Genomic DNA, 59513 nt, shown 5'->3' on the forward strand with positions numbered 1-59513 from the left:
TTTGTTTATTGCAATGTTACCCTTATACTCCTTTAATATAACAAATTTGTTTCATTTGTATCTCACCACTTTATTACTTTTAAATTTACGTTTATACTACTGAAAAAAAAACTTTACTTTTATATTTTAGTAATAAAATAATCTATATAGTACACCATTGGCGTAAAATTTAGTATTAATAAATTGGAGTTTAATTTGAGAATAATGTATTTTTTATACTATTTTAATATAAAATTAGATCAAAATAATGTAATGAGTCCTATAAAAAAAATAATATAATGGGTCGGAGATGGTCTAGATATTACTAGGCAAGTGGATATGGGTTGAGTCATTTTATTTCGTCTAAGTAATCCAAGTTAAAAACAAAAACCCCGATTAATCAAACCCATATTCACCCCCGGGTCACCTCGATCAGAAACGGCGCCGTTGGACATACTTTTGGTTATTTGTCTTTTAACAGCTAAGCTTCGAAATCGTGAAAACTAAACAGATCGATCTGTTTCACAAAAATAAATATTAAAATCTCCGATCTTAAATTCACCGATCTCTCTCCGATCGCCGTCAAGGTTTGTTCACAAATTCAAATTTATTTAAACATTAATTCATCATTATTTACATGTTAATTCATCTCAATTGCTAAATTAAATGTTAATTTTTTGTTGTAATTTGTGTGTTTAGATTGTGATCTGAGCTGATATGTGTGTTTGATTTGAATTTAGGTTATTAATGTTGTGATTAGGGGAGAAATTGATTAAATCAGGATAGAAATTGTGATATGTCCTGGTTTAGTGGGAAGGTTTCTCTAGGGAACTTCCCTGACTTCTCCGATGCGGTTAGTAAGCTGAGCGAAAGCGTTAAGAATATCGAGAAGAATTTCGATAATGCTCTTGGTTTCGAGGAGAGAGCTGGTGAAGGTAATTTTATAATTACACTTTAGTTTTCGTGTTTTTGTTGTGCTTAAAGTTATAGTTGTTGTTTTATTTGTTGTAGTACTATGTGAAGCTAAATGTGATCTCGTGATATATGTGTAAGCTGTGAGATTGTATAATCTATGTTTCATTGTTCGTGTTCTCTATGTGCTTGAAGTTAAAGTCTTTTAGTCTGTTGCGTTGTTGTAATATGTGAAGCTAATTGTGATGGCTAATTAATTCTCGTAATATTTGTGTGAGCTGTGAGATTGTAAAAACTATGTTTCGAGTTAGGAGAAGGCTGGTGAAAGTAATTTTATAACTAGATTGTAGTTGCTCTTGTTTTCGTGTTCTCTATGTGGTAATAGTTATAGCCGTTTCGCCAATGTGAAGTGAATGTAATGGTTAATTAATTCTCGTAATATTTGTGTGAGCTGTGAGACTATAAAACCTATGTTTCGAGTTAGGAGAAGGCTGGTGAAGGTGATTTTATAATTAGACTGTAGTTGCTTTTGCTTTCGTGTTTTCTATGTGCTTAAAGTTATAGTCGTTGTTTGTTTTTGTAGTATGTGAAGCTAAATCTGGTGTCGTAATATTCGTGTAAACAGGGGTGATCACTAATTGTGTAATGTTTTGTCGTTATAAATTTTAAGTGTATTCTGTGTCAATATGTTTTTTGGATATGTAACAAAAAAATTCAAGACGTTGCACCGGAGATGGCGCTTGTGTCGGGAGTGGATGATTCCTAAAGTTCTGTTGCTGTATACATATCTAGTTGATTCATATTGTTTGGTTTATGAGAATATTTTTCGGTGTTCGTGTGCTGAACATGATTAATTTAGAGTTTAATTTTGAAGTAAGTTATTAAATGGATGTTATTGAATCCTGTATTGGCTATAGCTGCCAATTTTTGAGTAAAACGGAGGCTTATAATGAAGACATAGTGTTGTTTTGGGTGGGGGGGGGGGGAGTAAAGTTATTTTTGAGAATTTTAGGAAGGAATTGTGTACATTCTGTTTATTCAAATGTTGTCGAACTGGATTCGTGTTCATTATTCTTCAATGTTTAGAAGTCCTACAAGCTCGAAGCTTGAAAATGTTTATCATGGACTAATGGTTTTGTGAACTTTAACGAGTCTCAGCATCTGGGTCTTTGTCATCATCGGTTGATGTGAATGCTTCTAGTGATACTGATGGGGAAGTTGAGGGGAGTAAAAATGAGGAAAGTAAAAAATTACCCGAGCAGTATGCTGAATCCTCAGAACCTCAATCCACTACTGATGAAAAAGAAGAGATTGAGACTGATAGCTCAGCTTTTCCTGCAAGCGAACAAACATCTACCACCAAAGAAGTAGATGAAGAAGTAATAAAACCTTATATACACCCAGATCAGGGAGAGGGTACCCATACTACCACTAGTGAGGGAACAGAAATTAATGCTTCTGATTCTGGCAATGCTGAAGCTGATGTTGATTCACAATCAGCATCTGTCGGCATGTCAGAGGCCAATGCTGAGCTTGAGGAATCGGAATCCTTAAATCGTCTTCAGAAGGAGGGCTCAGAAACAGTGTCTTCTGAAAATTCAGAGTCAAAAGAGGCGAAGCCTAGTATTGTTGTTGACAGAGCAGAGAGTGCTGTCAGCGAGCCGCGTGAAATGAATAATATTATTTATGAGTCAGAGGGTGCAGATGAACACAAGACACAAGAAGATGTAGAGAATGTCTATCCTGTTAAAGATGAGGAGACACCAGTTGGTACCCCAACTGGAAGTAGGCTAGAGCCTCAAGAATCTGATCCTCCGGCTTCAGATGAGTCCAAGACTGCTGAGGACATTTCTAACAGTCCCCTGCCACATGCCCAACCCTCAGTTGACGCCTCAGATAAGGTTCCTGAAATGGTATCACATGAACATGATGCTAGTGCTAGAACATTTGAAAGCAACCAACATGGAAGTGATAATGAAAGTAACAAAGGTTTAAGTTCTGGAAGTGACTCTGCGGATGCTCAAGTTTTTAGGGCTGAACTTGAGAAGGTCAAAAAAGATATGCAAATGATGGAAACTGCACTACAGGGTGCAGCTAGACAAGCACAGGTATTTCTGACATGTTCTGAAGTTGAATGAACTTCATTTATTCCAACATAAAGACATGGTTCAATGATGGCTTTAAGAGCAATATCTGAAAAATAGCACAAAGTAACATGTACCTAAATTATTGTAAATGCTCTGGTTACGTTGTATGTTTATATAAAGTTTGTAGATTGTCTTTCTCATTTAAAATTTGGAAAAAATTAAAACCAAGTAAAAGCTATTTGTATTGATCAGGTCTTTTGGCTATAGTTGTTGAATGCAATTGGAGAAAGCGGAAATTAAGTTTTTATAAAGACCCCGAAGATACTCAAATTGCTATCTATAAACCCTAGCTGTATCTATAAAAAGAAACGCCAGGGAGTTAACCTGTTTCTGTGTAATTAGAACTTAGTATTACTAGAACTCAAACTATTAATCACTTTTTAGAATACTGGACTTCTGCAATTTTGGTGATATAAATACCTTTCTTATGTTTTATTTTAATTAATAGGCAAAAGCTGATGAAATTGCGAAGATGATGAATGAAAACGAACAGCTGAAGGCTGCACTGGAGGATGCAAGGGTAAGTTTGGTCTATCCTTGTTAAGATATTCTAGACTCATGGTTTGGTAACAAACAAATGCAAAGCAAAACAGGATGAAATTGAATGTAATTGTACAAACAAATAAGATCAGTAAAACAGACCAATATAACCTCTTCCATCCCTTATAAGCTTTACTGTAAGCAAACCTCTTTTCTCTCAGCGGTTGCATGCATGCGTTCACATGTCTGTTGTTTCCCTCTTCTCTTCTATGATTATACTTACTACTAACCACTATTATTAACAAACAGAGAAAATCAAATGAAGCAGAAGTTGAATCTCTACGAGAAGAATACCATCAAAGGGTGTCAACTCTTGAAAGAAAGGTATGTGGATGAGCGGATCTCATTTACTTATTATCTGTGCCGAAAATGTTAGATCTATTGTTGGTAGTAGTTACAGAGTAATTTGATGTGCATGCATTCCGTTACCATGATACTGTTTGTGGAGCGTGGACTGGTATATTTTAAATGATCCAATATAGCATTATGGCATTGTATACTTGATGAAGTCTACTTTTCTGATACTAGTATCTCATGCCATGCCTCATAGTTACTAGCCTCCCTTCAACTAAATTCATAACAAATATGTGCTAGAGTGATACTGTTTGTACGTATTATTCACATCCACTAGATACAATGTTAGGTCTATGCTCTGACTAAGGAAAGGGATACTCTACGTAGAGAGCAGAACAAAAAAAGTGATGCTGCGGCTCTGCTGAAGGAAAAAGATGAAATCATTAATCAGGTCATGGCTGAAGGTATGTAAATTGTAAATGAAGGTCCCATGTGAAATCTGTCTGTGTGATAAATCTTATATTGAGGCTTGCCATGCCAGTGTGACATTGCTACTAAAGAAATCATAAAATATTAAAGCAGCTTTCTAACCATCTGAGAGATTCTACTATAATATGATTATGTAATAATTACAATTTAGAATATTAAATTATATCGATAAATTTGAGATGTAAGGAGGGATGTGATTACATGTTGGGTTGATTAGGTTAATGGAACACATGAATTAATCCTTTATTGTAGCTTACTCAAGGGGCTACAATAATTATTCTGAAAGATGGGCGGGACTGAGGATAGTTATAGCAACAATAATGGTTAACAATATGGTGCGGTTTCTGAATATATGTAACTAATCACCGCAACTGATTGTATTTGTCGGACTTATGACTGATTCCAGGTGAAGAGCTTTCAAAAAAGCAAGCTACACAAGAATCCTTGATTAGGAAATTAAGGGCACAGGTAAAGAAAATTTTGGTACTCAGTGTTGTTGCAGAGAAATTTGTATATTGTTACTTTAACTCCATACTAACTTTTTCATTATTATATTTTGGCGAAAGCTAGATAAGAGAGCTTGAGGAGGAAAAGAAAGGATTAAATACCAAGCTACAGGTAATTGCGAGTTGCCCTTTTACTTGTAACCGCACTTTTTTGGAGTTTCAATTTTACCATGCAGAAGATAGATGCTTATTATCTTTCAATCAATTAGAATTGCTATATACTTCCAGGTTCTGTAATTCGCACGACTATCTAATTGACAGAAAACTTTCCCTAAGTATAAATAAAATTTTCATGTAGCTCGGATAGTATAAACCGTTAGATTTTTTTTCTTTCTTTCTGAAAATAATGCGAACACATGACTTGCAGTTTCTTTAGTTTTGTTTTCTCGTCAGTACAAAAGAAAAGAGAGGTAAATTAGACAGATGCGCTTATTGGATCAAATATATTGCAGAACTGTATATATATATAGTTTTAAACTTTCTACCCATGTCCCAAATTTATTATGTATCCGATAAAAACTTTCCTTGCTAGTTAATAGGTAGAGATATTTAAATGTTATGCATTTAGGATGATTGGTTATCATTGGAACCTAATCCTCTGTGGTAATGATACGGACGCATACCTTGCATGTGTTTGGGAGTACAAAAAAAGAAAGAAATGTAATTGAAGGACACACTTTTGGGATCAAAAAAATTTCCTACCTTTGTAAATATAACTTCCAACTTTCTACCAAGTCCCAGGTTTTGTACGTACCCTTCTAAATCATATATTGAATTTAAAATGCAAAATGGATCTTAGTAAAATATATTTCTTTTGCATTAACTATTATATTTAAATCAACTGTCAACCTCATGGACTGAGAACGCATCCGAGAAAAACTCAATATACGAAGAATACATCTGGAGAAAATGAGACTGATCCAGAAAAAACCTCCTTTTAGCAAATAAAATTGTGATGAAGAAAAAGACTCCTGACAAATATTCAGAGTTTGCAATTTAATCACTTTTTCTCTTCAAAATGGCGATCATTACCCACAGAAAACAAGGAAAAACAACTATATTGTAGCCCAGGAAACTGCTCAGGCTAATGCATTTTTGGTGCTGGGAACTATTGGACAACTGGAGCTATGGAAATCTATATGCCCTTAAACCACAGGCACTCACTTATCGAATTTAGTAGAGGACAATTGTAATCAAAGTTTTATGATTTATTTGAAGTAGTCTTTGTGTATTGTTTTACTTGATCCCATTTACCTTAGTCTATGTGGTTGGTCAATGCTTACATATATATGGTCTTCCCAGGTTGAAGAGAATAAAGTTGAAAGTATTAAGAGGGACAAGACAGCAACTGAAAAGTTGCTACAAGAAACAATTGAGAAACACCAAGTTGAAATTGGAAGTCAAAAAGAATATTATACAAATGCATTGACTGCAGCTAAGGAAGCTGAAGCATTAGCGGAGGCACGAGCCAATAATGAAGCCAGAACTGAAGTAGAGGGCCGTCTAAGGGAGGCTGAGGAACGTGAAACTATGCTTGTTCAGGCACTTGAAGAGTTGAGACAAACTCTGAGCAGGAAGGAACAGCAGGTTTGTTTGGGAGCATTTGAATTTCAGGTAAAAGTCATGCGAATTTGAAGAAGTATAACATATTTTTATTTATTGTTGCAGGAAGTATTTAGGGAAGATATGTTACGCAAGGAAATTGAGGATCTTCAAAAACGATACCAGGTTTTTTAAATTTTTGTGGGATTGAGCTCTGATATACTATTCTGCATGATCATCACTAATGCTCATGAGGGATTATCATTTGTCTCCAGGCTAGTGAGCGTCGTTGTGAAGAGTTAGTAACTCAAGTTCCTGATTCTACCAGACCATTATTAAGGCAGATCGAAGCTATGCAGGTTCTAACTCGATTTTTTTTACATTTACGTCCTTCTTGAATGATTTTCTTTGCATAAACTTGTTCAGTTTAAACTGGTAACAGGAAACTACTAGTAGAAGGGCAGAAGCTTGGGCGGCTGTGGAGAGATCCCTCAACTCTCGCCTTCAGGTCTGTCGAGATTTTGTACTCTTAAATATATTTTCTAGATGTGTTGAGACCTTCTAAATGTTAATTCCACAGGAAGCGGAAAGTAGAGCTGCTGAGGCGGAGGAAAGGGAGCGGTCTGTAAATGAGCGCTTATCCCACACCTTATCTCGGATAAATGTCCTCGAGGCTCAGGTTGTTTTTTAGTTCTTAATATTTGCTACTTCTGGTGCAGCTGTATTACAACTGTAATCTTATCTGCTAGTGAACTGTGGCAGATATCTTGCCTGAGGACTGAGCAGACACAACTTTCGAAGTCCCTTGAAAAGGAAAGGCAGAAAGCAGCTGAACATAGGCAAGAATACCTTGCCTTGAAGGAGGAAGCAGACACGCATGAAGGTCATGTTAACCAACTCGAGGAAGAAATTAAGGAGCTGAAGAGGAAACACAAGCAAGAGCTACATGAATCATTGACACACCGTGAACTTTTACAACAGGTAAAATCAGTGATCTCGTAGTTATTTTAAAAATTGCCAAATGTTCTTACTGTTGCATCTAACCACTGGTACAATTATAAGTCTTAAGGATTAGGAAATGTTGAATTTGTGTAGTAGTGACTACCTTTTTTATCTTGTTGATCGAAATGCATTACTTTATACCTATATCATGACAAAGTTATGCATCTACTTTATGAAAAAGCAGTGGAAGAAAAGAAGAGGAATCTTATCCTTTCACTCGGAATGAATTATTAAGAGACAGTTAGTCTTGTAATAGGACCTCTTCCTTGGTCTATAAAAGGAGAGTTAAGTTTTTAGTTCAGGGCATCGGTTTTTTAGAGAACACACAGTCTTAAATTCCGTGAGTCCATTGTAATGTCTTGTGAGTAGAAACCCCTACGGGGTTTTAAGCTATGTATTATGTAAATGCACCAAATAAGTATTGTCAGAAAAGGCAAATATTATTTATTTCTCAAACCTTTACATAATACATGGCTTAAAACCCCGTAGCGGTTTCTACGCACAAGACATTACAATGGACTCACGGAATTTAAGAAGTCTATGTTCTCTAAAAAACCGATGCCCTGAACTAAAAACTTAACTCTCCTTTTATAGACTAAGGAAGAGGTCCTATTACAAGAGTAGCTGTCTCTTAATAATTCATTCCGAGTGAAAGGATAAGATTCCTCTTCTTTTCTTCCACTGCTTTTTCATAAAATAGATGCCTTCTACTTTTCGTAAAGTAGATGCCTTCTGCTTTCTTCTTTCCTAGCTGAGGAGTTTAGGTTTTTACTCCACCTCCCCAGTGGCGGTGCTTGAGAAACATTCCTAATTGAAGCTATCTATGAAGTATGATCAGTATGCAGATTGAAATTTCTTTATTTTTTGTTGCATAACTAAAGCTACAATTTATATATAGTATTGTACCTCGCCACTGCATTTTACATTTGGAACTTTGGGTATATGTCAAACAGAGAAATCTTTCTTCAAATTGGTTTCATGATGACTAATTGGCCGTCTAACATCATATTTTGTTTATATCTTTTCAATGTTTGTTACACTGATAAAGTTTCTACCTTTTTTCCTATGATGAACAGGAGATAGAACGGGAGAAAGCTGCTCGTTCGGAGCTGGAGAGGACTGCTCAGCTAACCTCTGCTGCATCTGATTATAGTCCACTTAAAAAGCAAAAGTCTGCTTTTGAAAATGGTAGGCGGTCCTTGAAACTGTACTCTGATCTTGTCTAAATTATATATGTTTCTTAAGAAATAGTCACCTTGCAGGTAATTTAAGTCGCAGACTCTCGAGTGCTAGCAGTGCGAGCAGCGTGGAGGAGAGTTACTTTTTGCAGGCATCTTTAGACTCATCTGACAGTTTGTCGGAGAGGAGAACTCTTGGAGAGCCTACAATGAGTTCGTACTATGTCAAAAGCATGACCACAAACGCTTTTGAAGCTGCCCTCCGTCAAAAAGAGGGGGAACTTGCATCTTATATGTCTCGATTGGTAGGACACTTGGATTATATTTTTTCTGAAAATTTGAATGCTATCTTTTGGCTTTGCACACTGTAGGGATCTTATAAATATTCCCCGCCCAATATTTCTTTTCTTAATTTATTTCTATTCATCCAAGGCTCAAAGGAATATTACTATATGTAAATGGTCACAAAAGAGTAATGGTTGTACAGAAAGCCACAAGTTAGGAAAATGGATCCTCTGTTTTAAATATCAAGATGATCTCAATTGTTTCATTTTTTATTCTTTTTGACTAATGTACAAATCATTTTTCTTGTATCTATAACTCTTAAAATATTTTGTGATATTACCTTAGGCATCCATGGAATCTATTCGAGACTCTCTTGCCGAGGAGTTGGTTAAGATGACAGAGCAGGTGAACTTTGAAGTGATAGTTTGATTTTTGTTTTATTTATTCCATATGTCATCCGAGTAATATTTTTGCTTGCAGTGCGAAAAGCTACGGGGAGAAGCTTCCCAACTGCCAGGAGTACGTGCAGAGCTTGAAGCATTAAGGCGGAGGCACTCTGCAGCCCTAGAATTAATGGGTGAGCGCGATGAAGAGGTGAGATATCTTAGAAATTCAGTTTCTCTTTGCTCTGCTTTTCTTTTAATATAAAAATTGGAATTTGGAAGATGGGTTTACACTCAAGTAAACTATATTAACTAATTGAACTTTATCTCACTATACTCTAATTTTGGAATGATGAACCCAGAGCAATTGTTGGCATTAAGTATAAGAGTTAAGTTCATCTCAAATGCATAAATCTCAAATATGTAAGTTCAGTACAAATTTAATGAAATATGTTGAACCTTAGTTATACAAGTACCATGCATAAAACTTTAGTTGTCCGAAAATTCCAGCTGCCACATATTTCTAAGTTTCCATTTTAATCAACGTTTTTTTTCCAAGTTATCCGGCTCCTAGTCGGTAGATTTGACAAATGTTGGTCTAAAAATAATTGACCTACTACAAAAGATCCGCAGTTCGGCGTCAATAGAATAGATTTTCAACAAGCAGTATGGTTTTAGAGGCTTGTTTAAACTTAATATCAGGATTTAGGTTCAAACAAATTTAGCAGACATATTTCAGTTGAATATATACACATAGTCAGTAGATTTGACACGTCCCATGCATTCATGATATTGCTTTTTCAAACTAGGGACCATAATTGCAAGACTTAGAACTAAGAAATCGTTTATTGCAGTAGCTTTTCCTAGCTTAAATCTCTTTGATCGTTCGTATTGACCCTGGCATTGTTTTGTGTAGCTCGAGGAACTTCGTGCGGATATTGTGGACTTAAAGGAGATGTACAGAGAACAAGTAAACTTGCTTGTAAATAAGGTAATTAGTATCATCCTTACGGGGTTTTTATCTACACTATTTTTTTAATATTTTAATCATTTTTTCGGGTAAAGTATATACATGCTGGTTTGTCGATTTAATCATTGTATTTGTTTACATGGTGATCTGCAGATCCAGATAATAGGTACTTCCGGATAAAGTAAAGCAAATTTGGGTAGCCTGTCCCAGTTAAAGGTCTTATTGGCGATATAGTGTTATAATAGTTATTGTCTTTATTTCCTTGATTATGTGCTTTTCTATTATGTACATGTACACTTGAGTTTTTTCCTTATCTGTATCATCACATACAGTTCAATGTTGTACAAGTTCAACTAGTCAAACATGTGTGGCAATTTTGCTTTCTAAGCTACTTGTAACTCTTATATATTTGATTATGTAATGGTAACTATTCATTTTTTTGTGTTGGACCTAAAACTTAATAAAATTGTATATAGAGGTTATGTTGTAAATAGAAAGAATTGTAACTTAGTGGCATAAATTTTATGCGAGATAAATATATCATTTTGATAAAAATTGTCTCAATATGTTATTATGCTCTGAACTATATAAGTGTAATTGTCTACTTGAAAATTCGTATTCTTTGATACATAATGTACTGAAAATTTGGACGTAATTTAAGAATGCTTGAAATCAAGAGATGCCCCAATTGTATAATTAAATATGCCCCAGTTGTGTAATTAAATTCTTTGTCTTACGAATCAATTATTAATTTTCTAAATATACCAAATATATTTATACGTTAAAAAGTGTGATGTATGCATCTATATTATTAGGAAAATATTATTAGGAAAATGCTAGAGACCCAAATTTTTATACCGAAAAATTCCCTAAATCTAATGTGTCATATGAATATTTGGCAACTTTCCTAATAATAATATGAGACCCCGTGCATTTATATGCACCCACAAATTAAAATCAGCCATGTATTAGTCACGTCATTTGGTTAATTTTTTAGGAAAAATATTTGGGGTACCTAGCACTACTTATATTATTTTCCTTTTCATAAATATGTTTCTGTAAAACTTACAATGATCTAAATCAACTACAAAATCTATACTATACTATAATAAACAGAATATTGTATAATTTGGGAGGGAGCTGATATGTGCCCATCTTGTACACCCTTTGTTGATATTAAGATATTTAACTTAAGTTTACTTTTATGTTCAATAAGGATAATTTGGTCATAATTGAGTATGCACCTATAAATTTTTATAGGGTGTTCAAATATCAGCTCCTAATTTGGTATGTTTTTTTTGGTTGGTTTGATTATACTCATTTATGATTGTCAGATTTTTTTTAATCAAGTTATCAGAGCCATAAGATTCAAATACAAAAAGAATATACATTACTCAAGTTCACGGGTTTGAACCCCGCTAATAACAAATATTTATATTATTATTTATTCACTACTAAATCTCTGTAGGCTCAAACCGCACTAACAACAATTATTTATATTATTATTTATATACTACCCAATATTCAGGTTCAGGTTCGAATCCTGCCAATAGCAAAAATTTGTATTATTATTTATAAATATATTAATAAGGTAATAATTAAAAGAAATTATTATAATTTTAAATAATATAAAAATATTAATGAAGACCAGTGCATCGCAGGAGGGCACGAGTTATAAAGCTAGTTCTCGTTAATAATTAATACATGTATTTTAGAAGGAACTTTTTTAGTACATCATACGGGTGCAGTAATTTAATTTAATATTATAAAAAAGAAATAAAGCTATTTTGTTGTCAACTTGTCAGTTCTCACAGCAAAAAAAAAAAGAAAAACATTACCGGGCCTGTACGAGGTAACTTTATTCTACTATTTGAATTCTCATGTAATAAGCAGAATCTTTGAATCGTGTATTTTATTACGTTGATACATTAGCTTATATAACTGTTCATTACTTAAGGGTCTACAAACTGTTTGATCAAATGCCTAAATGAAATTTCACCTTACTCCGTCCTTTGTGTTGAATTCTTTACATATTTTTTTTTATGTTTAAATATAGTTTGTAATTTATTTTAGAATTTTCTTTTTCTGTGTAAAAATTAAAACATATATTTTAATTTTAAAAAAAATATTTAAAATTATTTAGGAAGTCATATTTTAGGAACCCGTCCCCAACTGAGTACTGTATTTCTTTAAAGATTTTCTTGCATGGGTTTTGTAGTTGACTGCATATTTGAAGCTTTGTTATAGGTAATTGTTAGAGATGGGGAGCCAAGAAGATGATGTAAAAAACTCGGTAGTGGATGCTCGTGCAAGAAACAACAGTCATAATGTACGGTGCACAGAGTGTGGTAGTCAGTCCATTGAAGACTCTCAAGCTGATATTGCTGTTCTACTAGGAAGGTATTCCTTTTTTCCTCGTTTCGTAAATGGGTCAATTTTCGTTTTCTCTAAAATTTTCGACAATTTGATAATAGTAAGTATGTAAGGTTAAAACGATATAAGTTTGATTCCGTTTGCTCTAAAATGTACTAAAATTTGTTAAAAGAATATAAGTTGAATTTCGTTCACCCTAAAATGTACTAAATTTCGATAATAGTAAATGTATAAGGTAAAAGAATATAAGTTTGATGTCGTTCGCTCTAAAATGTACTAGAATCTGATAATGGTAAATGTGTAAGGTTTAAAGAATGTAAATTTTCCAACGAGTCAATTTCGGGTCAAATTCAGATGAATTGATTCGTGTTGTATAATTTATAGTTCTGACTATGAAATCGAGTTGGATTTTGGGTGGGGTCAAGCATTGCCACTTCTACTTGTATATTTACTTGTATGGATAATTTGACGCAGATGAAAGAAATGTGCCTTGAATGTAATGTTTGATAATTTATTTGAAATCAAGTTATTAAAATATGTGCTAGCTTTTGCAATCTTGACCCTTGATCATTGAGTAATCTCCTTGTGCTTATCAAATACCTTTATCAAGCACAAAGAGGTTAAGTTAAAGTGTTAAATGTTAAGTAATTAATCTTAAGGTGGTAGAGGCGAGTCCCTCCCTAAACCGAGTTCTGATACCATGTTAAGTAACCAGTCACACTAAAATTTTAAGGTGGTAGAGGAAGTTCCGAACATGATCTTATGCTCTTTAACATTAAACACAATGTGGTCAAGCCAAACGTGCTGCATTATGAAGCTTGATGGCATATCACTCTGTAACTTTCACTGAACTTCCCTGCATTTAAGCTGCTTAATGATATGATACGGATACTTGTAAATTTCATTTTTAAGACTTGTTTTTGGACCAAAGATACTCGTCTGCTCGCTTTCTTGTTCCAGTTCAAGAAAAGAACATTGATCTGACTGTGATATATTCGTCTGAATGTTGCTTTAGTTAATTCGTGAAGAAATTAAGTCTGGGAAAAGTGATAAAGAGATCTACAAAAAGCTGGAGGACGAGTACGGGGAAACAGTGCTTTATGCTCCAAAGTTTGATATGCAGACTGCTGCCTTATGGCTATCACCGGTAATTTTAAGAAGACACCAAGTTCTCCTTCGTTTTAGATTGTATACTGTATAATAAATCGGTGTTTTGGAACAGCTTCTAGTTGCTGGTGCAGCTGCAGGAATTTGGGCTTACAGCAAGCACAGGCAACGGACCAATGTGCACATAATGGCCTTAAACCTCGTTAGAGGAGTTCCATTGACCCCTAAAGAGAAGCAAACCATGTTGGAGATTCTCGCACCTTCTGACCTCCAAGGAGCTACTGCTTCCTCCCCTTGGTGGAGAAGGTGGCTTCGCCAATGATGCGAGCTCCTGTCAAGTGCATTGTGCTACAATGTCAGATAGCAGAACCTAAAATAAATAAGATCCAGGGTTTGGATATCAAAGCATTCTCTGTTAGACACTACTAGGGTAACTTGCTGTAGTGGATATCAGAGCGATTTTATATATTGAAGCTTGACGAGGTCGCCCCGCCGGTTTGGCTGTTGTTTAGGAAGCTTTACCTTGATCAAATTAGCCACATCAATAACTCAACAATTTCAGTAATATATATGAAGAATTTGTTGGCTACTAATATGAGGAAATACAAAAAAAATGAAAGAACAAAAAAGTGTAGGTTAGAGATTTGGTGGGCTATAATAAGTATAACAATGAATAAATCAACACACAGCTTTCATAGCTCAGTTGGTTAGAGCACCCGTTTAGTAAGCGGGAGGTCTTGAGTTCAACTCTCAATGAAAGCATTATTTTTTTCTATATTTTTTTAAGTTTGATGTTTTATTATATTCATGAAGAAGATTATATACAAAGAAGCAGATAAGCTTCACTCAGGTAAGCTTTACTCACACATAATTAAACTACAAGCTTTTGTATGATATATGTTGGTAAAATGATACATGTTTAATCTAAATACTATATAGATATAATTAAAACCGGTGTTCTAAAAATCGGTTTAGGCCGTGCCTAAGTGTTAGGCGGCCGCAAAACGCCCTGAATCGGAGATTAATCGGTCAAAAAATTAAAAAATGGTCAAATTAAGGTAAAATTGTAAAAAAAGTTAATTTTTAATAGAAAGTGAAGCTAATACATGAAATGAGAATATTTACCTAATAGATTTGATATTAAAATGAAGATATTTATATTTTACCTATATAAAAAATATTTTTTTTAATATTAAAATGGTATAAAATATAAAATAATATTTAAATACAGCCGATTAATGATCCGATTAATCATTCTGATTAATCTCTGCCCGGCCGATTAGGCGCTCGACGGTACCCAACCGCCCTGTTCCGCCTAGCAATTTTTCCAACATCGATTAAAACTCAAAATGCTTCAAGAACATATATTGTACTAGCATTCTTTAATATCTTTAATATGCAATCAAGCTTTGGATGCTACTGATACAGGAAATTCTTTAGCATTTTTGCTTTCAAGTCCCACAAAATAACAAAGACTCATAAGTTCAGACAATGCTGATCTTGGATTCAGATAGTCCCTCCACCTTAGCTACCTCTTTCTTTCCTCCAGCTTCATTGACTTGCAGCAACACTTCTTCTGAAGAACCAGAGCCTCGCTTGTTGTCGAGTCGAATGACTCGAATCCCATTCCTTTGTTCTACACAAGGACCATAAGCCCAACTGCATACAAGAAAGTAGAGGAGATTCACTGCACTTATGATCGCGAGAAGCCAGTAGACACCCTCGTAATGCCCCTTGTTGATGTTAGTCGCGGTCCAGCTCACGTTCCCCCCTTTACTTGTAACATGGTTTACGGTGTTTATTATAGCACTAGCCAGCAAATTTGCAAATGCCATTCCTAGCCCAAACATGGCTGATGCAATGCTAGACATGCTCTTTGGAAATTCAGAGTAGTAAAATTCTGTTTGAGCTATTGAGTTGAAGCCCTCGGCTAATCCACCCAAGACGTGTTGTGGTACAAGCCAATACGCAGACATCTTTACCAAACCACTTGAATTACTTAAACCTTGTTGAAATGCTTTTCTTCGTCTAATATGCTCCACTATAGCTGAAACAACAACGGACATGAATGAACAGAATAATCCGATCCCCATTCTTAATTTTGGACCAAGATAAACCGGCTTTCCTCTAACCTTTGATGCTAATGGAATCAAGACGCGATCATACAGCATAATCCATATGCATATAGTACCAATTGAGAACATAACAAAAGACGCGGCTGGAATTTTTAGTTCTCCAATGAGGCGCCTATCCATGGAATTAGCTTGGAGCACGCCAAAAGAACCCTGACTCATGTTTACTGACATCATGATTGCTGTAGACCACAGAGGCAGGACTCTGATTAATGTTTTCAGTTCTTCGACTTGATCAACTGTGCAAATGTTTGACGGGTTTGAAGCTACTCCATCTCGGCCTATCTCTTCAGGATTCCAAACAACGCAAGCTTTATTCATGAATCTGTTAGAAAGTTATTTTCACATTAGGTCGTAATATGTAGGAGTTAAACATATGGAAACTACTTATGAAAATGTCGATGTTCAAGAAGAAATCTTCACCTTAGTTTATCAGAGGGCACGTGGCGTTCTGAGTCTTTGAGACTATACCAGATAACGCAATCTTGAGAAGGGAGTGTCAGCTTTCGGTTTTTGTAAGAAAGTGAGATCACTTGCACAAAGCTGCTAAACAAATTTGTCTTCACTTTCGGCTTAACATATAAAGAAGATGCAAGTAGGAATAACAAGGTGGAAAGTAACATGAGAACAGCTGGAATTCCAAATCCCAGTTTCCACCCGAAATGTTCTTGAATATAGACAATGCCACTGAAAGCAAGGATGAGTGCAACTGCTGCAGCAGCGTAATACCATCCAAAGAAGCGTTCTAACGCCCTTTCGTTCATGGGATTGTCCTTGTTATCGATTTGATCAGCACCAAATGCCAATGAACAAGGCCTACTGCCACCAGCTCCGATTGACAGGATAAGAAAGGCCAAAAGCAATAACAAGTACTGCGACGTTGAAGTGGATTTGCAGGGATGGTCATGCTGATTACAAGGGCCGGGCTTGGCTTGTGGGATCATAGCGGTTAACCATAGAACAAACATGCCCTGTAATGTCACAACATAAAATGAAACATTTTAATGTTAAAGAGTATAAGATCATGTTCGGGCCTTCTTGTACCACCTTAAGGTTTTAGATGGACGGGTTACTTAACATGGTATCAGAGATCGGTTTAGGAAGGTACTCGGGTTCAAGTCCCCACCCTCAGGGGAGTGTTAAAGAGTATAAGATCATGTTTGGACCTTCTTCTACCACCTTAAGGTTTTAGATGGACTGATTACTTAACATGGTATCAGAGCTCGGTTTAGGGAGGGACTCGGGTTCAAGTCTCCACCCGTTCGGGCTTTCCTCTACCACCTTAAGGTTTTAGATGGACTGATTACTTAACATTTAATACTTTCATCGACGAATCAAGAAACTGAGTTGCGAAAAGTTATATAAACAATAGATTCCTACCAGAAAACTGAAGGCAGAGCCAAGGGCAATGGTGAGAAATCGACCGAGATACGAATCAGAGAGAAAAGCTCCAACAAGAGGCAAGAAATTAGTAGCAGCAGACCAAAAAAATAGTAAGTTTTGTCCTTGTGTTAACCCCATGTTATATTCATGTATCAAATACATTATCATGTTTGCGCCAAGCCCATAGCTTGCAACTTTCTCAAATGCCTCATTTGCTGTTTCATCAATCCACAAAATTAATTTCAGCACAGCATAAAAAAAACCAACAAAATCAAATTTTAACATAACTACTCATACATAACACTATAATTCAACAAAGTCAACTAAAATGCAATTAGTTACACGTTCTACTCGTACATTTGTAACTCAAGATTGTGTCTGGTATTGCTGTTCCAGACAGCAACAACATCTTAAAAGCAATTTGATAAAACTTAAAATTTTTGGAAAAAGCAGCACCTTTTCTGACAGCACAACAGTTATCTATGACAGTACAACAATTTTTACGAGCAATCCCAAATAGAGTCTAAATTGCATTACGACAATCCTACCAAGAAACAACAAATGCACAGGCACATACCTATGATGAAAGGAATTGTGATCCAACCACCCTTCTTCCTCTTTGGTGAATCTTGTTTGTTCACATTTCTCTGATTAGATGATTCCTCCATTTTAGATTGCTACAAGCTATGCCTTTCAGTTTTTTTTGGACAAGCAAATGATTTAGCAAGACTAACAATTTATACACTGGTTCACAATGAGTACAAACAAGAAACTATAAATACAAGTGACGGTGGGAAAATTTTAGATACATGTTACTTTGGAAAATGTTGAACCTCAAATATTATTACAAAACAAATTTCTAAATATTTTATAAACTGTAATTTTTCTCACAATAATACGATATGCATTTATATGTGTCAACAAATTAAATTTCTACACGTCAGTTTGTAGCTATTTTGATACTAATTTTAGATTACCTAGCAATACTCTGTTAATTATTAGAAATTTGAAAATTACATAATTCATAGTTAATTTTGGCAGGTAACCTACAAGTTAAAAAATGTATTTATTTCTGAAGTATTACATATGGTTGGTAGATAACAGATGGAGGTCTTAGAATTAAATCACTCTTGCATCTAAAATTCTTTTTAGAGCCACTCTTGTCTTATTTGTTTATTTTTTTTTAATTCAAATTTAACCTAGACATAATATCTCATAAATCATTATTAATTTTAGAAATTAGTAAATATTTTTTAACATCTACAGGCAAAAGATACGAATATATTCAGATTAAACATCTGAATATTTTTGCTTAGGCATGTAGTTTAATATGATAATATATACATATAAATAAGTGTTTTTCTTTTATTTTTATATCAATAAAATTCAGTGCTATATTTAGTTAGAAACAAATTTTGTTAAAACGTTTCTGTTTCTTGAACTTTAGATACTCTCCCAAGTCACAAATTCGGAAGTGACAAAAATAGCAAAAAGGAAGTCATTCACGTTTTAAGTCATCTTATCTTTTATAACATACTAGCTTAAATATGTGCGATGACACCGTTAAATATATGATCCTATTGGAGCCTTCCTTTAATAACTTAAGATTTTAGATGAGCTGGCCGGTGTTCCACTCTTACTCAACAGACACGGATTTTGTTAATATTTAAATAAATTTTAAATTTTATTTATTTAATAATATATTAATTTTAAAATATTTATATAAATATATAATAATTGTAGATTTATAATCTATACTCTCTCCGTCCCGCTGAATAGTTTACGTACACTATTTGCACGTATTTCGAGGTTTCAATAAAATATAGTTTCATAATATTTTTTCTTAAATTTTTTTTTTGAATAAAAGTTTAAACATGAAACTTTTTTCAGAATTTTTTTAAAAAAAATATTATGAAAGTATACTTTAAACGATCATTGAAAAGCGTGCACAAAAATAACGTAAATAATCTGGTGGGACGGAGGGAGTATTATATTATAATAACTGGAATATGGTATAATTTGGTATACCTTTTTATTGTTGGTTTGACTATCCCCATTTATGACCGTCAGATCGTTTTAATCAAGTGATCAGAACCGTTAGATTCAAATACTAAAAGAACATACATTACTCAAACTCTCAAGTTCGAAACTCGCCAACAACAAATATTTATATTATTATTTTATACACTACTCCCTCCGTCTCGTTAAACGTTGCCTAATTTGACTTTCAGTACTGTTCACGATAAGCGATTGACTACTAATTTACGTCTAATCTATAATATCAAATATAGTCATGAGTGATCTCGTTGGATTCGTATTTATCAGTACTTTAATACAGTGAAATTTTTATATTTAATACTAATACGAATTTAAAGATATTAACAATCAAAAGTGTGCATTGGCAAACGTGTCCAACACAAATAGGAAACGTTTTTAGGGACGGAGGGAATACTAAACATCTCAGATTTGAACCACACCAGCAACAAATATTTATATTATTATTTATAAATTGCCCAATATATTAATGAAAACCCGTGCATCACACGGGTTGTAAAGCTAGTTAAAATAATAAAGAATTTGGAAGAAGACGTGATCGTAGTTTGTTGTTTAGTATAATAAATGTGGGTCGTACAGCGGCGGATAAGGAAACTATATTAAGTAGTTTAGCATGTATATGACACCAATTTTTTTTAATAATCAAAATACGGGATTAACCTTTGAACCAAAATATACATCATTCCCATTATTATATTATATATACTATACATTCATCGAAAATAAATATAAATTTGTTTTTCATGTTAAAAGACAAAGAAAAAGAAGACATTCACATTATAGTCACACCATCACTTATCTTTTGTAAGGTATTTATCGAAAATATATACAAATTTGTTTTTCATTATCAAATGTGTGTGTAAGTGAGATAGTTTAATAACTATTTGATCTCAATTTATTAAATATTTGGATTCCAATTAAGAATAATGGAACTCAACTTAATTTATTGAGCTGACATTGGTAAGTTTTGATTTTATCAAGTTTCTAGTTTAGCTCATATCATATAATGGAACTCGAGAACAATAATGTTATTTTGCCCCCTTCACATTAGCTCGTTTCATGTCAATTAGGGTTTTCTAAATTGTAAGATATTCTTTATATAAATGTCAAAATCACTATTATAAGATATAAATAAGTTAGTTAATTAAAAGCTTATTTATGAGTCCAAGAGTGAATCATGGTGCCCATTTTTGAACATTAATTTGTCTCCTAGTGATGAAATAGATTGAATCAGAGTCACCTGTTATGCTGAGTTCTGATACCTTGAGTTCAGATACGATACACTGTTAAGAACCTATACAATAAGAACCTTAATATTAGAGAAAGTTAAGGTGCGAGAGGAAGGCGCTTTCAAGATTTTATATTATAATTCTAACAAATCAAACATACAAAATTTTGCACCAAAAATTGCAAGCACAATATGAATATCTTCTCTCTCTTTTTTTTCATTCTTTTTTCATAAAAATGAAGCACAATCTACAATTTGATACATGATTTATGTATATTTGATACATAAGAAATGAAAAACCCAAAAACCTATAAGTCACAATCTATACAACAGTATAGAACACTATCCAGTTATACATTCAATACAATAAACAAACAAGCATTCTGCAGCAGAAGCAACAACTTCAAGCTACTAAAAGTCTAGACTTAAACAATTCTTCACCTTTTTCTGCAGTTTCATCTTTCACTCTTGAACTTTGCTTCATTAGCTCTTTTCCTATACCATTACTAGTCTCAGTTCCAACACCATTCAATCTTTCAACAACAGGTCCATAAGCCCAGCTGCAGACAGCAAAATACACAAGATTTACAGTAGTCATAATTGCAAGTAGCCAATAGTAACTCTCATAATGGCCTTTGTTTATGTTTGTTGAGGTCCAGCTTTCTTTTCCTCCTCTGCTGGTTATATCATCAACTGTGCTCAGAATCAGACTTGCTAGCAGATTTGCAACCCCCATTCCTACTCCGAACATACACGAGGCAATGCTAGACATGCTCTTGGGGAACTCAGAGTAGTAAAACTCGGTTTGGCCTATTGCATTGAACGCCTCGGCTAATCCATTGAACACATGTTGTATTACAAGCCAATATGCAGACATGTTGACTAGTCCCATTGGATTGTTTAGCAACCCTTGTTCAATGGCCTTTTTTCGTCGGACATGCTCTATGATTGCTGAAGCAATCATCCCTAGTAATGAGAAGAATAGCCCGATCCCCATTCTTAATTTTACACCAAGATAAACCGGCTTTCCTCTGATCTTTGATGCTAATGGAAGAACAGCACGATCGTATATCACAATCCATACGAATAATGAGATGACAGTAAATAGGCCAAATGAGCCTGCTGGAACTTCAAAGCCTCCAATAAGGTGCCTCTTCATGGACTTGGCTTGGAGAAGCTGAAATGAACTTTGGCTTATATTTATCGACATCATAATCCCTGAAGACCATAGAGGCAAGACTCTGATTAATATTTTTAACTCTTCGACTTGATCAACCGTGCAAAGAGTCCATGGGTTTGTAGCTACTCCATCCGAGGTTATGTCCTCGGGCTTCCTAATGATGCAAGCTTTATTCAAGAACCTAAAAGTTAACGGGGATCAGTGGATAGTTAAAATCATTTGTTAACGGCTACCAATATGTAGTTTGACGCATAATATTCAAGAACCTAATAGAACATGATTATAGTACCTTATTTTGTCAGTAGGCACATAATGGATCGAGTCCTTCTGATGATGATACCATCCATCAGAATCATGAGGTGGGAGAGCTAGTTTTCTATTCTTATAAGAAACTCTAATCACTTGTAAGAAGCTCGTGAACAAGCTCATTTTAACTGTCTGTTTGATATACAAAGAAGATGCAAGGAGGAACAGAGTGGCTGATAAGAACATTAGAATTGCAGGAACTCCAAATCCCACTTTCCATCCCGCGTGATCTTGAATATAGACAATGCCTGTTAAAGCAATCACAACCGATAGAGAGGCAGAAGCATAATACCAATTAAAGAAGCGTTCAAGGACTCTTTCATTCTTGGGATTGTCTCTTCTGTCCAATTGATCAGCTCCAAATGCTAGTGAACATGGCCTAATCCCTCCTGCTCCAATGGAGATTAAACCAAACGACGCGTACAAGAGAAAGTGCTGGAATGAGGAAGCAGATTTGCACAATTGAGGTGTTCTGGGATCACATGTGCCTGGCCTTGCTTCTGGAATCATTGCTGTTAGCCATAGAAGTATCATCCCCTGTAATATTACAAATAAGTTATACACTAACAAATAGAACTTGATAGAATAGTGTATTAGTATATCACTCGTTGGCTATCATCTCATCTATTTTACAGATACATATTGTTTAGTTTCCTAATTTCCAAAGTTAAAACACAGATAGATACTTAAAATAAAACTCTTGATAAAGACTGTTGCAACCAAACAAAATTGTCATAGAGGATTCGTTGATAGCCTAGTGTCAAGACTCCTCCGGTCTTCCCCCTCCCCATAAAAACTGTTTGCAACGAAACAAAATCGTCATATAGGATTCGTTGATAGCCTAGTGTCAAGACTCCTCCGGTCTTCCCCCTCCCCATAAAAACTGTTTGCAACCAAACAAAATCGTCATATAGGATTCGTTGATAGCCTAGTGTCAAGACTCCTCCGGTCCTCCCCCTCCTCTCATGACCCTAAGTCATAGAGTCCTCACTCACATACTAAAAAATCTAGTGTATGTAATAAGGCTACATATATCTTTTGATCAGGATCTTGAAAACCCATAAAAACAGAGGTGGCAATATTGAAATGCAAATAAACAAAATAACAGAATTGAGAACTTACCATGAGACTGGAAATAGAGCCAAGGGCAATAGTGAGGAATCGACCAAGATAAGAATCAGATATAAAAGCACCAAACAAAGGTGTGAAATTAGTAGCTGCATTCCAAAGATAGAGTATGTTCTGGCCTTTTGTTAAACTCATCCCATAATCCATTATAAAATACAGTATCATATTTGGCAGTAGTCCATAGCTTGCAACTCTTTCAAATGCCTCATTTGCTGCATTAAATTTATCAATTCACATCACTTATTTCACCAACCAAAATATCAAATATCCCCCTGATGCATACTACACACTCACACATGAGAGAGATAGAGAGGGAGGGAGGGAGAGAGGGAGAGAGAGAGAGAGAGAGAGAGGAGGGAGGGAGGGAGGGAGGGAGATCAACAAGTTCTTGAATAAGCAAAACAAACTCACTTTCAAGTTATAAACTTACCAATTATAAATGGCATAGTAATAAGGCCACCCTTATGTTTCTTTGGTGGTTCTTGCAGCTGTTGATGCTGCAGTTCTTCTTTCTGATCTGAAGACATCTCCATCTCTCTTCAGTTCCCAATGCACACTCACTTGTACAGACAGACAGATCAGTTTATATAGTGTGTGAGAGAGAGAATGTCAGATATGAGTTATATTCTTGGAATAGGCATGATCAAGCTTATTATATATAACACAGGTATCTACACATCTATAAATCGTATGTACATATGTAGAAGGATAAAAGTACATCAAAAAAGGTGGTTCAGCAACATTCCCGGATACATTCTCAGGCTTTACAGATTACAGCGCACTCATAATCATGTAGATAATTATTTAAAAAAAATCCAAAAATCATAGTCATAACTTGTAACTAATAAAATCATCGGTGTTTCTAATGTGTGCCCACGAGCACACAATAATCACTAACTTATAGTGCATTTTTATTAGTGGAGTTGTTGTAAATGCAGGGGTCCATCAATATTTATGATTAGAGGACCAATCAAAATATACCAAACTCATAGGAGTTAGTGCTTATTGTGTGTCCTTGAGCACACATTAGAAAACCCGTAAAACCATAAATGAGTCAAGTTATTCGTAACATCTCTTTCTTACCTTTCAGGCGGTCGCATAGTGGAACGTATAACCCGCCTCTATTCCATTATCATAAACGAGTCAAGTTATTCGTAGAATGTTCGAGTTTGATTCATATACGAGTCAAATTATTCGTGAACTGTTTGAATCCGGTCAACCTGGCTCCAATATTTCCAGGAGTATGTGACTTGTGAGTAATCATTTTTAACAAACTTGTGACAAACAAAAGTTACTTACAGTTTTAACTTTTGTGCAGTCAAATAATTGTGTTTCTGCAACTAACTTTTAAAATTCAGATGATAATTATGTACACTTTTCATATCATTCCACTGTCACAGCTGATCACTAATCATGATTATTCCATAAGATTAGAAAGTACATTGAGTCTAACATAACAAATGAACTTCCATAAGATTTTATTCTCCAACTACTATATTTATTGAAATTCCTATATTTATTCTATTTTAATAATTAGTCATTAATAATTACACCTACATAGAATGAGAATATAGAATAATAGAGGGAGGGATAATAGTGCTACTAAACTTTCTAGTCTGTATTTCTGTACTTTTTTGGAGCTTGCCCACGTGCTATGTTTTAACTTTCCGCTATCTAATATCCTGTTTTAGAAAATGTATCAACTCATGAATTTTGAAGATATTGAGCTTTTTTTTTGTGGATTATGTAATGAATTTAAGTTTTTTTTTTACATTTAAAGTAAAAATTGGATTATTCTCAAATAAGGCTTAGAAAACTTGATCATTATGAAATATCCTGTAAAATGTTCATTAACCTGGCATGCACCCATGGAGTAAGCAATATATATATCAAGCATCCATGTTTGACTGTAATTCGAGTCGAGCGAGCCGAGTATAATCTAAGTTGGAATTAATCGAGTTGAGTCAAACCGGCACGTTTAACTAATTGAGTCTAAAACTCTATCTGAATTCGACTCGTTTAATTTCACGCGTCGAGTCGAGCTGACTTGTTTAGCTAAATGAACCGATTTAATGAGCCGTGTGAGCCTTAACTTACATGTACCATGCAATTTTATACATTTTTTTTATCGTAGCTAACCCGCAGTCGCTACCCTTTGTGTGCACATTGGATAAACCCTACGGACTCACGTAATAGCCTGCAAATCACGTGAACCAAGTTAAACCGCATTTAAGCGATAGACTCTGACTCATGAGGCATAATCATAAATTCTCCTCCCATGGATTCGAACCTGTGATCAAGAGGATAGTTATCCCCTCTTTAACCAACTGAGTCAACCATTGCGGACAATTTTATACCTATTTATTTTATACAAACTAAAAAAATAGCATAGTCAAGTTTCATGAGCCAAAAAAGGATGTTGCTCCAGATTTATAAATAAAATAGAAAGGCTAGAATTTTTTCAACAAAAATGAAATGTGACCACCCTATATAAGAAGATTTTTAATAGTAATAGTAGCTTGTTTATTTAATAATTGAAGTGCCCGTTCGAGGAGAGAAGCGAAAGTAAAAAGGAGGCGATCACATAGCTGTCAGCATGCCAACTTTTTCTTCAAAAATTGCAGATTGTCATGAGCTATGTCGGTCTAATCTTAATCTCATTATTTTTCTTATTATTTATCAATCTGAATATTATTAACCATTCCCGTGATTAAATATTTTGTATTTTCCAGTTACTAATATACAGGTTAATGTCATAAACATGCAATCATGCAATCCCAAGTTACTAGTGCAGTCATAAATATGCAGTCATAAATAATCTTAAACCAAGTTAGTTAATATCATAGTTTGAATAATTGATAATGATTAATTTTGTTTGGGTTTTCAATTATTATGTCCTACATTATAGATTTTCTTAGTATATATTTTTCTCTTACATATTTACTCTTTACAATAAGAAAAGAAAAGTCATTTTGGCAAGTAAATTTGTATGATTTATTCTATCAATTTTTATAACAAATAGGTTTAATATATCATAGACGTATTATTATTTTATACTTGGTATCAGAATGAGGAATTAATTCTCAGTGAATGGCGACAACATCAACGATGAACAACGTGAAGGGAGGATTTTTTGGGTTGAATTATCTGATATTAACTAGAGGCAACTACATGGCCTGGTCTATGAAGATGCGAGTCTTTATGCAAGCTCAAGGGGTGTGGTACGTTGTTGATCAGACAGATCCAGAAGCACCTGTTGATGAGAAAACAGATAAGGTAGCCTTGATCATGATTTACCAGGGCATACGTGAAGATGTGTTGTTGTCGTTCGCAGAGAAAATAACAACAAAAGAGGCTTGGGAGACGATCAAGTCTTTGTGCCAAGTAGCAGATCTTGTAAAGAAAGCCAGGATTCAGACTTTAAAGCGCAGTTTGAGTCATTGAACATGAAAGAGAATGAGCAACTCGACAACTTTTATATGAAATTGAAGGGACTTGTCACCAATATACGGGCTCTGAGAGAAATAATTGATGAATAATGTGTGGTGAAAAAAATGTTACGTGCAGTACCTCAAAGGTTTTTACAGATTACGTCTACCATGGAACAATTTGGTGACATGGACAACATGTCTATCGAATAGGGTATCGGTTCACTCGTTGACCACATGAACATGTCGTCTACACAAAGAAGGAATGAGACGACTACTTAAATAATTATTGTATATGTTAACGACTTGTTGGTCACTGGTTCCAATGTGCACATGATTGAAGATTTCAATAAACAAATGTGCCAAATCTTTGAAATGACTGATCTGGGCAAGTTGAGTTATTACCTGGGAATAGAGGTAGAGTAAGGTGTTGGGTACATCGAGTTCAAACAAGCTGAATATGCAAAGAAAATACTTGAAAAAACTGGGGATGAGTGACTGTAATCCTACTAAGTATCCAATGGACTCGAAGGAGCAAATCAACAAGGATGAAGGTGGGGATACAGTGGATGCAATAAAGTTCAGAAGTATAGTTGGGGCTTACGCTATTTGGTTCAAACTTGGCCAGATACTGCCTATGTCGTGGGTATAGTTAGCCGATATATGGAACATCCAAGAAAATTTCATTTGAGTGCAGTAAAAATAATCACGAGGTACGTGAAGGATACTATTCACTCCGGGCTCATATATTCGAAGGGAGGAGGGAACAACATTTTAACTGATTTTATGGATAGTGATCTAGTTGGACATTTGAACGACATGCGAAGTATTGAAGGTATGTCTTTTTATATAAATGATAGTGTGATCACATAGGTTTCTCAAAAATAACGTTTTGTTGCTCTATCAACTTGTTAGGCAGAGTTTATGGCGGCCACCGCTGCAGCATGTCAAGCTACTTAATATGTAATGTGCTGAATCGAATTACTGGGAAATGCATTGGACAATTACTCTAGAGAACAAAACACGCAGAATTGCTTGTCAAAATGACTTTTCTTTTATTATTGCAAATGAGTACAATATATAAGAGAAAATACATAATAAGAAAACTTATAATCTGGTACATGATTATTGAAAAACCTAAACAAAATCTTAAACTTGTCTAACAAGATCTTTGACGCCCAACAGCTTGCGCATTTTCTCAAACTTTATTGTCGGCAACGCCCTTGTGAAGATATCTGCACGTTGTTTCTCACCACTGATATACTTCATAATTATCTCCTCACGTTTCACACATTCGCGGATGAAATGATACCGTATATTTATGTGTTTGATTTTATCGTGGAAGATAGGATTTTTAACCAGGTCTATAGCTGAACTATTGTCGATATATATAAGTTTTCATATCAAACAGATTTAATACATCATAGATGTTAGGTCCCAATGTGTTTGTAGAAGGGGGGGTTGAATACAAACAGTACCAAATAATCGAATAAATGCGGAATAAAAAATGTGAAACAAAATTCAAGTTAAATAAAAATATTATTAAACTTGAAAGGTGTTACAACAACTGTATCGATTACAAGGTATTAATCTCAAATCAATTATCACAAATCTAGAATAAATTCGACATGAACTTTTTCTATTTTTGCAATAATTAGAATCAAATGCTAAACGCGATTTGAGATTAAGTTCTAGGGATTTTGATCCGCTAGATTGTTACACAAGAACAAGATAAAGATTTCTAGTTGATTGGATTTAACTTTGCAATCTAGAAATTGATCTTTGAATTTCAGCAGAGAACAATGAAATATTTCTTAGGCGGCTGCTGTGTTCTTGTATTTTTTCAGTGTGTGAATGTCTTCTGCTTCTTTTTCTTTTTGTATGCAATCCAACAAAATTACTTGAACTGCAATGACAATCGGTAGGACAATCTCTTTGGCTCAGCAAGACTTTCAGTAGGACTTTCAATTGTACTAGCAAGACAATCTGATTGAACTACAATGACTATCGGTATGACAATCAGTTGAACTAGCAAGACAATCTCCTTCCTAGTGTAACTTTCGGTATGACAATTGAAATGAATTGGCATGACAATCGGTATGACAATCCAGATTGTCATGCTAGTTCATTTTCAATTGTCTTGCTGATTTAAGACTGTTTTTAAACCAATTAAACTTCTGAAAATTCCTAAAATTAATTCAGAATTAATTAATCAATTAATTCAATTAATAAATAAATTATTCTTCGCAGATATAATTTATTTTCTTAATTAAATTAGATGACTTAATTAATTAATAGAGAATTAATTCTAGTCTTGAGCAGCAACCATTCTTCTGCAAATCTTCTGAAAATCACTGAAAATTATGAATCAATTCCACCACTTCAATGTTGACACTCGATGTACTGTCTGGTTCATGAGTGACTAACTTCCGTGACGTTTCTTCATGTCTTGACTTTGACACTTTGATTTTCTTCAGATTAAATCCTTGTAATTAATGATACCCTGACGAGATCTCTGTCACTTGATTAAATCCACGATCTTGATTTATATCACTTAGGCATGATCAAATTCTTGAACTTCTTCCAGTGAATTAACTCCTCAAGTCTGTAGATGAACCTTGTTTCTGAATCCTTTGACAGATATTACTTTGCGAGATCTCTCTGACGGTCGATCCACTATTTACTTATTACATTCTTATTTGAGTTGAGTTGAATCCTCGTATATACACATAGGCTATGACATATGACTTACAATCTCCCCCTATTTGTTTGTTAGACAATAACACACAAATACCTAGAGGATAACTCAACTAACAAATAAGAAAAAGATATAAACATACATGCAAAGTAAATAGCAGAAAAGTTCTGGATGAGATTTAACATTTTCCAGATTCCAAGTAGATGTTCCTCTAGACTGAACATATCTTCAAGTAGTTCCATCTTCATTTGTACAACCACATTTCCTGTTGAGAAGCCCATATCTCTTGCTTCTCCCCCTATGAGAATCAACTGATTAAAGAAGATCACCTTCGTTTTACCACCTCTCCCGTACAATAGGATCCGCAGATAAAAACCAATGGTACTCCCCTAACTGCTTCTTCCCTTACTAGGAAATCACCTTGTATTTACCACATCTCCCGTACAATAGGATCCGTAGTTAGAAACAACAATGGTGTGGTGTAGTGTACATTTTTAGGATCTTTTTCTTCCTCCCTGCTATTTCTCCCCCTTAGTTGAGGAATCCTCCAAACTATTACTTAAGCTTTTATCTCCCCCTTAAAGAAGGAATGTATGCCGTCGTCTGAAGGAGTTCTCATATTTCACTTGGTTGGAAAAGAAATAACAAGTAGTTTTTCTTTCTTCCTCACTGTGAGTGTGTGATTCTGTTTAGTGTACCTCACATGTGTTTCACTCTTCTCTCCACTCGTGTTTACACTCATTCTCACAAGTGTATCACTCTTCTCTCATAGCTCCATAATCCAGCTGTACCTGCAAGGAAAATCACCTTAGCCATCCTTAAAGGAGGTCACAGGTGGTGCAATGGGAGTTCACAAATCCCCATCCTTGTTAAACTCGTCAGATAAATCTGAGTCATAATCTACAAGTTGCTAGTTTCCCTTTTAGGGTTCCAGATTTGAATTCTGGGAAGGTAAACAATGATCCAACGATTTTAGCATAAAGATCAAAGTTCCCTTCTAATGCCTGTGAAGACATTTCCTTGTGACTTATCAGGTAATATCTGAATCATTGTCAACAAGTTGCCGATCTGCACCTATGTCAGATCCACTATCCGCAGATGCATCCAGGGGATTTAAGCCTGGGGAGGTAGACACTGACCACTGACATATGGCTTTTGGACCAGTATCCTCTCCTAACACCTGTAAAGGCAATTGGTCCACTAACGAACCTTGAACAATCGAATCTGACCTTAAAATGGTCGAAACTCTTGTTTCCGTCAACTCATCCTTTGTGTGTGTAACCTCTCCTTGTGCATCACGAATTGTTTATGTTTGAAGTGGTGACACTACATCGGATACCTTGGCCGACAGGCAAAATTCAATAGACTCACCCTGTTGAGAGAATGAATCTAGTAACTGTTTTTGTGCCTTTTCAGCCATTACATCTTTTTGAGAAGATGTATGGGGGCTAGCAGTTGTCTCGGTTTAAATACTACTCATCTATGTAGGAGACAGAGCTACTGGGTTGACTACAGAACCTTCCTTATGTGGTGCACTAGGCACTATCTCCCTCACGCTCATTCATACTACTTTTAGTGGTAAAAGAGTGTTGGTTGGTTCTGTTTTTGTGTTTGTCTTTACAGTCTGGGATAAACGTTGTGGGTTTTCAACCTCATGACTGTCAATGAAAGAAAGTCATTGGAGACTGAACCTGTATCATAGAACATATGGTAATAGAGAGAAAATGATTTATAATAGTGATTTCAAAAGATTTTACATGAAATAAGAAATCACTAATGTAGAAAGAAGTTTAATTTTTGTTTTTCAAAATGAATGAGTTTTTGATAAAACATTGATCACTTAGGGTAAAGTCTAAGTAATTCTCATTCATGTCAAAAGCTTACAAATATCTGCAACATAATGTTAACAACATATCATTGACCGATACTTGTCAAGTACTTTAGATACTAATTGTTATGTTGCATAATCAATATACCACTGCACATATAAAACAATATGATTGTGCTTAGTGATAAGATAGTTATTAATATGACGACTCTACTTATTCATATAAAATTATAACTTCTGTTAGAGTGTCATACCATGTCCTTGACGATTGCTTGAGCAGTATACTAGTTCATACCAACCTGAAGTGAGATTGTGAAGAAGAAATTGCATAGTCCAATAGATCTGCAGCTGCAAAGTCCATGAACTGTGGTGCATTGACTTCCTCTTTTGACTTACCAACCAGGAGTACACTTGTACACATCTTACTAGAGTACAATTCCAAGTGTAATATGCAGCAGGTGTCTGATATGTCGTAATATTCTCAAGTCTCGTCACTGGTGCTATATGTTAGATACTGCTTCCTGATAATAACCTAGCACAATATACAAAATTACAATGATAACATTCCCAGCTTGCAAACAACCATATCCCTCAGATAAACCTTTGCTGTTATCTCCAAAGGTAACCAGGGGGCCAGCTTTCTCAACCACATTTTATAGCAGGGCTCTATCTCCGGTCATATGTCTTGATGATCCACTGTCAAGAATCCACACTACCGGTTACACCTGTTTAATGCCCTGCACTACAAATGGATTAGACCTTCTTCGGAACCCAAACTTGGTTGGGCCCGGCACACTTGTAGAATTGTCCTTTGTCAGGCAAAACAACATTTTTAATTTTAATGGTCTCAACATCCTCAATGACTGAACATTTGACCTTGTAAACAGCCTTAACAAATTTCTGTTTAAGCTTAGGCACAAATGTCTCCTTTCTAGCCTTAGAAGGACTAGCAGTCTTACACCTATCATGTTTCTTGTTATTCACATGCTGACGAGGAGTAGTCTTATCATTAGACACATGCTTACCATTAAAATAAGCATACATCATATTAAAAGCACAAGACATACAATTAGAAACAACACATGCTTTATGAGAGTGATTAAAAGCAGGCAATTTATGCATGGTAAACATGGCATTTTTGTTATCCAACTCATGTGTGTCTGAGTTAGTCTCAGTTGCTTTCACAACTTTGACTGGAACTTTCGACACACTTGACTTGGAAACAACCTTCTCATTAGCAAGATCTTCAGCACGTATTTCTTCTTGAATAACAGAAGAGGTCGCATCAAATGGTTCAGCAATTGATGCTTTATAGAGGGGTTCATCAACACCCTTAAGCACATGTGGTACTTCCCTCCCTTTAGCACAGACATGAGGAGGGGAGTTTATGCCTAATTCTCCAATAGCAGCATTGTAATCATAACCTATTCCAGATGTTTGATTAACAGCTTGCTTACTGTAGAACTCTTTAGCCTTCGAACAAGAATTGAAGTAGGCTCTAACCTTAGTCTCAAGACCAGTGATCTTGTCTTTGAGAATAGTTTCGAGTTTTCTATAACAGTCAACTCTATTCTCTAGAAAAGATACCTGTTTTTTTAATTTGTCTTGATTAATGTGCACAAGTCTTAATTCATTGACCTCTTTCTCAAGGTCTGTGATCTGTAAACTTAACAGTTCATTATCACGACGTGCACAATCTAAGTTACCTCTTAGATGATAAACCATTTCAGCATCAGAAAGTTTTACCTCTATTCTTGACGATGAAGCTTTTCCATCAATAGCCATAAGAGCAAGATTTCCTTCTTCTTCATCTTCACTGTCAGTATCATCCCAGCTTCTTCCCTTTGCCAGATAAGCCCTTTCAGAGTTCTTTCTTACTTGCTTTGGCTTCCTACATTCTGTGGCAAAGTGTCCCAACTCATTGCAGTTATAGCATCTAATGGTGCTTCGATCAACCATCCCTGTTTTGTACCCACCACTGCTGGTGTTAGAGGATGAAGATCCACCTTTCTGGAATTTGTTGTAGTTGGACTTGTACTTAAGCTTGGGATTCCTCCTGAATCTGACATTAGAGAATCTCTTGACAATTTGGGCCATTGATTCATCTTCCAATTGCTCCAGCTCTTCCAAGGAATAAAAATCATCACTTGATTGATTTGTAGTAGGAGGATCATATTCTGCTACTAACTCATTTTCCTCACCCTTGGAAAACTGTACCATTCTTTCTAACTGTTGAGATTGTTGTTGTTGTTGACCTTCAGCTACAAGTGCAGTAGATGTGCTGACCATTCTATCCTTCCCGTAAACTTCCTTCTGTTGAATCTGCTCCAACTCATAGGTTTTTAACACTCCATAGAGCCTGTCCAAAGAAATCTCACTCAGATCTCTAGCTTCTCTAATGGCAGTGATTCTATGTTCAAGATGAGCTGGCAGTGTTAAAAGGAACTTTTTGTTGACCTCCCTGATTGAATAATACTTTCCATTGATGTTCAGGTTGTTGATCAACGCATTGTACCTCTCAAACACTTCAGTAATTCCTTCTCCTGGATTTGATTTGAAATGTTCATATTCAGAGGTTAGGATTTCCAACTTGTTCTCCCTAACTTCCTCTGTGCCTTCATTAATTACCTCAATAGTTTCCCACATGTGTTTAGAATTTTTACAGTTCATCACATGTCTGTTCATCAAGGGATCAAGGGAATCAATTAATATTAATTGAAGGCTGGCATCCAAGGAGGCTTCTTCCTTCTCAGCAGGAGTAAAATCTTCGAGCTCTTTTGGATAGGTTCTAGCTTTAGTAGTCACCACACCATCTATTATTACCTCCGGTTCAATAACCATCGGAGTTTTTATACCCTTCTTTAACAAGTTTGAATATTTGGGATTTGCAACTTGTAAAAATAATAGCATCTTCTTCTTCCACATGATATAATTCTCTTTATCAAATTGTGGAATATTAACGGTTCCAACTTTATGTGAAGTCATTATGAATTTTTGAATAAATAAAAATTCAAGGAGTTGAAAAATCACAAAAGTCTAGGATCTTGATTTGTTCGTTAATCAGAAGGCTCTGATACCAATTGTTAGGTCCCAATGTGTTTGTAGAAGGGGGGTTGAATACAAACAGTACCAAATAATCGAATAAATACGGAATAAAAAATGTGAAACAAAATTCAAGTTAAATAAAAATATTATTAAACTTGAAAGGTGTTACAACAACTGTATCGATTACAAGGTATTAATCTCAAATCAATTATCACAAATCTAGAATAAATTCGACATGAACTTTTTCTATTTTTGTAATAATTAGAATCAAATGCTAAACGCGATTTGAGATTAAGTTCTAGGGATTTTGATCCGCTAGATTGTTACACAAGAACAAGATAAAGATTTCTAGTTGATTGGATTTAACTTTGCAATCTAGAAATTGATCTTTGAATTTCAGCAGAGAACAATGAAATATTTCTTAGGCGGCTGCTGTGTTCTTGTATTTTTTCAGTGTGTGAATGTCTTCTGCTTCTTTTTCTTTTTGTATGCAATCCAACAAAATTACTTGAACTGCAATGACAATCGGTAGGACAATCTCTTTGGCTCAGCAAGACTTTCAGTAGGACTTTCAATTGTACTAGCAAGACAATCTGATTGAACTACAATGACTATCGGTATGACAATCAGTTGAACTAGCAAGACAATCTCCTTCCTAGTGTAACTTTCGGTATGACAATTGAAATGACTTGGCATGACAATCGGTATGACAATCCAGATTGTCATGCTAGTTCATTTTCAATTGTCTTGCTGATTTAAGACTGTTTTTAAACCAATTAAACTTCTGAAAATTCCTAAAATTAATTCAGAATTAATTAATCAATTAATTCAATTAATAAATAAATTATTCTTCGCAGATATAATTTATTTTCTTAATTAAATTAGATGACTTAATTAATTAATAGAGAATTAATTCTAGTCTTGAGCAGCAACCATTCTTCTGCAAATCTTCTGAAAATCACTGAAAATTATGAATCAATTCCACCACTTCAATGTTGACACTCGATGTACTGTCTGGTTCATGAGTGACTAACTTCCGTGACGTTTCTTCATGTCTTGACTTTGACACTTTGATTTTCTTCAGATTAAATCCTTGTAATTAATGATACCCTGACGAGATCTCTGTCACTTGATTAAATCCACGATCTTGATTTATATCACTTAGGCATGATCAAATTCTTGAACTTCTTCCAGTGAATTAACTCCTCAAGTCTGTAGATGAACCTTGTTTCTGAATCCTTTGACAGATATTACTTTGCGAGATCTCTCTGACGGTCGATCCACTATTTACTTATTACATTCTTATTTGAGTTGAGTTGAATCCTCGTATATACACATAGGCTATGACATATGACTTACAATAAACGTATTATTATCCTACAAAATCAAACTCTAATGACGAAAATTGAAATAATATATGTAAGATAAAACACTTTCGTTTGTGATAATAGTAAAAAATATCTCTACAATTATACTTAACATTGAGTAAATTATAAAATAATAGCTGAATTTTACCCGTTTTAATATCTTTATAAGAGAAATTTCAAAATTATAATATACTATCGCTTTTACCCTACAAAATAGTGTTTAAGGGTTATTTTTTTAAAAATAAACGAGTTTATTTTACTCTTAATCGCTTTTTTGAAATGTAAAAAAAATATATGATCACTATATTGTAAATTTTAAAACTCTGATCATAAAAATGTTAAATGTGATTAAATTGAGCCAAAACTCTGTTATTTACACATATCATATTTTGTTAAATACATGATTTCAGTTATGAAACATACTACTCCCTCCGTCCCATAAAACAATTCATATTTTAACTTCAAATACTATTCATGATAAACGATTGACTATTAATTTACGTCTAATCTATAAGATCAAATATAGTCATGAGTGATATTGTTGGATTCGTATTTATGAGTAATTTAATACAATTAAATTTTTATATTTAATACTAATACAAAATTAACGATATTAACAATCAAAAGTGTTTATTGACAAACGTGTCCAACACAAACAGGAAACGTTTTTAGGGACGGAGAGAGTAGCATATAACTTGAACCAGGGGTGTGCACGGTTCGGTTCGGCTCGGCTCGGTTTTTACCGAAAACCGTTACCGAACCCTGTATGTCGGTTCGGTTTCTAGCTATTAACCGTAACCGAACCGTTAGGAACGGTTATTTTCGGTTCGGTTAACCGTTTATCGGTTTCGGGTTTTTTCGGTTTTTATTTTAAAAAAAATATATTTATTTAATATAATACTAAGAATATTTATAGGCGTTATTTAATTTAAATCTAAGAAAATTAATTATTTAGTATAATGTAACAAACAAGTAGCATCGTTAAATGAGGGATTCGTATTGATAAATTAATAGAGTTATAATATGAATGACTATCGAGCAAATGCAAGTGCAAGTAAATGACTATCATGATCCATCAACAGGCCCAACAACAAAAGGTTTTTAAAATTCTTATATAAATTTGGCAAGTATCATATACTAATATTTATATAAAATAGATAAGTAAATAAATATATATTAAATATTTTAAAATAATATTAGCGGTTCGATTTTTCGGTTCGGTTTTAAGGATAAAACCGTAACCATTACCAAACCGTCCGGTCGGTTTGGTTCGGTTACGGTTTTTATCGGTTTCGGTTTTTTCGGTGCAATTTTTCAGTTTTTCGGTTCTGTTTCGGTTTTTCGGTGTTTGTTTGCTCACCCCTAACTTGAACAGTATATGTCCATGTTTAAAGTCAATTTATGTACTCTTTGTCACAAATATTCTTGATAACATACAGAAGTATTTAAAGCATAAAAACATATTAGTTGGGTTGTTAAAAAACAACAAACAATAGCAGTAGTATACTTTAAACAGTGATTTAACAGGGGGGATATAATTAAGATGCAGAGAAAGTGGCGCCCTCCTCTTCATGTGAAACCCTCCTCTTCATGTGAAATGACTAAAATAACCAGGGTTGTTTTAGGCATGAGTGTAGCACATGCAAACTTGTACCGAAAGTCTAATGGGAAAGCACAAAGATATGATGATGATGTTATCTTTGGGATCGCCACTCCTGTGGGGGATGTAATGTTTGATGTTTAAGACTTTTGCATAAAAAATTTAAGATTATTAGTTATGAAAATTAGTCACTTTTATTTTGGTTAGATGAAAATTAGCCTAGAGTACAACTTTTTTTTTACATAAAAAATGCCCAAAATACACCACTTTTCAACTTCAAGTGTCCAAAATATCCACCGGCGGGAAAACTGTCCAAAATACCCACCGAATACGTATGTTACAGATACGTATTCTATTTTTTTAAAAAAATACAAAGAATATGCATGTGAGACATGCGTATTCTCTGAGTGAATACGCATGTGTATTCTTTGTATTTTTTTTAAAAAATAAAATACGCATGATGGTAATGCGTATTCAGTGGGTATTTTGGGCGGTTTTACCGTCGGTGAGTATTTTGGGCAAATCTTCCCAAATGGTAGATATTTTGTTTTTTCACCTGGTTTAGTTTTTTTTTTTTCTAATAAAGAGTGGAGTTTAAATTATAGCACAAAAAAGTGTTGACAGTTCAAATTTGTTAATCAATCAAGTCACACGAAAAAAATGAGAATAGCTGAACTCGAGCCCTTTACGGACAATACATGGAAAATAAAATTTTACTACATAGAAAAGAAAAGGTTTAGTCCCATGTCGCCCAACTAATTATCGATTTTCACCCGAACAATTTCAAATTTTAATCTAATATTTCAAAAAATAATTACTGATTAAATATTTGAATTATAATTTTAAACATGAAACGTATAACAAAAATAAGAATACAATTAATTTCTTTTTAAAAAAATCAACGACCTGGGTTTGAATTAATCTCGACTGAACGTGTTAAATCTTGTGAATTATCACCCTCATGTATATCAGTATAATTGAGTTCGAGTACTGTATACTAGTATAGCTCACTCAGCTTTGAGCTACACTAATATATGGTACCCGAATTCAATTTTCCGGACTATCTCGAGTTTGTTCAAGAACAGCTGCGACGGACCCATTGTTGTAAATATTGCAATGAATTTAATTAGGAGCAAATTGATTTACAAAATGAGAGTAGGATAAGTGTTACTTTAGTGAGGAGGTGGGAGAGTAACGTGATCAGTGTATAAAAGAGACATTTGTGAAATGAGACTCTTTTTTATTTCTCACACACAAATAATCTTAAATGTCAGTCTTTAACGACAATACATTAAAAATAGTTAGTTTATGAGTAAGAATCAGAGATCGACTAGTCAAAGGTTCTGGGATTTGGGAGCCACGCAAGTTGGTGTGGCACATGAGTCATAAAGAATGCATTATTTTATTTCTTTTTAAAGTAATTTTATTTAAAATATTTTTTGGATGAACATTCAAAATATTCACCATTTGAAAGTTGTGTATTCACTTTTTTTTAAAAAATAATAATAAAAAATGTGAATTTCAAGAATGCGTATTCACTTTTGTTTATTATTTTAAAAGGAATACACATATACATGATGATGTGCATTATTTATTTATTTTAAAAAAATATATTAAATATACATGAATATCAGTGGGCATTTTAGGCAGACATCATTTTGTATAGGTGAAACCGGAAAAATAGTGTATTTTTGGCATTGTTTCTTGTATATATTATATTACTCCTTCTGTTTTTTAATATATGACGTTTGACTTTTTGAGACACATATTTAGGAGGGTTGACTACATAGTTAGAATTATGATTTTTGAAAAATTCTTTTTTTGAATAAAATATGAGATCAAAACTTTTACTCACAAAAAAAAATTGAAAAAAATTATTTTAACTATATGATCAAATCTCCTAAATATGTGTGCCAGAAAGTCAAACGTCATATAATAAAAAATGAGTATTAATTTAAATAATTGGCTAAAATGTTAGTGTAAAGGCAATTAATGAAAATCAGGACCATTAGAAGCCTACAATTATTACACAACCCTCTGCTGCCATTGCAATTATTATATTCCTTGACAATTATGTAACCTATGCAACAACTATTTGTTGCATCAACTACTTGTAGCAATTTCATAAGTTTTAATTAAAAAAATATTTTATTTTAATGCCTAAAATTTGTTATTTGTATTAATTTCTTTTAGACGGAAGGATAAATTAGTAAACAATTTCATAATATTTAATTTTAGTTTTTTTAATATTTTTTTAAGTTTTAATCCCAAAATTTCAGCTACAACTAGGGTTGGATCACTAAATGTCCAAATCGATTGGTAAAACTAACTAATTCATGTCGAAATCAATTGGTATCATAAACCAAACAGTAGTTTGATGGTACAAAGAGTGGTTGAAGACCTAGAAAAGCAACCTTAAGTGTGAATCATTTGCTCTCACACACTGTGCAGACCTTTCTATTTTCTTAAATGTCACAGGCCCTGTATTACTTTAAAAGCCCGCCTTGTTTTTTTTGAATATCACGGGTTCCGTCGAGTAACCTGGTTACTTAACAAATGATTTGCTATTCTGATTTGTTAAGATACGAGATATGATCTTGATAAACCCAATTTCTCACATCTTAAGATTTTAGGAGAGCAAGGTAACTTAACATGATTGTCGAATATATCATCATATTGTTCAAGTTACTCTCCCTCTGCTTTGTTATTGTTCATTGTCATAATTCGATATCATAAATTCCCGTCCGCTTTGTTATTGTTCAATATTATAAGTTTTGAGAGTAACTGATTACCCTCTGTACCATTCATTTTTATACACTTTTTTTTTGAGATATCTCATTCAATTTTATACATTCCAACACTTACAAAAAATAGTAAAAATTTTATAATATAAAAATTAACTACATCCAATTACATTCACTATATTTTTCCACTACACTAACTTCATACATTAAATATTAATTGGTCCCATCACGTTACACACATTTCTTACTTTTTTTTTCCTAACATTCCACTTTTTCTTAATCCCTGTGCCGAATGGAGGCTTTGTTATAAAAATCTGCCGATTTTTCAAAAATCACCGATAAATTGCTCAAAAATCGGTCAAAAATATTTATCCGATTTCCGATAAATCACCGATTAATCATCCAATTTTTTAAAAATTGTTCGATAAATCGTAAATCGATACCTCAACCGAATAGTTTCGATTTCCGAAATCTGTAACACTGTATGAAGGGAGTACTTAACATATGTTTTATTATCCTACTGTTCTTGTTGAATATAATAAAATCATGTTAGAGTGACTCATTACTTAACAAGTGGCTCGATTATTCCGCTTGGTAGATCCGGGAAAAAAGATTATATGTCCTGGTCAAGGAAAAACATTAATTGCTGCCAAAAACTAAGAACAGTGTTTTAGCAACCTGGTTGAGTTATATGCACTAATAATAATTTAAAAGAAAAAGGGTAATGGACAGGAAAGCATAGCTGTAGTTGGAATGCAAGTAAAGAAATTAAAGTGGTAGTGAGTAGTGATCTTTCACAATCTGGCTTGGGCTCACTTCTATAAGATTCTAAACACACACTACATATGAGAGGAGTGTTGGGTAGCAATAGTTTTGGACTCGTTTGTTCAATTATCACTCCTTACTTGACTCTTATTTTATTTATTTGACTGATTGAACGAGAGAGAGAGAGGGAGAGAGAGAGAGAGGGGGAGAGAGAGAGATTTGCAATGCAAGATTGAGAGAGAGAGAGAGAGCGAGAGAGAGAGAGAGAGGGAGAGGGAGAGAGAGGGAGGGAGAGGGAGAGAGAGGGGGAGAGAGAGAGAGATTTGCAATGCAATATTGAGAGAGAGAGAGAGAGAGAGAGAGTTGCAATGCAATATTCCAAAACCAAAATAAATTTGGAACACTGAATTTTGAACATATGTAATAATAGTGCCTTCGATTGGTCACATCTTTCACGCTTGTTTAGATCTTTCTTCTTGTTTATACGTGACGCGTCCAATGTATACAGCCTCTGTCCTGAGCTGGGTGGGGGCTTAAATTATAGCGTATCGAATTTTCATATTATTTAAGAATATAAATTATTTTTTCTTGAATTTTTGAGTGGGATATTGAATTATTTAAATGACAGGATGTGATGGTAATGTACTAAAGTTTTGTTTGGTCAAAAGAGATGGAACAGATAACAGTGGGACTAACATCTGTATAGTTTGTTATGTATAGTTTGTTATGGGAAATTCGTAATTATTCAAGTGAGGTATTGATTAATTATTTATCCGATAATTATTCAATTGAGGTATTGATTAATTATTTATCGGATAGTTTTAAAAAAATAAGACGATTATCAGAAATTGGTGTAATCGGGCAGATATTTTTGTTTTTATCGATTTTTGAACAATTTATCGACAATTTTTTAAAAAATCGGCCGATTTGTATAATAATATTATAACACTGCAAAGTTTGAGTTTGAATTAAAAATATCGGATTGAAACTTGAACTCGACTGACCCTTCAATTTCAAGCTCAAAACTGAATTTACGAAAAAATTGAATTCAAATATTTTAAGAACTGAGTTCGACTATTTCACGAATAATTTGACGCACTGGTAATTGAAACATCCGTAAAGCTATGAGTTTCTATTTTCTAAATGAAAATTTTATAAAAACCTTAAAGACATTTTGAAGATAGTTTTTTAAAATATTTAAATTATGCATTAATTTTTTTTTTCACATTTTCAATTAATCGGATACTTTTGCACAAACTAGAGTAGTCCTATCCTAAGTCCTAAAGTGCGCACCGGCTAAATCGCGTCATAAATTCTCCTCCCGTGGGATTCGAACCTGTGACCAAGAGGTTAGTTTTCCTCCCTTTAACCAACTCAGTCAACACTTGCGGGCCCTAACTTTCTAGTTGAAGAGAATGATATACTTGAAAATCTACATTAGCACTTTGGCAAGCAACAAAATTGCTAACAGGAACATTTTTAAAAATAATAATAGTTTGGTAATGAATATTACAGTTCGTGCGGATAATATTCATGTGGTGGGAGTATATGACGTTATTATTAAAGCAGAAAAGATAAGATCCACTATATTACAACTTTTGAGAGGTCAGTTTCATTCTTTTTAGTATCAGTATTTTACTCTTTGTTTTTGTTGTTGAAAGAAATTTATTTTGTCACAGAAGAGGACGGCTAACGGCTTCACTCTTTCGATGTTTACGTACTTTCGGTCTAGCGGCGAAAACTGAGATTCTCGGATTATATATTTGATATTTTAGTCACGCATTTCAATTAAAATTTGGATGATCAAATTCTGACCAAACTCGATTCGTTTAATTTTACGAGTCGAGTCGACCCGGCTTGTATAGCTAAACGAGCCGGTTTAAACGAGCCGGCTCGTTTACTTTTACGTTTAATCAAGACTAAATTCTCAACCCGAACTCGACTCGTTTAATTTCACGAGTCGAGTCAAGCCAACTCGGTTAATTAAACGAGTCGGAATCTCTGTCCGAACTCGGCACGTTTAAATGAGTCGGAACCTCTGTCCGAACTCGAAACAAGCCGAGTCAAGCCCACTTAAAATAGTTCGAGTCAAATAAACGAGCCGAGTCAAATCCACTTAAAATAGTTCGATTCGGGCAAGCTCAATTACAGCCCTATGTGTGAGGGTGTAGTAGCCAAAAAAAGAAGAAGGAAAGATACCATACTAAAGATTGAATATTGCTAATTTTTTTATAATGAAGTAAATGAAATGCATATGTGGAAACGTGGATTGAATTGCTTAAAGCAACATTGGCCCAAAGTTTTGTTGCTGAGAAACAATGGATGCAGATGAATCAGACTTTTGTCATGTCAATCCGTTAAAAAGATAAACTACACATTACATGCTCAACATTTTCAAAAATTATAAAAGATGCACCATGTGCAAAAGAAATATATGACCCCAACTGCACGAGTTTGTGGAAACTGGGACCTTGGTATCATCAATCCAGGTTCAGGCCACAATTCTGAATTTTTCGCAACATTCGATTCTCATTCTCATCGACAATCCAAACGTGTCTTCTTAAAGTATGATGTAAGAGTTCAATGCGTAGAACGCAGCATTAGTTACATGATTTGAATCTACATTGATTAAGTTTAGCAAACTACACGATGTTGTTTTCTGATTAATTATACAACAAATTCACTGAGTTATATCACACGCTTACTTGCAATAGCAGGGCATGAAGAGATTGTGATCCAAGCATACTAAGTGCTCGTATAGTCATGCAATTCTTTCTCGAACTAATGTCCAAAAGCAAGTGTATCAATCATCAGATTTGGACCACTCTTGTAGTGTTGGCGTTGCAACTCCAACATTCTTCATGTCGAATATATTAGCTGGTCAGGAAATGTACTACTAATTAATTATTTCGATCTTTACAATCAATTAACGGTTATCAACAAAGGAGACTGGAGAGCAATGTCAATGACAAAATCATGAGATCAACCAAGATTTGACAGGCGAGGAAAATAGAAAGTCCAATTGAGAGTGACAATCAGGTTCCCATATCTTTAATGGCCTACAGTTGGATTTAGAGCAAAGCAGTGATATCCCATCACCTATTGTATTGCCATTGAAGATGAAACAATGACTTCTAAAGTTCGAGTATAAATACTGCTTTCTTCAAAGCATAAGGTGCAAGACAATGACAACGGAAATAGGTGCCCATACGAGCAATTGTCATTTTCTTAAGATTAGGACGTGGTCCTCGGTGATGGGGGGATTAAATCCAGAGAATATCAGAAAGAAAAGCAAAATTAGAAAGGTCAAAGGTAGAGTGTGAAAGTTAAAGGGAAATGCAACCCCTTGTTACTTGGGAAGGTTTGTGTCTAGGTTAGGTAGCTCACTAATTACAGTTACTAAAAGCAAAAAACATATGAATATTAACTTTTTGATGCGGTTTTAAGAGTATTATAGTGCATACCGGCATGTATTTCAGGCGTGGCAGCTGCCGTTGCATCAACGATGACGCTTACAGATGGATAATCAAGTGCCACTGCATCGAAGACGGTCTGTCTGATGCAGTTTGGAGTTTGTACACCTAAAAAGCGTAGTTAAGATTATACGGTACTACATACAATTTACTCCAAACTAATAAAAGTTTAAAAAAAGTTGCAGTACCAGTGACAACTAAAGTTCTGATTCCAGCACCCTGAAGAAGCGAATGAAGGTGGGTACCGAAAAATGCACTGAAACGTGTCTTTACCAACTTGTAATCAGTGCCCTTAATTTCAAGCCCATCAACCAGTTCAGAGCCCACACTATCCTTAGAAGTTGGTTTCGCCTTACCTTCAGAGTACAAGTGTCTGCGAAACAGTTCAACATCTCTTCCCATTGGATCATGCTCACGCACAACCTGTTTTAAAAAGAGTTATATTCAGACCATTTAGCTATGCCTTGTCTATCAACACCCAAAAAAAACTATGCCTTGTCTATACTGCAATTTTTCAAATTACTCTAAACTTTCTGTCTTTCCATCTCCAATAATGACTTGAGAAGTCCTGATTTTGCAATTCTTGACTTGCATTGATTTCCCTAAAATGACAACCTTAGCACCAATCCAAATCCAGCCTCCCAACACTAGACAATGCCCAAATTAACAACAAACATAGATCTATTCGAAACTACGATACCATATCCCATACATGGGAAACGAGTACTTGCAATGTACAAAAGAAATATAATTCAGTACTTCCATAATTTGATAATAGTTACACAATTTGAGTCTTGTTTAGCTCACATTTTACACCGTGAGGACAGTAGCGGATGTATACTTGTGGATGATGTGTCTCGTGACACACCATTTTTTTAAATATTTTTACATTTACAGATTAGAATTGTTTTGTGGCTGTCTGTCTAAAACATAACAAAACACGCTTATTTCGTCTGTGCTTCTCCCTCTAGACTTCTCCATGGATTTCTTTTTCCAATATTCGACTCTAAATCCTCCAAGTCTCTCAATAAATTCAGCCCCAAAGCTGTTTATGGCCATTATTACTTTACTAGATATCTCAAAATTTGAAATTTGATTAAAGAAAACAGAGGCTACAAGGTGTTTGTGGAAATGTCATAAAGAATTTTTGTTGATTATGCTTTGATATTTAGTGACAAAGATACAAGACATTTTGAATAGGTATCAAAACTTGAAGTACTTATTCTATTGTTATATGAATCAGTTTTTTTAGTGTACATATATAAAATATACAAAACACGAAATTACGCGAAACGAACGAATTGTCAGCTCTAACTGCACACATGAATCTTAACTATAAGAACCTTAATCTACTTCCACAGACACAGTCAAACTACAACATAAAACAAACATACAAGTTAAGTGACTTTAAAACCTTAAAGTGTTACCATCTTAGAGCAAGACCCGACCGGATATTATATTATATTCTAACATTCACCTCGCTCGAAAGCCTAACAATAAATTAAAATTAAATTAAAAGAAAAAAAATTAAGAAAAGTACCCAAATTACGAAAATGCCCCGGCGTCTAGCAACCTCAACAGCCTGGATAACATTAGGAACAATAGCTAGACCTCCATCAACTCTCATCGAACCATCTTTTACTATAAAATCTTTCTGTTTTATTTTTCAAATAGTCAAATAAAATAAATAAACACACATGCATATATAAATATATACACACATATATAGAGGAAGAAATTTAGACAGAACCTGCATGTCGATGACGAGAAGTGCAGTGTTTTTCCATTTGTTGTTGTCCATGTTTTTGTGTTCTGTTTTGCTGAATTTTGGGATGTTTTGTTAGAACATCACAGTTTATTATTGTGGCAGGATCAAGAAGATGAGGTGATATTTACTGTTGACTAAAGGTGGATTTCAATTTCATGGTTGTTATTAGATGGGCCTGCAAAGTTAAGAGGATTGTGCATGTGGCTTGTATTGACCAAGTAAAGCCCATATACTTCTCTTTGAAATTTAAGAGCCCAAATTTGTTCACACCTAATTCTAACTACAACGTTGGCAATTTGGGGTTTCGGGTCATGTACGTGTTTGTAAACCGGTCAATTTCGGATCATGTTAAAATTACCTAAAAATTAAATGAAACCAAATGATTAATCGGAAAAGAATGTAATTCTTAATAACGGGTCATTTTGGGTCACTTTCGCCGTGTGCATGTCATGTTCGGTTCACTTTCGTGTTTTCTCTCAGTAAATCAGATTACGAATCGAGTCGGTTTTGGGTTTCAGATCGTGTCCGAAATTGCCGCCCAACAATCACTCACATGCATGTTATTTAATTTTATGTTTAAGATATTTACTAATTATATTCATCGGTGTAAATATCAGAAATCGGAACCGATCAATTTATAATTTAGGGTTTAAGGCTTATTTTGGTGTTTGAATTATGAGATTCCAACTTGATAAATGAAAATAAGATGTTAATAAACTTTTTATTAACATCTCATTCGAGATATCACAATTGAATTTAAATCTCGAGTTGAAATTAAAATGTGAAGTTTGTTAAGAAAAATAAATAAATTTTCTCAGTATAAGAATGCCTATTTTCTAGCATCACATATTCAAATCTTTACCTTTTTTTCGCTAATTGGACAAACATAGACACTTATATTATCTTCTTTTGAACCCTCAATTGCAAATTTCCGATAAGAAAATGAGATACAGATACCGATAGTCGAATAGAACTTCGGTCGATAAAAAATGTGGATAATAGATCGCAAGTCTAACTGTTTATGTTAATAAAAAATATAGATAATAAATCGCAAGTCTAACTATCTAGGTCGCGACAATGCAATTGCGAATAATTGCAACTGAAGCACTTGGTACAAGTGCTCCAAATCTCATCATTACACAGTCCGTAATGCAATGCACCAGGGTCACAATCAAATCCCAACATTTTCTAGCAAGTGAGTGAGTTGCACCTCAGTTGCATCTTATGAACTAGAATTTTGTAACATGTTTGGTGGGTGTAATGTACTCATATAAATCAAATGTTTTGGGCCTCCGATATCATGATTTTTATACTGTATACCTTTTAACTGAAACAAAACTTCTAAACTAATAAAATTATTAATATATGATGAAATTTTTTATAATAAAAATATTTAAGTTATTAATATTAGTTTATTAGTTGTAATATATGTAAATTTTATCCGAACCGAATCGAGCTTACCGAGTTCGAGCTGAGTCTGAGTCAAACCAGAGATAAACGAGCTGAGTCCGAGCTGAACAGACAAAAAATTCGGCTCGGCTCATTTATTTATCTGAGCTCATTTTCACGTTCAAGACCAGCTCGTTTAAGAAGACGAGCTGAGCCGAGTGCACTTAAACGAGCCGAATCCGAGTTTTGTTCACGAATGACTCTGTTCATTTGCAGCTCTACTTTTAAGGTTCCAGTAAAGGTCGATATTTACCTCCCGCACGGCCTAATTATACTGTGCTCCCGAATTATAATATCGAGAGAAGAAAACGAGAATAAAATAGAAAGATTTGAAATATTTTTTTCATGTCGTGATCTTGATTTTTTTCGGAAAAATTTTGGCATAGTTTTTTTTTTCGTCAAAATATTATGCGCTAAAATAGCCAAGCAAATGTCAACTGGTTTTATGATAAAGCTATAAATGAACACAATCTATGGATAATATAGTTAGGGAGCGGCGGCTTTAAACTTTAACATACTTTTCCAAATTTTGATTATGAACAATGATCGTTTAATGGACCCTATACATCCTAGTTTGGCCATTTCACAATATTCCCACCATCTTAGCTTAATACGATTCTCGTAAGCCTGGTTATTAACACCCGTGAGGTATTTCCGAAACACTGTAACTTAACATGATATTATACTATCCTCGTAATTCCAGTTATTAACATCTCGAGATGTTTCAAAAATACGGTAACTTAACATGATATTATAGTAAGTTCCCAAGTTCGAGTCATGTATAAAGTATAAACATCGTGGATCAAAAACATTCTATTTGTTAAGAAAATATTAAATCGACAGCAACTTTTTAATTTTCAGAGCAAAAGGCATGTGTAAAGACTAAAATGCCCTCCACGGATGTAAATCAATAATCCTCGTAAAAATTAATGTGAGGGTAATTCAGTTTTTTCAGAGCTCTTTTACTCTTAAAATTAAATTTTTTCTCGGAATTTAATATTTTCCATTTTTTATTGTGATATAGGAAGGACCACAAATAATATAGGTTTAAGATGCCATTAAATTAGTGTGTAGACATGGGATGCACTTTTTTTTAAATGGAAAATAAGGCCAAATGCGTGCTTCCTTTTCGATCAATTGCCCTAGCTAGCAACTTGTAGTGCTTTACTAGTGTATCAATGGTGGCTACCATGTCTTCGTTTGAGTACCAATTTGATATTTAACCCGACATGTAAGTCGTAAATTAAACAACTTGAAACCCGTAACATTTTAGGACATAAATTTTGTCTCGATTTTTAACAAACGTGAATTGAATCTTTAACGAGAATGGAGCCGAACTCGATCTTTCTGTAAATAAAAAGTTGGTCGGGTTTGAATTTGAATTTCATGCCAGGCAAACAAAATTAAATCTGTCAGAAATTTTGTGGCCCGGTATCATGGTTGTAAAAATCGGTAATCGTTACTAATCGGTTTAGGTACCGATTATGGATTAATTGTCAAATCGGGGATTAATCCGAACAAAAATCGGATATATTTATATATTTAATATATTTACCTATTTATTATGAAATATATAATTCAAAAATAATTTATAAATATTAATCGGATTTCAAAAATCATATCGGCCAAATATTTTTTAAGGATTAATCGATAATTTTTTTAAAAATCGGGGATTTTTAGAACACCGCTCGGTATTAATGTTGGTAAATATCCATCCGATCAATTGAAATCCAGCAAGAACATAGCAGTTACTGCTGCTTCCTCTTGGGGAACAAGGCCTAATCTAATCTATGATTTAATGCATTTAAGTCAACTATTAATCTGTTTAAGCGCTGTAGTTAAAGTAATGGCCATTGTCTCGCTTGTAGAGTTCAAATGTATTGCTCATTGCCAAAGTGACTCGACTTCTTCACTAATTTGTTAATAATTTGGAAATTCGTAAATTCGTAGTCACGAGATCATTTTCTAATGATTAAGCTATCACAAAATTAGTAAGTTTTGACAATTCAGTTGATGCAAAATTTTAAATTACTCATGTTTTTTATGATGCTTTGATTTTTACACACATTTTAATCTGTTTTGATCGGTCAGTTATTAAAATAATTTTTAAAATTTTCTTTTTGTTAATTAAAATGTATATTTTCTACTTTTATTCACAAATTTCCTTTTAACAAATAATATTTGTAACTAGCCGATCAAAATACATTTAAATACATGCAAAAGTTAGAAGGAGTCGTGACTAAGTTGAGTCATTTTTACAGGAACGGACTCACCAGATATATCTCCGGTCAATTAGTGGGTGAAGAACAAAATTAGACAATTTTTATATAAAATTAACAAAATGACCAATTTCTTAAAAGTTGACCAACTTTAGCCGATTGGATACTAAACTGTCAGTGGAGTATTCACTTTATATAAGATACCAACTGTTCAGTGGAGTATCACATATATGAAATACCCAACCATCAGTGTGATACCCAACTGATAGTGCAGTATTCAATCGGCTAAAATTGACCACTTTTTCAGAATGACTATTTCGGTTAAATTTTTCAAAAATTGCTATTTTTGTCATCTTTTCTCGATTAGCGAGGAGTTTGATAATTACCACGATTACGGGGATTGATAAAATCAGTAAATCACAACGCAGAAATGGCAGAGAGGGAGAGGGGATTTAAATTTGTCTCATGACTTGAGAAATCGAGATATAAATGTAATGAGACAGAATATTAATATTACATGTTCAATCACTTTCCGTTAAACCTAATTTTATGAATCCAGCACAATCCAGCTTTTATTCTCTCTCCTTTCATTTTCTCTCCAGGCTCTTTCCTGCAATGTCTTGTCCGTGCGATTCTCTTATTGAATCTGCACATTTTAGAGCTTGTTGATTAAAGTTGATAAACATATGATCCGCTGATAAAAGGCCCTTTCCCGGGCTTTCCTCAGCTACCTGTTGCTCGAGCTCGAATGCTCGATGTGATTCAATCGAGATTTTAAAAGATTGTTTGAACTTTGAAATTTTGAAAATCCTAGGATATTTAATTTAGATTCTAAAAGATTCTTTAAAATCTGATGGTATTTAATAAGGATTGAAAAAGTCTTTTAAAATCCGGGGTATTCAATTTAAATTTTAAAAAGTTTATTAAAATCTGGTGGTATTCGATTTGGATTTTAAAAAATCCATTAAAATATGGTGGTATTTAAAAGTTCATGATTTTTTTTGTATTTTATAAAATTATAGATTTTGATGAATTTGCTAGTGTATTTTATGTTTTCAGAATTAGCAAAATCTAAGAGATTTTGATGGATTTGTAGAAATCACTACTCAAATCAGTAAGACTGTACGAGAATTAATCCAACGGCTCCGCTAAAATACGCATATAATTAAAATCATCCAAAATCAGCACCAATTATTCAAAACCAATGAATTTGTTATAAATCCCTAAAATCTAAATTGAATACACCCTCCTACGTCTGATTTACGGAAATTTTTTGTGAGGTAAAATTGATGAACCGGTTGAAATTCATAGATATTCTGCTTAAGTCGACTACAAATCATACATTTTTTTGCATCAAATCATATGTGCTACTAAGTACGTAGATTTAAGACGAATTTGGACTCATTACTTCGTGTACGATCACTCAAAATCAAAAAATATTCACTAACTCGTGTTTGACTTGAATTGGAAATAATTGCGAGCAAGTGATAAATTATGGCCTGTTATGAAAATATATTGGACAAAAAAATACAGACTAAAAAAGGGTGAAAAACCAAAATACCCACCATTTGAGAAAATTTGTCCAAAATACCGATTGGCGGGGAGTTCCGCCCTAAATACCCACTGAATACGCATTGCTTACATGCGGATTCTAATTTTTTAAAATTTGTAAAGAACACGCATGTACAGAATGCGTGTTTCTTTTTTGATTTTTAGCGAATACGCATTTTCAAGATGCGTATTCCTATTAATTTTAAAAAGAAACACACATTTTTGCAATGCGTGTTCTTTACATTTTTTGAAAAACCTGAATACGCATGTGTGCAATGCGTAATCTCTGGATATTTAAGGCGGAACTCGCGCAGCTGAAAATCGGTATATTTTGGGCATTCTTTCCTCAAAAATCGATAAGACAAACATCGATTTAATTTGTTCAATTACTATCATAATCTGGATGAGCATAGGAGATCTATCTACTATGTTCAATGCTGCTTTCAGCATTTACAAAAGGAAGTTGTGTTTATTACTGGTCTTCATCCAGAATAAAGCCCTTGAGTCCTCATTTTTCTTCTTAGGAGTTTTAAGTACTCTAAAAATTACTCTCCTTCCTCTATGTTCAGTACAATTTTCATATTTTATACTGTTCAATTTCGATGACTTCACCACTGCAACATGACTACATAAGCTTATCAGAGACTCATACAATGGAGGGAAGCTCTGAGAACAACAAAAACAATGTTCTTAACCTTAAACAGACAGAGCTCAGGCTCGGCTTACCTGGTTCCGTGTCTCCCGAAAGGAAGCCTGGAAATGAGGTGCCTCTGTTTGGAAAAGCCCTGAAAGATACCAAAGTTGGAGGGTTTTGTCCATTAAAGAACTTTCTTTCAGGTGCTAAGAGAGGTTTCTGTGATGCAACTCATGGTTCCGGAAAATGGGCTCTTTCGATTGATGGTACTGGATCAGAGGTGCCTGATTTGGTAAATGGTTCTGTTCTGTACTCCCCTAGAAATGAAAATGGTGGTTTGCATGGGTTTTCAGTTAAAGAAGCTGGTCTTTCTTCTGCTGGTTTGAAGCCTGTTGAAGAGAACAAGACTTCTACAACAAATGAAAATACTACTAGTACTCCTGCTTCTAAGTAAGTTATGTCATTCTTGTTAATTATTAAGTCCTGTTCAAGATAGATCATTGAACATACTCAACTATGGTGCCTCTAGTTTATAGTTCTGGTCTTGTAGTGTCATGTTAGGCGTTTAAAATAAGCGTTTCAAGTTTAATAGATGTCGAAAACAAGGCCCTAATCTTGGAAATTTTGTCTTTGTTGCAGAGCACCGGTAGTTGGATGGCCTCCTATCAAATCATTCCGGAAGAACACACTGGCTACCAATACATGTAAGAACAGAGAGGTTGTGGAAAGAGATTCAATTACAGGGTGCATTTTTGTTAAGGTTAGCATGGATGGTGCTCCTTATCTGAGAAAAGTTGACCTCAAAACCTGCTGCAGTTACGCAGAACTTTCATCAGCTCTCGAGAGTATGTTCAGCTGCTTTACTATTGGTAAGCATCTCTCTCTTTTTGCTCATCAAGATCTGAGGAAAAATTATAATAGTTGTCTATCTATGATGAGATTGAACTGTCAGAGTAACAGTGGTAAAGAATCCATAAGTACTGCATAACCTTTATTTTTCAGCCAGGCCTAACTTGTATCATACATGCCTGCAATTCAGGGCAATGCACCTCTAAAGGACTTCCAGAACGAGAGGGTCTGAGTGCTAGTCGATTAATAGATCTTGTTCATGGCTCTGAATACGTGCTTACGTATGAAGACAAGGACGGGGACTGGATGCTTGTTGGCGATGTTCCTTGGAAGTAAGCCAACACTTTTACACTTTTAAACTTTGCATCTTATTAGACATATGTGCATTGCAACTAGAGGCGAAAAAAGAAGAACAAATTACAAAAGTACATCAAGAAATCAGGCTGTTACTCTCAAGAGTTTTAGAGCTCTGTTGGCATAAATATCTGATATATGTTCATTTAGTAGTTCATAGTTACATAACTAACTGTTACTCTCAACATCTGTTCTTGTTAAGTAACCACGATCTAAAACCTTAAGGTGTCAGGCAAATGCCCCAACATGATCTTATACTCTTCAACGGTTCTGCTAAATTGATATGCTGTTTATAATGTCAGCTACTTGAAAACTTTTATAAATACTAATATCAATGATCTTCACTCAATCAGTATGTTCACAGACTCGTGCAAGAGGTTAAGGATCATGAAAGGCTCCGAGGCAATTGGTTTAGGTATGCTCTGGTCCGGAACCTGTCATACCAGATCCTAATTTCTCACTAAAAGTTTACATATTCTCATTAACTTAAGTAGCCTTGTGTTCATAATCCAAAAGTAAGATTGTATATGTGTTGCTTGCAGCACCGCGGAGCACGGAGAAATGCAAGAGCCGTCAGTAGAAAATTATGCCTGTAAAACTGAAGCCTGGGAATTTTGTTCATGCAAGTGTTTTAGTATCTCATATATTTTTACATTTCAGAAGTTGTAGTACTTTTCCTAATGTCAATATCTTCTTAGCTTGCAGGCAGAAGATATATAAATGTATTATTTAGTGCCCAACTATGTAAATGTAAGCTCTAGATGATTTTAAACTCGGGTGTTCTCAAATGTAACTACTGTATGATAGATATTTACCAGTAACAACTAAGATTAAACAGTTCTACTTGCCTGAATGAGTATGAAAATTCAGGCACCATAGTTTACCAAACTGGAATGAGTATAAAAAACTCCAGCAACATAGTTTACCAAAATGAGTACTTAAACTATAACACTACATATTGCACAAAAGACTTGTCAAACTTAACAATGCCTTCCATATTTCATTTTCAGTAAAACAAATACTGAGAATCTATTGCAGCTACCACCTTCTGCAAAAAAAAGAAAAGAAGAAGAAAGCTTGCGAGATGCAGCCTATGGAGTTATTCATACTGTTTTGCACACCCGAATTTAAACCTAAAATAGTATAAATTAAGGTGTCAACAACCTATTTATGACAAATAAGTAGTAGATGCCCAGTTGATGGTAAAAAACAACATTCTGAACCACAACAAGTTGTTGAAGGACACTCTCCTTTTAAATGGTTGCAATCGACAAAAATTTACTAGAAAGGCAAAACGAAGGATGGGATGACACCTTTAAGATTGCATTCATCAATCTTGGATGTTACATAAGTTTTTCAGTCTGCTAAGTTATACAAATAAATTCAAAATTGATACATTGAGTGGAAAGTTCAAAGAAGAACAATGTATGAACACAGAAGCTGCTTCTGCTAATAGTTACCAATCACTTGCCATAGCTGCAGCTAATAATCATTAAAAGCACATCTTCTTACTCCTGCATAAATTCTCCTCTGCTTCAAATTTTCTCTTGCCAAGATTGCTTATACTGTTATCTTCCACTGGCCCTTCTTGCGGATCACATTCCAGAGTCCTCATTATCCAATCTACATCAAAACAGGGACCTAAATCTTCTACGTCTCCCTGAATATCAAAAGAGGGATCTATATCACCTAGGTCTCCCCAACTGAAACCCTCACTTCCAAGGCCATCAAAACCAGAATCCCCAAAAATATCATCCAACTCTTGAAATTGAGTAGCAGGAGACTGATCATCAATACCACCATGTATCCCATTGAGATTCTCTGTTGTTATACTGCTAGGGCCCTCTACATTCATGTTGATGGTATCTTCTGTTTCCTGAGATTGATTAGCACCAGACTGATTATCAACACCACCATTTATCGCAGTGAGATTTTCTGCTATTACAAAACTAGTTACCTCCAAATTCTTGTTGATAATCTCTTCTTTCTCGCGGGCTTCACTACTAGTTCTTATAACATTACCAGCAATTTTGTTCCCTGATTTAAGATTAACCGTGCACGGCTTTGAAGAATCATAAGTAATTTTACACAAAACAATACTATGAGCAGAATCCAAACCAGCATTAATCCCACTCAAACTATACTCATGCATCTTAAAAAATCCAATTTTACTCCAATCAAATCCAATCAAACCCGAATCAATCTCGTTAATCTCAAACGCCAAGTACCTCTTCTCCCCAACCACATTACCCTCTCCATCTCTGATTTGTTTTCGCGTTGTCTTTCCATCCCAAGTACCACACCCTGCCTTTTTCGAGGTATGCTCAGAAGTAACAAAACCAGCTTTTCTCGAACTAGCCTTTTTCGAATTATTTGATCTCGAAACTTTTGATAACTTGGAAAACACAAACATGCACTTCTCAGTGTCTTTAAGATGAGGCGAGAAGAACCAAGATTGATCATCGTCAGGAAAAACATGCCACGGATTCAAAGACGGACCGTACACTTGTCTGAACTTGATAAAGTTGCATGGGAGTTGTTTTCCCATAATCATTGGCTTCAGATAATCAGTAATTAGTTCTTCGTCAAAGGGATCAAACCTGAATCCTCTCGCGTATTTACTCGTTTCTTCCTCTGCCAGTGCCATCTTCCTTCTTTACTAGTCAAAAACAAACTCAAAATCAAACTCGAACTAGATTGTTGTAATAATAACAGTAACCCTAGATTGTTGTAGTAATAATGTAGATAATGTGCGTGTGTGATCAGAGAGAGATTAAGATTTAAGAAGAGCTATGAAGGATACGAGGCTATATATAGATATTGTGGAAGCGAGTAATTTCTAATTCATCTTGGAAAGAGATTGTAAGTTGTAACAATAAATTATTACAGCCTGTTTTCTTACAGGCTTGATGATCAGACCCGGTGTTGTTTAAGACTTAATAATCCCACCAGACTAGACTTCAAATACTTGTCTTTCAATAATAAATCTTAACTTATTACAAAAAAAAGATTAATTCTTCAATTCTTAATTATGTTTAAGTGAAAAGCACGAAATTAATCATTGATTTAATTTTTTAATTGATCAAATGTTTTAAATCAACATAAATTTATTATAATTTTAAGTTCAAAAAATAAGATATGTTTTTATTAATATTGAATGAGGGAAGGGGAATAGTTTATTACGTCAAAATAAAAAATTTAAGAAGACTTAAATTTAAATAACAATTATAAAAATAAATTTACATTTGAACAAAATACTATATTCTACTGTAATTTAAACAATCACAAACATTTTTACCGTAACCTCTATAGATCGCTCTCAGCAGTGGCAATGAATACTCCTATACATATTGTTTCATATTAATGTCAAATACAGAATAAAATGTCCTACCACAATGCCACCACATCCAAAAAATACATCTCATATACACAAACAAATAAATCATACATTCGTTGGGCGATAACATGACTATGCAGTTAACAACACAAGGTAAAATAATTTCAAGCCGAACAATTTAGAGTATGCATGTGTATTGCACAGGTTATAGAGTTAGTTAGTTTAATTTGAAGACTGAAAGTAACAGTTTAAATAAAAAATTATACAAAATTGATGAAAATTGTATAAAGTTTTTTCTATGACAAATTTTTTAGTCTAATATCAAGGATCTTGATAAAATCCCAAAATTGTAAAATTTAAATTTATTCAGTACTAAACAGTTGGCACGCATATTTTATATAATAAAATAATATAGTACTTCGGATGAGGTCATTCTTTTTAACTTTATATTGATGTGATAAATAACTGGAAAACATATTTGGTATATACTGAACACTTTTATTTTTTTGCTTACTGGAACCTATTATAAAATCAGGATAAATACTTGCTATATTTAGACAAGGCTAATAGAGGAGTCTCTGACCTTTGTCAACTCAAGAGCTGAACTGCAAAATAAATTATAAGCATATCTTCTCTAACGTTCCTGCATATGTTATACAAGACTCTTTTACAAATTCTTCACGGCTAAAAAATAGGAAAAGGTGGTTCCACTACTTACTTAACCTAACTTACACTTATCTACAGCAAAGACCAAGTCTTTGCTATTTATTTGCACTCAAATAATAAATTAAGTTAGCACATAACAAATTCCTCCCCTCTAAAAACCTGACCTTGTCCTCAAGGTTGTGTTTCGGAAACTGGACTTTCATCATCTTCAAATCTTCCCAAGTCGACTCAGCTGGGGATAAACCACGCCAATGAACGAGAATTTCTTTCACACCTTTTCGAGCTCTATAATCTAGAATAGCTTGAGGCATTGGATAAAGAGACCCATCATCATCTTTGATAGCTGGCAACTCTGTATGCACTTCAATTTTGTCTCCAACTTTTTTCTTTAATAAGGAAACATGGAACACAGGATGTATTCGAGACTCTTTCGGCAAGTCCAACTTATAAGCAACAACGCCAATTTTTTTGACAATCTTAAATGAACCATAATATTTTGGAGATAGCTTCATATTTTTCCTCATTGCAACTGAAGCTTGATGATATGGCTGCAATCTTAAATAAACCCAATCTCCCTCTACAAACTCCCCATCTCTATGGTGGCTATCATAAACCTTTTTCATTCGTGATTGAGCTTCTTTTAAAGTGGTCCTCAAATCTCTTATAACTTGATCACAAGCCACCAGTTCTTTCTCTACAGAATCTACCTTTGCCATGCCTGGAATGTAAGACAACAAGTTGGGAGGAGGCCTGCCATATACTACTTCAAATGGTGTGGTTTTAATAGCTGAATGGAAGCTCGTATTATAACAATATTCTGCCCATGACAACCACTGGCTCTATTCCTTTGGTTTTTGGGTGATACGCATAACTAAAGTTGAAACTGGTGCCATTTAGCTTAAATAACTCTGACCAAAACAAGTTAGTAAAAGTTACATCACGATCACAGACAATGGACTTCGACATCCCATGTAATTTAAAGATATTATCAACAAATATTTTTGCAACTCCAGCAGCCGTGTAAAGATGAGATAAAGAGATAAAATGTGCATACTTGGACAACCGATTAACTACCACAAAAATTGTAGTTTTACCTTTAGACATAGGTAAGCCGCCAATAAAATCCATACATATGTCTTCCTATACGCATTGTGGAATTGGAAGTGGTTGGAGTAACCCCGCTGGAGACAAATGTTCAGATTTGTGTCTTTGGCAAATATTGCAAGCTGCAATGAACTTTCAAACCTTATGCCGCATTCCTAGCTAGTAAAAATCTATTCGTATCCTCTGAAGAGTTTTCTGGTAAACCTCATGAGTACTGTTGTGAAATTGTACCAGTATCTGTTATTCCTAGTGGACTAACAATGAGATTTACAGAAGGGGGGTTGAATGTAAATCTCAAAACTTTTTCAAGTTTTGAGCAGTTTATGAAAGTTGTGTGTTCAAGAAGAACAAGTGTGTGAATTGCTTTAAGCTAATACAGACAGATATATATTCAAGCACAAATGTAAAGAACACAACAGACCTTAAAAACTTTTCTGGTGGATTTGTTGTTCCACCAGAGATGGTATTTTAGAAAATCTGTGATTAAACAATGTTGATCACAGCTGCATCCTAGTACAACTAGATGAATTTTCTCTCAATATTTTTCTAAACAGCTCTGGAAAATCTCTCCTCTAATTACTAGCTTCTACTTGGTTTTATATTACCAAGTGTACAAGTGAAGAACAATATAAAATACAGTAATAAAATAAGATCTTCACTTGCTTCTTTTCCTGTTCACTCCAGTACTTTGTTGACTATTGCATCTTTGTACTAGAGAAGAACGGCTGCTTTTTCTGTTGTTCCTGAAATTCGGCTACCACATCTCAGTTGTCTCTATCAACCCATGTGCCTCTGTTTGTAGGTACAACTACCCCTTATCAACGGCTAATCATCAGAACATCCGTTGAAGCTTTCATCCGTTGATGCACTCATCCGTTGAAGGATGTTATCCGTTGAAGCTTTCATCCGTTGATGCACTCATCCGTTGAAGGATGTTATCCGTTGATGACTTTATCCGTTGAAGCTTTAGAGACATCCGTTGAAGCTTAGCTTCTCATCCGTTGAAGGTCTTTAAGTCATCCGTTGATACCACTTCACTTATACAAATTACAAGGCATGAAGTATTTACAATTGGCCTTCCTATCTGCATATCATCTAGTAGTCAACATGACTCATAGTTTCTCTCAACTTCCAAGAATTATATTTTAAATACAGAGACTGAATATGCTACAACACTAGACTTATTTCTAAGTAAAGCTACACCATCAACGGATAGCCAAAGTGGTCTTATCCGTTGAGGCTACAGACACTAAATTTCTACTTAAGGATTTTGTTAAACATATCATCAAACTAATGCACATACATTCCTAACAATCTCCCCCTATTTATGTCTATAAGAATTGTAGGCATAAATTCAGGGTTAACTTGATGATAACAAAACACTTAACAGATATATGAATTGAAACTAAGTAGAAATTTAAAAATGCTGCAAAAGTGTATGTACTAGGAGATAATTGAAGATTTACAGTGTTTCCAAGGACACTCCTTTAGTCTGAGCAAATCATCTTTTCTTCT

At 34.3% G+C, this 59513-nt stretch overlaps 6 protein-coding genes and 1 non-coding gene across 9 annotated transcripts; 4 read left to right on the top strand and 3 right to left on the bottom strand.

Annotated features, from left to right (window-relative positions):
* Positions 1-380: 380 nt before the first annotated feature.
* Positions 381-10669, top strand: LOC141717528 (golgin candidate 5). The gene is made up of 20 exons (XM_074519648.1): positions 381-566; positions 720-914; positions 2050-2999; positions 3487-3558; positions 3828-3902; positions 4222-4336; positions 4768-4829; positions 4932-4979; positions 6170-6454; positions 6536-6595; positions 6685-6768; positions 6852-6917; positions 6990-7088; positions 7172-7390; positions 8488-8599; positions 8674-8894; positions 9220-9279; positions 9355-9468; positions 10174-10248; positions 10381-10669. The coding sequence occupies exons 2-20, from the start codon at positions 776-778 to the stop codon at positions 10405-10407; spliced, it is 2883 nt and encodes a 960-aa protein (XP_074375749.1). The 5' UTR covers positions 381-566; positions 720-775; the 3' UTR covers positions 10408-10669.
* A 1314-nt stretch (positions 10670-11983) lies between these two features.
* Positions 11984-14385, top strand: LOC141716611 (cytochrome c-type biogenesis CcmH-like mitochondrial protein). The gene is made up of 3 exons (XM_074518797.1): positions 11984-12649; positions 13616-13747; positions 13823-14385. The coding sequence occupies exons 1-3, from the start codon at positions 12488-12490 to the stop codon at positions 14027-14029; spliced, it is 501 nt and encodes a 166-aa protein (XP_074374898.1). The 5' UTR covers positions 11984-12487; the 3' UTR covers positions 14030-14385.
* A 10-nt stretch (positions 14386-14395) lies between these two features.
* Positions 14396-14469, top strand: TRNAT-AGU (transfer RNA threonine (anticodon AGU)). The gene has a single exon. It is a non-coding gene; the product is annotated as a tRNA-Thr (tRNA).
* A 487-nt stretch (positions 14470-14956) lies between these two features.
* On the bottom strand, positions 14957-17902 carry LOC141717529 (protein NRT1/ PTR FAMILY 1.1-like). Its single transcript, XM_074519649.1, has 4 exons — positions 17800-17902; positions 17220-17437; positions 16263-16810; positions 14957-16164 (listed from the first exon to the last, which is right to left on the bottom strand). Exons 1-4 carry the CDS (start codon positions 17888-17890, stop codon positions 15192-15194), a joined length of 1830 nt encoding a protein of 609 aa, XP_074375750.1. The 5' UTR covers positions 17891-17902; the 3' UTR covers positions 14957-15191.
* Positions 17903-20684: 2782 nt separating this feature from the next.
* LOC141717530 (protein NRT1/ PTR FAMILY 1.2-like) lies at positions 20685-23841 on the bottom strand. The gene is made up of 4 exons (XM_074519650.1): positions 23550-23841; positions 23114-23331; positions 21975-22528; positions 20685-21866 (listed from the first exon to the last, which is right to left on the bottom strand). Exons 1-4 carry the CDS (start codon positions 23650-23652, stop codon positions 20909-20911), a joined length of 1833 nt encoding a protein of 610 aa, XP_074375751.1. The 5' UTR covers positions 23653-23841; the 3' UTR covers positions 20685-20908.
* A 19262-nt stretch (positions 23842-43103) lies between these two features.
* Positions 43104-45973, bottom strand: LOC141717531 (putative inactive nicotinamidase At3g16190). Of its 3 annotated transcripts, none has more exons than XM_074519652.1 (5): positions 45818-45973; positions 45608-45721; positions 44256-44490; positions 44059-44175; positions 43104-43451 (listed from the first exon to the last, which is right to left on the bottom strand). In XM_074519652.1, the coding sequence occupies exons 1-5, from the start codon at positions 45866-45868 to the stop codon at positions 43405-43407; spliced, it is 564 nt and encodes a 187-aa protein (XP_074375753.1). In that variant the 5' UTR covers positions 45869-45973; the 3' UTR covers positions 43104-43404. The 3 variants fall into 3 exon arrangements, with proteins under 3 accessions (XP_074375753.1, XP_074375752.1, XP_074375754.1); XM_074519651.1 differs by having other exon boundaries at positions 43104-43471; XM_074519653.1 differs by lacking the exon at positions 45608-45721 and having other exon boundaries at positions 43104-43471; positions 45818-45971.
* Positions 45974-51471: 5498 nt separating this feature from the next.
* On the top strand, positions 51472-53679 carry LOC141717532 (auxin-responsive protein IAA27-like). Its single transcript, XM_074519654.1, has 5 exons — positions 51472-52138; positions 52328-52557; positions 52728-52869; positions 53245-53306; positions 53434-53679. Exons 1-5 carry the CDS (start codon positions 51657-51659, stop codon positions 53469-53471), a joined length of 954 nt encoding a protein of 317 aa, XP_074375755.1. The 5' UTR covers positions 51472-51656; the 3' UTR covers positions 53472-53679.
* The last annotated feature ends 5834 nt before the right edge of the window (positions 53680-59513 follow it).

This window comes from Apium graveolens, chromosome 4 (assembly GCF_009905375.1).
Source record: "Apium graveolens cultivar Ventura chromosome 4, ASM990537v1, whole genome shotgun sequence".
Lineage (NCBI taxonomy): Eukaryota > Viridiplantae > Streptophyta > Magnoliopsida > Apiales > Apiaceae > Apium > Apium graveolens.

Bases quoted from the DNA above. Each gene is read 5' to 3' on its own strand.
- LOC141717528 (XM_074519648.1), top strand. From the start codon at position 776: ATGTCCTGGTTTAGTGGGAAGGTTTCTCTAGGGAACTTCCCTGACTTC. The intron at 6,596-6,684 runs GTTTTTTAAATT...ATTTGTCTCCAG, and splicing joins ATCTTCAAAAACGATACCAG to GCTAGTGAGCGTCGTTGTGA. The intron at 6,918-6,989 runs GTCTGTCGAGAT...TTAATTCCACAG, and splicing joins CCCTCAACTCTCGCCTTCAG to GAAGCGGAAAGTAGAGCTGC.
- LOC141716611 (XM_074518797.1), top strand. From the start codon at position 12,488: ATGGGGAGCCAAGAAGATGATGTAAAAAACTCGGTAGTGGATGCTCGT. The intron at 12,650-13,615 runs GTAAATGGGTCA...ATGTTGCTTTAG, and splicing joins ATTCCTTTTTTCCTCGTTTC to TTAATTCGTGAAGAAATTAA. The intron at 13,748-13,822 runs GTAATTTTAAGA...GTTTTGGAACAG, and splicing joins CTGCCTTATGGCTATCACCG to CTTCTAGTTGCTGGTGCAGC.
- LOC141717529 (XM_074519649.1), bottom strand. From the start codon at position 17,890: ATGGAGGAATCATCTAATCAGAGAAATGTGAACAAACAAGATTCACCA. The intron at 16,811-17,219 runs GTAGGAATCTAT...GTGACATTACAG, and splicing joins GCTCTGCCTTCAGTTTTCTG to GGCATGTTTGTTCTATGGTT. The intron at 16,165-16,262 runs GTGAAGATTTCT...ACTTTCTAACAG, and splicing joins GTGCCCTCTGATAAACTAAG to ATTCATGAATAAAGCTTGCG.
- LOC141717530 (XM_074519650.1), bottom strand. From the start codon at position 23,652: ATGGAGATGTCTTCAGATCAGAAAGAAGAACTGCAGCATCAACAGCTG. The intron at 23,332-23,549 runs GTAAGTTTATAA...AATTTAATGCAG, and splicing joins TACTATGCCATTTATAATTG to CAAATGAGGCATTTGAAAGA. The intron at 22,529-23,113 runs GTAAGTTCTCAA...GTAATATTACAG, and splicing joins GCTCTATTTCCAGTCTCATG to GGGATGATACTTCTATGGCT.
- LOC141717531 (XM_074519651.1), bottom strand. From the start codon at position 45,868: ATGGACAACAACAAATGGAAAAACACTGCACTTCTCGTCATCGACATG. The intron at 44,491-45,607 runs GTACTTTTCTTA...TTTTTAAAACAG, and splicing joins GGGGCATTTTCGTAATTTGG to GTTGTGCGTGAGCATGATCC. The intron at 44,176-44,255 runs GTACTGCAACTT...TACGCTTTTTAG, and splicing joins CAGAACTTTAGTTGTCACTG to GTGTACAAACTCCAAACTGC.
- LOC141717532 (XM_074519654.1), top strand. From the start codon at position 51,657: ATGACTTCACCACTGCAACATGACTACATAAGCTTATCAGAGACTCAT. The intron at 52,139-52,327 runs GTAAGTTATGTC...TCTTTGTTGCAG, and splicing joins ACTAGTACTCCTGCTTCTAA to AGCACCGGTAGTTGGATGGC. The intron at 52,558-52,727 runs GTAAGCATCTCT...CCTGCAATTCAG, and splicing joins GTTCAGCTGCTTTACTATTG to GGCAATGCACCTCTAAAGGA.